The sequence below is a fragment of the Fukomys damarensis genome, unplaced genomic scaffold, assembly GCF_012274545.1.
Source record: "Fukomys damarensis isolate Sample0158 unplaced genomic scaffold, DMR_v1.0_HiC HiC_scaffold_2, whole genome shotgun sequence".
NCBI lineage: Eukaryota > Metazoa > Chordata > Mammalia > Rodentia > Bathyergidae > Fukomys > Fukomys damarensis.
Window position 1 is genome coordinate 44,175,978 of NW_022900914.1, and position 72,089 is coordinate 44,248,066.

At 38.3% G+C, this 72,089-nt stretch overlaps 2 protein-coding genes across 3 annotated transcripts in view; both read right to left on the reverse strand.

Moving 5' to 3' along the window:
- Positions 1–9,426: 9,426 nt before the first annotated feature.
- C1d (C1D nuclear receptor corepressor) lies at positions 9,427–26,978 on the reverse strand. Its single transcript, XM_010609716.3, has 5 exons — positions 26,857–26,978; positions 14,194–14,340; positions 13,276–13,342; positions 12,887–12,942; positions 9,427–10,272 (listed from the first exon to the last, which is right to left on the reverse strand). Exons 2-5 carry the CDS (start codon positions 14,329–14,331, stop codon positions 10,108–10,110), a joined length of 426 nt encoding a protein of 141 aa, XP_010608018.1. The 5' UTR covers positions 14,332–14,340; positions 26,857–26,978; the 3' UTR covers positions 9,427–10,107.
- Positions 26,979–66,817: 39,839 nt separating this feature from the next.
- Wdr92 (WD repeat domain 92) overlaps positions 66,818–72,089 on the reverse strand; it is a 30,411-nt gene continuing 25,139 nt past the window's right edge. Inside the window, exons 7-8 of one of the 2 annotated variants that reach the window (XM_033764431.1) lie at positions 70,580–70,677; positions 66,818–67,993 (exon numbers count right to left, since the gene is read on the reverse strand). In XM_033764431.1, coding sequence (XP_033620322.1) covers positions 67,786–67,993; positions 70,580–70,677 — 306 coding nt within the window. In that variant the 3' untranslated portion in view covers positions 66,818–67,785. The remainder of the gene's footprint in view (positions 67,994–70,579; positions 70,678–72,089) is intronic. The other variant, XM_010609713.3, reaches the window with a different exon arrangement.

Here is a 72,089-nt window from a genome sequence, read left to right on the forward strand (position 1 = left end):
AAGAATGACTTTTGAACAGTACAACCAGGTACATCAACATGCTTCCTGCAGTTTTAAGACAGTCTGAGCTGGGGGCCAAACTGTCAAGCAATAAAAGCGGTTGGTTATCCCGATGATGTTCTCCTTGCTGACATTAGCCATGGAGCACAGTGGAAGAGACGGGATATAGCCCCAAATATCCTTGAAAGTTAGTGTGTACACTGAACACTGACACCACATAAACCCAAAGTGAAACTAGCTAGTGTCGGAAAATCCAGACGAGTTTTCCAGTGAGCTCACAGCACCCGTGACCGACCCAGCTGCCTCCCCTGTGAAGCCTCCTCCTCGGAAGGGCTTCGGTCACACATGGAGCTGAGTGCAAGGACAGCAGGGGCTCAAACACAGTCCCCAGGTGGATTCACGTCACCGGCTTGGAAGAGACTTCTCTGTACCCCTGCAACTTTACCTGTAAACAGAAAATAATAAATTCTCACCAACCTTGATAACCTATACTTTAACTACAGATACCAACGGAAGAAATGGAAACACTGCCTGGGTTCCAGCTGTGAAAAAATAACGATCTAGTAGGAATTTTAAGGTAACACTTTTTTCACCTTATTCACTTTGTCATAATAAAGGACAAACATATTACAAATAATTGATCCAATAACATTAAAAACAAAGCCCCAAAGCCGGGCGTGGTGGCGCATGCCTGTAATCCCAGCACTGGGGAGGCTGAGGAAGGAGGCTCCAAGTGAGTTCGAGGCCAACCTGGGCTACATAGTTCAGGGCCAGCCAGGACTACAAAGCAAGACCCTATCTCAAAAAATAAATAAACAAACAACAAAGCCCCAGCCAGGCATGGCGCACACCTGTAATCCCAGCACCTGCAAGGACAGGAGGATCTTCTCAATTTGAGGGCAGCCTGGGCTACATAGTGAGTCCACAGCCAGCCTGAATTACTACACAGTGAGAACCTGACTCAAAAAAACAAAACCAAAGCCTCAATAAATTCAACTGCTTCCCAACTCACATATTAGTAAGTATTTATCTCTGACAAAAGTATCTACTTATATGCAAGATGACTGTACTGTTTTGCCTTGTAGAAATTTAAATGCATTGAAAATATCTTTCAATGGGTTGGAAAACTTAAGGAATTTTAAAATAGATTTTTTTAAAGATGGGTTTTAAATGAAAGCCCAAGTCTTAATCTAAATGAAATGCTCCAGGGTTCAACATCTCAGAATAGACACTACATCCATTCTAATTTTGGTTTCACTTGATCATTTAAATCTTTTTTTAAAAAACGTCTACAAAAATGTGCAGTAGAAGATACAAATAAAATCTTTAAAAATAAATTACACCACCAACAAATGCTGGCAAGAACGTGGAGTGAATGAAACTCTCATTCACTGATGGTGGGAAGGCAGAATGGTACAGCCACTTTGAAGGCAGCCCAGAAGTTTCTTAGGAAACAAAACATTTATATTATACGATCCACCAGTTATGCTTCCTGGTACTAACCTGAAGGAAGTGGAAACTGATGTCCACACAAAACCCTAAACACATATATTTATAGCAGATTTGTGCACTGTTTCCAAAAGTTGGAGACAACCAAAATAGCCTCCAGAAGGTGAAAAATAAGCTATGATAGATCCAGACCGTGGAATATTATTCAGTGTTAAAAAGAAATGAGGTAGTAAGCCATGAAAAAAAAATGAATGAAATTTAAATGCCTATTACTAAATGAAAGAAGCCAATCTGAAAAGGCTACCTACAGTACAATTCCCACTGCAGAGCTTTCTAGAAAAGGTGAAAAAGCACAGAATCAGCAAAAAGAATAGTGATTGCCAGTGATCAGGAAGGAAAGAGGAGTAAACAGGCCAGGCACAGAGATTTTGAAGGCAGTGAGACTGTTTGGCTTGCTAACTACACTGGTAAATGCATGCCATTATCCATTTGTCCAAACCCCTAGAATGAACACCACCAAGAGTGAACCTTACTACACACTATGGACTCCACAGGCTCATTGGCTGTACTGCATGGACACTATGGGGCAGGACGTCCTCAGCAGGGGATTCTGGGTCTGTGCCGGGGGGAGAGCACACAAGGTCTTTCTGTACTTCCACCTGTGTATCTGAAGTTACTCTAAAAAACTAAAATTTACTAATTAATTCTTATTCCATAAAAGGGAATAGGAAAATACAGGCGACACAATTACAGATTGAAACGATTATTTCAAATGTTACTGTAAATTTCAAAATAGTGCATGAGAATTAAGCTTAGCACTTTAAAGATATGTATGAAGAAGGTATGTATATAGTCCCTCTTGTAAAATGATTAAAGCATAACTAACAGTTTCCAAGTGTCTTTAACATCTTTTTGATGTTAAATTAAATTATTTTAATTTATTTTAAATGCCTACATAAAAGAATGAAATGTAATTACAGGTATTTCCAGTGTTACAAAGTTAGGTAACATAATATAGGTGGGAGACTTCAAATAACTACTTGTAGTAAAGTGAAATCTACTTGTAGTAAAGTGAAGTTTTAGTGGTGTCAATAATTAAGAAAACACTATTAGGTGTTAAGAAAACACTGTTAGCGTTTGCAACAAATTTTAAAAGGTGATAGATAAAAATTCAGCAATTTCAACTCCTTAAATTCTAATTTTAATTCTTAATTGTTGCTAGGACAAATTCTAAACAGATTTTATACAGCATTACACCTCTGATGTACAACTTCGAATTACAAATACTTAACATTTATAAACCAGTTGGGTTGCAGTGATACAACAGATTATAAACACATTTCCTATAAATGAGCCTTCCCTAATGAAAACTGGGAATGAAAAAAATCTTTCTTCCATCAATAAGACATCCAGGCAAAGCTTACATTATCACTTACTATTGTGAACTATAGCCCTATTACCCTATGATAAACCTACTACTGTGGTGTCTAAATTTCCCTCGAATATTTGACAAGTCTCAAAATAACATGGAAGGCAGATCAGTAAGAGATCCACTGTGAGAAAAGAAGTATTTTCTACCTGGAATACAATTTGCCAAAAATTAAAAGTAAATTGGTCCCAAACTTAGGAAAAATATTATATGTCCACAGAATATAGTTCATATATACATACAAACATACCTGTTTGTGCATGCACATGTATGACAAGGAAGTTTTTGCTATCATACTTAAGCATTCTTATTTCCCCATCACTGAAAGTTGTCATAGCCTAAAATCTCAAAAACCAATTTGTAATCACAGGGGTATCTGATGGTCAGACTGCTTCAAAGGATAAATTTTGTAGATACTTCACACATTTTCACAAAACAAAATCCTGCACTCCTAACCTCACCCCTGCTTGTGTGAGGGCTTCCTTCACAAGCACTTCTGTATTTAGTTCTGGTCATCACTTTCCTTACATCTGTGTTGCTGTTCCTGACATCCCATGCGCACACCCTGAAAATTAAACATTTGCCTTATACTGCTCTCCCAAACCTTCCAGGTTTTTTATGGAGTTAAAAATAATAATAAGCACCAGGCATGGTAGTACATTCCCATAATCACAACTACTTTGAGAGGCTGAGACAGAAGGATCACAAGTTCAAGTCTAGCCTGGAACTTAGTAAACCTTGTCCTACAACAAAAATTTAAAAGGGCTGGGGATGTAGCTCAGTGGTACAGTACTTGTTTAACATGCACGAGGCCACGGGTTAAGTCCTTAGCATTACGACAAAAAAACGGGGGAGGAGGATATAGTGTAGCTGTTGCCTTTGCCACCTAACCCCTCCTTCAAGTTTCATCTATACATGTTTCGTACAGCATCATCTCTCTCACATAGAAGGGTGTCTGCTTCTCCCTCTCCACCTCTAGCTCACCAATTCTACATTTACATCTACCTTCTCCAGGTCCATTTCATTTACATTTTCTTTCATGTTTTATCTACCAACTGGCTCTAAAAGCTGAAAAATGATGAGCAGAATTTATAATGCTAACATAAAACTGGACCCAAATTATTAAGAATAAAAACCCACATCTGAACTGATTTCTAATTTTTTAAAAAAGAACTGAATAGAACACTATACAGTTAGTAATTTGGAAGAAAAAAAAAAGCACACATTTTAAAACATCTCCATTCAGATGAATTCCATATGGGATTTTTTTTAAGTGGTATGTGCTCAACCAACAGTACAAATTACGCACAACTTGTAGAAGATGTTTTAAGTATTTATTTTCATTATTTGAACCTCATTGCTGCACTACATTAGGAAAAGACCACAAAGCATATAACAGGCTGGGGGAAATCTCTCCGTGGAAACCTGACAGTTTTCGTTCCTTCAGGGAAATTAGTGTCTTCAAAATCAAGATAACAAAGTTTTAGAGATGGCATACTCAATCATAACTAACAATATCTATTAAAAAGGTCTGAACATTTTGACTTCAGAAAGAATATCACAAGCCCTTGACATTTCAAGGGATAAGCCCTAAATTCAAAAATATTCCAAAATAAGTTTACATAGGTTTCAGGGGTTTTTTCAGAATTACATTTTCACCTGGTCAGTTTCTTCCACATACACATTCCCCTGATCTAATGGTCTCCATTCTTATTTTCTGGGACTGGCGTATGTAAGTACCATACACTGACTGGCTCACACAACAGAATTGTACGGTTTCACAATTCTGGAAACTTTTGAGTCCAAGATCAGCATCAGCAGAGCTGGATCCCTGAGGGCTGTGGAAATCAGTTCCAAGCCTCTTCCCCAGCTTCTAAAGCTTTGCTGGCAACTGTGTGTTCCTTAAAATATCAAAACATCACCCCAAATTCTTGTCTTCACTTTCACGTGCTAGTCTCCACATGTACACACACATCTGTGTGTCTAAACTTCCTCTTTTCAGAAGGACATTCGTCACTGAATTAGGACTCACCTTGATGACTTCATTTCACTAATTGTACCTGCAGTGACTTCATTTCTAAATAAGGTGACATTATGAGATATTGAACCTTAGGAATTTAAATTATGAATCTGGAGGAACACAATTCAGTTCATAGCAGCTATTTTTCACATGCTAAAAGTTTGGAGCAGTATGGTACAACTGTTACCTAGAATGCAGAAAGGGCTTTAGTTCAATACCAAAAAAAACAAGTTTGACATCTCCCAAGTATTTCAGGATAACTGCTAATCTCCTGTGACTAAAACAGAACCTGGTACCCAGAAGCGCAATAAACATTCACTGAATGAACATGTGAATAAGTGAATGAGAGAGAGTGTAAGAGAGGAAAAAGCTTTGGATGCTGAGAAGTTGACAAGGCTAAATCATTAGCTGGGTAATGCCATCCCATAAAATTTTAGCAGGATTTAGACTGTGCCCTAGCAAAACCATAAAATGCTGCATACTCCAAGGACTTCTACAAATCATTCACAGTCAAAATTACAAATGTTAGGAGTCACAATTGTCAAAACCCACTAAAAGCAGTAGGTGCTGGATATACATTTAAATAATCATTTCTTTTTTTAAGAGTAAATAATACAGAATCTGAATTAGGGTAGCAAATGATTTCAGTTTAAGTAAGTCACGGAAAGGGTAGAAAGCAAAGGTCATCAAGTCAAATGACACCCACCAGAAATGGGACAACCCAGCCTGTCGGCAATCCTTTGCTAAAGCATTAAATCAGGGGTGATTCTTTGTTATAATGATTTGTTTTTACTTTAATAACCAAAGCTTTCTGGAGAAGGCCTAAGATGGATTGTATTACATAGAAAATAGTATATAACAAGCTTCTATTCTTTTTGTAATAACAATTTTTCAACATAGCATCTCAATAGATAATATGTACATAACGAACTGAAAGCATTCTTTTCTATTTCTACTAATCATCTCATTCAAATCGTATCACCATGAATTTCCTGGGTACTTGGCTTTAAAATAATGTATGACTATAAACTTTAAATCCAAGCCCTGTATACGTGTACATTCATTTCAGAGGCAGCATCTCGAAATGCTGAATTATCACCTTCAGTTTTCTTCAGTCATTTGTTGTAGCTGCCACACTGAAATGCTGCACCTTAAAGGCAACACTAAACTGAAAAGCAAATAATAAAAAAAGAGTCTCTTAGATGCTTCATTTATAAAAGCTTATTTTTTGCACCATCAAATTTTGTATACTAAAACATATCACTTTGTGAAACTGACATCCTGCACGCAGTTACTGTGCCATGATACATCTGCTAAACTTCAAGCATGAGGAGAAAGAAGGGGACTACAGTCTAGTATTTTCTTTCTGCCTTTCAAGAACCAGAGCTGGTTGGTTTTTAGCTTTGGGAGGAGGAGAATGGAATTTAAAAGTAAGCCTCAATTGCCAATAGCTGTCACAATAGTTGACCCTTTTCTGGATTCCTTTACTAATCTTTACAGCTATCTTAAAAATCATGTCATAAAATAAGCACTTTAAAAAGACACATCAAGTCAGTTGGTGTTCCATGACGAAGTCTCTGACCTTAATAGGACAACAGATCGCAAATAAAAAACACTGAAAGAATATTTTTATAATCCTGCTAACATGCAAAACAAAATCAAATTAATCAAACAGAACAAATTTACAAAATTCTATTATAGTCCTGCACATTTCCCCTAAAGTAACTGCTAGTGACAGCTATAAAAAGCTAATATATAAAATAAACAAACTTTGGTTTATATTTCCCAAACTGAAGAGCTTTAGTCCAGAATAGAAAGTGAAGTTTGTATTAGTAAAGTATATTCTCATCACATTTATACAAATTAGGTTGTTATCAAGACAATTCAGTAAAAGAGCCACTGACCAAGTTCACGCCTATGCTATTAAGAAAATAAAACATCAGTGCTTCTCTTTCTTCCCTTTACACAAGGGTTGACAGAAAAAATACATTTTGTGTTTAAATTTTTTAAAAGTATTACAATAAAATATATGTTGCCATTAATCCCTTTCAAAATACAACACCACCCACACACACACTTTTCTAACACACTTCTATCATTCTTGCCACTTTCTGAAGCAATTCTGGAAGTCCCGTTTCACGTCTTTGTGAGGTGTAATGAAGGTTACAGTGAATGTCACTGAGTGCCATACACCAGAAAGGCAGACTCATGAAAACATTTTGGTGTGTCCTCATCCACCTTATTTACCAAATCTGGCACTGTGCAATTTCTGACTTCTTCAAAGTCAAAATGAGCAAAAAAGGTAAACATTTTTAATTGATTCAGGACATCAATGCAGCCCACAACAACACAGCTAAAGATGAAAGAGGATTTCCAAGGCTGCTTCAGAAAGTGGCAAGAATGGCAGGACAAGCAGGTTGAAAGCAAGGAGAAGGATTTTGAGGCTTAATGGCAATGTGTCTTCACTATAATAAATGGTTGAATATTCACTGTATTCTTCATTCACACCAAGTTTAGCAAACTTAGCTATTATATAAGGCTCAGAATCACTATTCAAATCTTTCTCAGATAATTCACTTTGTAAAGCCAGAATTTTATTTTATTGTAAAAATTATAATTTCACTGTATCATAAACTGAGTAATTCCTAAAGAATCTTTTTCTCCATTGACAGACTTAGGAAAAAAGTATCTACATTCAATACATTGCCCATTTTTGAAGTATTTCCTACACTGCTTCTCAATTTTAAAACCTTTAAAAATCTTATCAGTTTATTTCTGGTAGCTAAGTAGAAAAAATTTTAAGCCATAGGTTACCTTAAAAACTCATCAACCAAGGGCTGGGGATTTAGCTCAATGGTTCTGCCTGCCTTGCAAGTACAAGGACCCAAGCTCAATCCCCAGCACAAAAAAATAAATAAATAAATAAAAACTCATCATCTTGTTATAACCTAATTCCAGGAATGTAAAACATAATTCAAGCTTCAATTTTTCTCTCAACATTTTCTACTTTGCTAAAATGAATTCCCATCCTGCAACTGTGCACAAGAAGAAATTTTTACTTAAAATAATAAGAGACAAGATCATTAGATTAATAATCAATAATTCTGATCTTAAAAATACCTATAGCTGCAACCTCTCCAACTTGTCAATTCCCAAAGAGATGAATAACAGATGTAATTAACACCTAAACTTAGAACGACTGCCATTTGGAACAAACTATGTTAACAATAACTTCACCACAGTCAAATAGATGAACCCATCACTCTTTATGGTTCTGACTAAGGTTAATGAGCACAATTTGTCATAAATTTTCCAGGAACTCTGAAATACTGAATTGAAATGAAAAGCTATTTTTTCCTAACACTTTATAAAAATACGATACAAGCTGGAGTTGTCATCTTTGGAACTTGGCACCTAGCAGAGTATCTGGCAATATAAATGTCATTAAGTATACTTATGGAATGGATAAACAAATAAGTAATACAGTGCATGACCACCACTTAGCTCCCTGTCATGTGCTAAGCAGTAAATATTTTAAATTATATTTAATAAAATGGAATACACTTAAACTATTTTGATTTCTATAAATAAAAATCTTAAGAATCTCCAACTTTGGAGTTGGACTTTCACAAACCAATAAAAGCTTCTTTGCAATAAGCAACACAAAGATAGGCACACTACATTTGATCTTTTTTTTTCCCCCCTTTGGTACCAGGGATCAAACTCAGGCCCTTGCACTTGTAAGGCAGGGCTGGAACCACCGAGCTAAATCCCCAGCCCATGAAATTACTTTTTGAAATAGCTAGAAATGTGAGAGGATGAAGGTAGGAAAAGGAGAGATATAACTATTAAATGTTTACAAATGTTCTTCCACTCCACAATTTGTCTGACATCAGAGCGAGATCAGACTTTCTATATCTATCACTGACTTCCTCTTCATGTACCTAGAAAGAGTTCAACACGCTTTACAAAATCCATTACATTTTAAGATCATTTCCAATATCTGCTATCATAAATCAAGAAATCCATTTGTTCAAGGTTACTTATGGAGAATTAATCACATAGAAAATTTTAACAACTCCTTTTTCAAAAATTAAAGTACTTTACTATACTTGGCATACCTGCTCCTAATGATGTGGCTTCAAAGACTGAAAGCATTAAGAGCATATTATTAAAATTCATAGGCTTAGGCATAAATAGGTTTTACTATGAAGAATTCTCTGTACCAATATTCTAGAAAAAATAAACCAAAACATAAACACAATATAATCTCCTTTGGACCTTTCCTCTACTGAAGTGGCATTACATAACAAAGAGACTTGTTCCAAGAAACTAGTATGTACTTGATGTAACTTCAAGAACAAGTAATTAAAAAAAAAAATCTGAAAAAGTGAGACCAAGAACACTGAAGAACAAAAACATATATTTCTCCATTCAATCTGACTTCTGAAACCTATTTTCCTCATTTTCAGGGAATATTCACTCAGAAAAAATAATTACACAGGTCAGCTACACAACATTTAGAGCCTTTATTAAGAAGGTAACAATCATCGGACCAACAGCCAGCCATCAACATACAACCTTATTTTCCACCTAAAATTAATGACTATACTTTATTGTAAATATGATGGTGAGGCAATATACCAAGAATTAAAGTACAATCTTAAAGTTTTAATTTCACACTTTGAATACCAAAAAAGCAATAATTCCTGCAACAATGAAAACATAATGAATTAACCACACAGAAAAAAGTAGATATTTAAGCCATTTCATTAATACTATATAGTAAAAATACATGTACTTAAAATTCAGTCTATAGCTAGCATACTTCATAAGATTATTTATTTGAAATAGTACAAATGACCACAAATGTTACAAAGAACATTTAACTTAAATTTCATAGTTGCTTATAAAATGGTGCTTGCACGACTGACCTATATAGAGAAGTGAGTACCTTGCCAAAAGAGATGGTAAACTATAAATATAAATCACAATGTTAAAAACCTCACAGTGCTCTATAGGAAAATCAATAAAGACAAGTCAATCTTTCTGGTGGGGAAAATACTTAGCACTCCAAATTTAAAGGGTAAATTTAAATACAAATTCCAAAAAGAGTAACTTTAAACCTCTCCTTGCCACAAAATCATCTATGTTGTGAAAACAATAAAAATGATGCACTTTTTGAGTATGTGTACATCAAAACCAAAAGTTAATTTTTACTTTTTCCTTTATTGGCAACTTTCGCTGCATGTTTAGATTTTGGTTGCCAGAGAGCATTTTTCACAAATCTTGAAGCTGCACCTCTGTCCAGCTTGCCAGCCTTTTTCTTGTCTGTTATTTCCTTGACTCTGTTCATGTATACTCTGATTCTTTCCTTAGAGACAAAAAAAAAGAAAGAAAAGAAAGGCAATGGATTTACTGAGCTGTTCACCACCACTAAGTTTTATACGCTATTATACTACACCTCAGTTAAATTCAACAGATACGTATTTATTGCCTATTAAGTGCATGGAGCTAGTAAAAGCAAGGGAAAAGGATAAACATGCGGCCATGCTTTCCAGGAGTCTGTTCATATTCTAAGACAAACACTGAGAGGTCATTTCACAAGCGTTCTGAGTGTTTCCAAAGAAAGAAGACATTACTACACAGAATGCTGAATTGCTTATACACGGTTTTGCATCTTTTCAATTAGCATTAACTCAAATCCACGTATTAACTGTTTGTATATGAAGACCAAAATCTAAAATCTGAGCTCTCATACATGTACAACATAAGAATTAAATTCTGCTATAATTTTTCTAAACAAAAAAATACATGAGGTAGATTTAGCTATTTATCTTTTTATGTTAGCATCTACTCCTTAAATAGGAAGAATGAAAACAAGATCTTTTATTCCATTTCATAATTCTGATTGATAAGGGCATGAAATTTTCTAATAAAATATATAGTTCTAATCAGACTTTACAAGGTGAGAAACATAATATATTGCTGGACCACTTTGAATCTTGTGAGACATTAATCAGTATAAATGGCTATCCTATACTTCAAATGGAGAAATAAAGTTGATGAGAGCCATAAAATAGCAGAATAAAGATTGATCACTGCTTAAAAGCAAGTTTCATTAAAATAATGAAAACAGTTATATAAACACACAGAAAAATGTAGAAATTTAGAACGTTTTCACTGTAAAAGGTTGGCAACTCTATTCAAAACTCTCTCCTGGCTTCCTCTTTCCCTCAGAGTTCTGTAAAAGCCACAGGCCTTATGACGAAAGGCACCATGGGGAGCACACACCCACGCCAGCCCTGCCGTGGGGCCTTTACCCAGCTTATTCCTCTATCTGGAATGATCCTTCTCAAATACCAACCTCGCTACTCCCTTTTCTCCTGATCTACTCAAAAGTTAACCTGTCAGTGAGACCCAACCTCCCTCCAGCCCTCCTCACTCTGTTCTACATTTTTCCCCATAATATATAACTTTTTAATATACTATATATTCATGTACTTATTGTATATTTTATTATGTTTGTCTCCCTCCATTTCATATAGTATGAGGTTTGCTACATTCTTCAACTTTGCTCACTGAAAAAAACCATCCAGCTTAGAAATAATGCCTGGCTCCCAGTAGGTATACAAATGTTGGATGAATGAATAAAATGACTATTTTCCATGCCTTTCCCCATTTATGATGTAGCTGACAAATAGGTTTCCAATCTCACAATAGCTCTGTGATCAATTAGATATCTATCACAAGGTCAGAAAAGGGGACTAGGCTTTTGTATGCTTTTTATTTGCAACCTTTATCCAGAATATCAATATACTCCTCCACAGAATGGGTTCTGAGGGAAAAAGCAGATGACAAAACTGATTATTCTTAATAAACTTGTGTTAAAAGAAAAAAGAATTTTATAAATGTAAAGTCCATTTTAGAAAGTTGAAAACAGAGAGTAAACCCTGTACTTCTTAAGGTTTAAGCCAGTACCGTTGGTCAAACCAAAATCTGCGTATCATACTGCTTTATGCTTTTGCTTGAAATATTTCTCCCAACTTCTATATTTAAAAATGAATTTATTTTTCCCTCAAAAACTTCAAAAAATAAAATGTGTTAAGGCCACACATTTAAAAAATGAACACAAGAAGTTTTGTTTACTCATTTTTAAATAAATGACCAAGTGCTTTACTAAGTTATAAATAACATATATATCAATTACCGTAAGACGAGAAGAATACAATGTCAAGTGCATTTCACATATATCTATCTACTTTATATTTTATAAACACAAGGAATAAATTTATTAATATTCTTTTTCATAAAGCCAAGTCAAAAAGGTAATCCTAAGTTTGATTTCTAATTTTTCCCTTCAAATTGGATGATTTGATTTAATATTTGAAGTCAGCAAAAACTCCAAGATATCAGACCTTATATACTGTACTTATACATCTAAATGGAATACAAAGACAAACCTACAAGATTTATTACAGGCTGTAAATATGTCACTAATGCAGAATTACTGGACAGTACACATATAGCTGGTGCCAAAAAAGCTTTTAGCTTTGTTGCTGAACTGGATTCTTTACTGCTGAGAAAATGAATTAATGGAGGAATTGAAAAGGTGGGGGAGAAACTTTCCCGTCTTTGCTAGTAAATCAACTAGAATATACTTTTAAGAATTGTGTAAGAGTTAAAAGAAAAAAGCAGCCCCAGAGATGAACAAGATTTTAAGAATTTATAGGAAAAATAATATGGAAGTTATAAATAATTACTAGAATTATAACATTTTCCCATCCAGATTTATATAATATATGGAACACCAATTCTACAATAAAGGTAAGAGAAAGAAAAAACGAAGACATGATAAGATCTGGCTCACTCATAATTTCAACTCTAATTTTATTCTCCATAATTAGTGTGATAAAGATAGTGACTGAAATTTTGGGAATACTGCAACAGACAGACACACAAAACAAATAAATTAACTGAAATCTTACCAATTCCTGCTTTACTGGATGTTCCTTAGGATTGACTCCTTGAGTTGCCAAATAAACTATAAGAGAAAGATTTCATGAAATAAAATGATGTGTATGTTAATAAAAGCATTCTAATAAAGAAACTGGTTACTCACAAAAAGGGCAAGTCCCACTGATGGCTAATTAAATTTTAAGTTACTCAACTTCTACGCATTACTAATACAATACTATGTAATACATGGCTCAAGGGAAGCTAGTATTCTGATTTAAGAAAAATAAATATCTGACTGTTAAAATTGCCATGAAGTATAATGGTATAAAATTTGTAGGCATTTAAAAAACTAAATCACACAATAAATTGATACAATAAATTATTAACTTTGTAATTAACTCCAAAGTAATATACATACCCCAAAACATCGAATTTAATGTGTATGCAGAAACTAAATCCACTTTAGCTTGTTCAAGTGGGTCCAACTAATAAAAAAGAGAAAGAAAAAAGAAATACACAAACTTTGAACACTGTCAGGTAACATTTTAAACTCTTACAAAGCACAACGTATCAAAGAAACTTTTTCACTTCCTATAATCCAATAACTCAATGATCTGGAAATAATTTGCAAAAAGAAGTGTTCTTGACCAGTGAATTTTGCCCACAAATTTTCACTTCAGGGTATCATCTTTAGTTAGACAAGAAATGTATATAATCCAAGAAAAATTCTTCTGAATTATTTTAATTTCAGAAGTTACAATCTGGGCTTTCATGTCAAAAGTAATTTTTCAATATAAACATTGAACATGATGCATTTATGTATAAGAAGCAGGCTAAAATACTTAGGCAATACCATAGACAGGAGAAACATAATGAGATTTGTTTTAGACTGTCAAAGTCAATTTACTGTTTTTGTCCTATAGAGTTTCCAGAAACCCTGATAACATCATTGTAATATTTAAAAGGTCAAAGATAGAATCTGTCAAAAAGAATGCTGTGAGTGCTCCTTGTTTTTCAAAACCAAGACAAAATAAAAATATATTTAAGAAGCAATTTCTCAGACTAAAGTTTTTGTTTTGGGTTTTCTTTTTTTTTTGCTTTTAAATACCCAAATGTTTATAAAATTTAAATAAAGGGATAAAAAGCATAAATCCCTAATTTATTTTTTCCACATGTATCATAAAGCAGCACTCTGTCTTGTGAAATTCATTTTTAGGAATTACATTCTTTTTTTTTTTTCCAGTACAGGGGATCAAACTCAGGACCTCGTATTTGCAAAGCAGGCAGTGGCACTGAGCTAAATCCCCGGCCCTTAGGAATTACATTCTTAAAATACCTTCTGCAACAATTCATTTCTTGAAACAGACATCATGGTCTTCAGCATCTCATCCACAGCACCTATGGAATTCTCAAATGTTGACAAATACTCATGAATTTCTACTGGATAGTCTTCATTAATTTCTTCACCTGCCATTATGACCGACTGGAAAAAATAAATTATTATAATTCATATCAGAGACAGAAGTTGTACCAAAAAAAATCAAAATTTCATTTATTTCACAGCATTAAAAGAGTTAAAACATGAAGATAATTAAACAAATGTTCTTAGAGTACAATTCTAGAGCAACTACCGTCCAACCTCCCATTTTTTTTTTATGTTTGTTTTTGTTCTTTTGTTTTTTTGAGACAGGGTCTCACTATGAAGTTGAGAATGACCTGGAACTCACTATGCAGCCCAGGCTGGTCTGAACTCACAGCGATCCGCCTGCCTCAGCCTCCCAAGTGCTGGGATTACAGGCGTGTGCCACCAAGTTGGGCTAAACCTCCCCTGTTCTTAAATTGCCTGGAGAGGAAACAACCCCCTCAAATATATTAACAATATACCTATCAAACTCTCAATACTTTTATTAAAGTACTAAAAACAGGATTACAAACATGAGCTATCAAAATCCTACATTTGAAAAACTTTTTGTTGAAGTTAAAGACCAAGGAAAGCAATAAAAATTTGATAAATACAACCCTTAATATCTGCTGAAGAAATAAGCAAAGTGCTCTTCGAAAAGCTAACATATTATGGGTCTTTCTAAATTTAGATATTGATCTAGTAGCATGTTATATTAAGCTTAAAAAATAAAAATCTTAGGTCTGAAAAATCTTGATCATTTATCATTAAAATTATTTTTCCAGTCCATGCATATTTATATTTATATTCCTGAAGCTTCTTTAAAATATTAATAAGAAATTCAGACAGTCCATTAATCACAGAAAGTCTACAAGCAGAAAAGAGGAAACTTGGGAAAAATAGCTATCTGGTTTCCATTTAGAGTAGAGCACACCATGACAGCCCTTCTTTTAAAATTCACATTTATATCATAATAATCAATACGTGAGAAACAGCAAAATTCACACAATGCATAAAGTATCTAAGACCAAATTTCAGAAGCAATTCCAAGTCATATGTAATATCTTTAGGTTAAAAAAAAGGCTTTTTAGCAGAAATACCTCCTTTACTACATGGCTAAAAGGAATAGCAATAATGTGTATAGTGGCAAGTGGCATAGCAGAATGGAAGAAAGAGATGGCTTTCCATCTTGCTTGATCACTGACTGTCACCTTAGATAAATCAATGAATCTCTGTGCCTCATATTCCTCATCCATAAAGTAAGGCAGTTGGTCTAAAGATCTATAAAGTGCCTCATAGTTGTAAATGTTATGGTATGTCTTTTAGATTTTCAAAGTACTATCTGAATATTTAGTCACAACGTATCAACATTTCCTCTCAATGAGTGTATTTCCATGAGATATTTGGTTTCATTTAAAAAAAAAATGATGTCCATCTGACTATCACTAGTTGAGCTGTAAAGTTACTATCCAACTACTACTATTCAACCAGCAATTAAACAAAGGCTGTAGTAATTATAAAAAAAAGCACTCAGGGAAGAATTGTGACTCCTATTTCAAAGGTTTAGCTGAAAATATGCATTTGCCCCTCAAAATGATCCAAAATGACAGAAAAGCTAAAACAAATATACAAATAAAATGCTGGAAACCAAAAATGGCATATACACATCAGCTGGCCTCAACAGTAGAAATTTTGTAAACACAGTAAGCAAGATCAAACTGATAGGAGAGTCTAGGAACCTTATAAACAAGAGAACCAGAATCTAATAACCCCAAGATCAAGGGCCTGAAGGGCTAAAAACAGCTAAATCAATCTCCAGATCTGTGAAAGAGTAGATGGCTCCAGCATTCATTGCCCAGATAAAGGTGTAAGGATAGAGATCTACTACACATACAGAGAAAACATATTTCCTCTTTTTATGTTGAATTTGAAACCAATAAATTTGAAAATGTGGATAAGAAAGGTATTCTGGGGGAATATCCAATTAATAAGACTAAAAAGCATTATAAAGACCTTTGGGGGGAAAAAAAAAAGCCAGACCTCCACAAAGGCTCCAGGCCTAGAAGATTTTAATCATTGACTTTTAAACCTTTAAGAAACAGTTCCTAAAGTACTTAACTGTTCATAGTTAAATGGGCTATTGGAAGGTAGTACAAACTGTAGGAGGTCCAGCCTAGTTGGAGGAAGTAGGTCACTGGGGCTGTAGCCTAGAAAGGTGTACCTTGTTAACCCCTTCCCGCTCTCTCCTCCCTCTCTGTTTGGTGGCTGGCACTAGGTGAGCAGCTTTCCACCACCTAACTCTTGCACCATGTTCTGCTTTGCCTCTGGCCCAAAATAATGAAACCAGCCAACTAAACACCAAATCTTCTGAAACTACGAACCAAAATAAATCTTTCCTCCTTATAAGTTGCTTCTGTCGGGTATTTTATCACAGCAACAGAAAGCTGGCTAACACAAGTGCAAATAATTTTTAGGATTAGGAATGTTCAATGTTAGCAAGGGTATAAAATAAAAGTAGAATATAAATTGGTACACATTTTTAATGCATGTATCCTCCGATTCAGGAAATTCTTTTAAAAATCCAGCCTATAGAAATCCATATATATATACAAATATACATATATATACGTATATATGTATATATATATGTATATATATGCATGTAAATTTATTAAAATGGACTTCTCAAACTCTTCTCAGAATTTCTCCTACTGACTTACATCAGTTTTTCTCTTTGCTAGATCATTATCCCTAAGAATAAAACATTTTATTTCTCCATCTAAGACAAGACAGAAAAAAACATCCTGACTTTGTCTCCTCTCTTATAGTTTGGATCATAAATATTCCCTCAAGGCTCATGTACTGAAGGCTTGGTCCCTAGCCACAAGGCTACTGGAAGTGGTGGAACCTGTAAAAGGTGGTGCCTAATGGAAGGAAGCTAGGTCCCTAGGGGAATGCCCTTGATGGGGATGTTAAGCCCCCAGAGTCCTCTCTGAGTCCTCACCACAATGAGATTAAGCACCTTTGGTGCACCTCTACCATACACTCCCCACCATGACATTTCTGCATCATCATAGGCCCCAAAGCAATATAGCCAAGCAACCACGGGCTGAAAATTCTGAAATTGTGAGCCAAAATAAATTTTTCCCTGAGTTGATTATCTTAGGTATTTTGTTAGTGATGGAAAGCTAACACAATCTCCAGCTAAAATCCTATTGCCTCTCTTTTACAATGAACTCCTCAAAAAGGTTGCTTATATTGTCTACAGTTCTTTTATTTTCTCAGAAGCCCTGCAAATAGGCCCCCTACTTTTCACTTAAAATTGCCCATCCAAATCATCACCACTGCCACACCATTAATTCAATGGCTGATTATCATTTCTTGTCGCAACATCATTGACTCGATGTGCCCTTGATTTCCAGGGCATAACATTTTTTTAGTTTTTCTTCTTCCTCACTGGCTGCTCTCTTGGTCTGTTTGATGCATTCTTTTCATGTCCTCAGCCTCAGCCTTAAAAGGCCCAAAGGTTGTCCTTAACTTTCTTTACTTTTCTAATTTACTCTTAGGTGAGCACAGGGCTTTGAATTGCATTAATAAACTAATGACTCCCAGGTTTGTTTCTCTAGCCCTCTCCACTTAACTCTAATACACTTCCAACAGCTTGGTCTGTATCTCTTCCAAGATATCTAATAAATCCTCAAATGTAACCTGCCCAAAACCAAATTCCTAATCTTGTCTACTGCAGTCTTCCTCATCCCATTTCATAGCAACTTTCCAACCTATTATTCTGACTCACTTTCTAATTATTCAGACCCAAAATTTCAGAGAAACCCTTGACTATTTTCTTACTTCATCGTCAAAGCACATCCAGAATCTACTGTCACACTGGCCCAAACCGCCAGCATGTTCTGCTTGGATTGCTGCAATAACCACCTAAATAGTCTCTTTGCTTCCAGCTAGACAGTGTAAGAAAGCAAAAGAGGGAGATCCCAGCCTCCAGAGAAGCTGGCACAGTTCTAATGATAGGAGCAGACATATACCAAGAGGAGATTCCAAACACGCCCATCAGAGGATATGGAGCCACCTGTATATTTTTGCCTGTCGTTTACTTATATTACTTATGATTAGAATATAAATTATTGGCTGAAACTTGCACCTGGTGATATGTACACATTTACATGAGGATATATATTTTTCCCCTGATTACATGGGTAGTTCAGAAAGAATTAATTACATGTAAGCCAGAATAAGAAATTGGAGTTGATATGGGAAGAGATTATAGCTTTTCTCTGTGTAGTATGTCTTGACAGAAAAACTTTTTAAGGGGAAATTATTTTAGGTTTTAATATTCTTGAATATTTTCAGTATGGAATAACAAATTAGGCGCTCTGAGGGGTCCTTTCAATAAAAGACTTGTTTAGCTTTTAAAAAATAAAATAGGGAGACAGATGTTTCTCGAAGGGAAAGCGGACAAGAGGTGGAGGGAGGATGGAAGGAAGGGAAGGGAAAGGGGATTTAAAAAAAAGGATTAAGATGTGTTTCCATGTATCAACTCCACACAAGCAATATAAACATTTATTGCAAACATACACAATAAAAAAGAGGACCAAGAGATGGATGGAGGAGAAAGGAAGGGAGGGAGGGGGGAAAGCAGGGAGAAAAGAGGATTAAAAAAGGAGTAATTTATCTCAAGGAATGTCTCTGCTAAGAAACTGTCAAAGGCTTTCCACCTCACTCAGAGTACAAAATCATCACAGTTGTCTAAAAAAGCCAAACACACTCTTCTGTGACTCCCTGTCGCCTTCTGTGACCTTATCTCTCCATTCTCCCCTTGCTCATTTCAGTCCAACCACAATAGTCTTACTCCTCTTCACCTCGTGACATCGACAGCTGTGCACTCAGGGCCTTTGTATTTCTCTCCTTCCTAGAATACTTTCTTCCTCTCCTCCACCCCAACCAATAGCTTCAAAATTCATTTTACCTTCACCAGATCTGTGCTCAAATGTCACCCAGTGAGCTTTTCCCACCATATCACATCACAAAAAAGTAGGACAAGCATATAATGAACTTGCTGATGGAAGCAAATGTAACACACTCAGCACTGTTGGAAGCACAATCTGAATTTAATTATGCCTTGATAACTAACTTTCATTTTATAAGAAATATTGTGGACAGAGAAACAAGCTAACATCATAAAGCAAAAAGACAAACCTAGAATGAGAATTACTCTATAGGACAATTGACCAGGTCTCCATAACAAGTCAATGGGAAGAAGAAAAAAATAAATAAAGGAAACAGGGAATACAGAGGAGATTAAGGAGATTTAGGGACATAACAACCAAATGAAATGTGTAGAAACTGTGTGGATCTTCCCTCAGATAAATCAAGTGTAAAAAGATATTTTTTGAGAGAAAGAAATCTGAACATGGACCAAGTATTAAATAATACCAAGAAGTTATTGATAATCTTATCATCTATGAAGATGGCATTATACATATATAAGAAAATGTTCCTGTCACTTAAGAATGCATACTCAAGTACACGGGGTAAAATTATATACCACCTTGAATTTACTTTAAAAGTAAAAAAGAGACTTAGGAGATTCAATTTTGAGGGCAAAGAACCTTACATACATTATTTCTATGGTGAAATTAAATATTTAAGTTACAAATTAACTTTTAGAATACAATCAATTCATAAATTAAAGAATATCTAAAGAGAAAGATATAGTGTGAAATATTTAAGCAGATCTATTACAACTCATTAATATTCCAAGCATAACTGGGGTGAAGGAGAGTAAGGTTACTGGGTGCTCACCCCATCTATGAGAGCTGCAAACAAAACATAAAAACAAGACAGAACCTATGACCTCAAATGAAGTCTGTATGACTGACATTTCCAATGAAGGCTCACATTCCAAAGTGTCTACTTCAAGAATATCATAAATTTCCCTTGAAACCATTCTGACTTCCTTCCTTCCTTCTTTCCTTCTTCCTTCTTTCTGGTGCTGGAGACTAAATTCAGGTCCTCATGCATGCTGGGTGCACTCTACCATTGAGCTACAACCTCACACCCAAAAACATCCTAATTTCCTACGTTTTTACACATATATGTATATATCCATGTTTATAGCAGTAAAATGTGCAATACCTAAATTATGGAAGGAGACCTGACATCCATTAATGGATGGATTAGACAGATATTCCACCATGAAGGGTAAATTTGAGTCATTTGTAGGAAAATGATGGATCTTGAGACCATAATGTTAAGTAAAATAAATCAGACACAGAAGATTAAATATCTTATGGCTTCTCTCATATGAAATACCCAAAACATAAACAACTTAAAAAACAAAATAAAAGAGAGATGGTAGGAAACAGGGAGGCAGATTTCTGTAGATGCAGAAAAGAAAGTACAGAAGGGGGAAGAAAAAAGGGGGATTAAGCATGATCAAGGTACAATATATATATGTACCAATCCCCAAAACTAATATAAAGTATGTATCACAAAAATATAACAATAAATAAATAATGTATGCATTTGAAAATAAACACACCACATCTAAAGCCAAAATAAAAACCAAAGAAAGATATTTGGACCACAAAAGCGGATTTTAAAAACAGCCCCTACTAATCAATTTAACAAGAAATACAATCCCTTCAAAACATAACTGTGATAGTCACTTTTCTTTAGTTGCTGAGACAAAATGCCCAACACCCAAAGTTGGAGGGGAAGGGGTTTATTTGGCTTACAGTTTTTAGAGGTTTCAGTCCATAATCCGTGCCAACTCCAAAGCAGAGACAAACAGGCATGGCAGAGCAGAGACAACATGGCAGACACAAGGCAGCAAAGGTAACAAGAGTTTAACAGCATCTTTCTGCCCCTTTTATCTTATCCAGACTGCCAGGATCCGGGTGGTGCCAAACTAATCACATGTACTGGTTTAGTAATCACACACCCTTAACCCCAGCATCATACATTCCAGATTCAGCTACCTCTGAAAATGAAAGTCCCTCCTCATCTGCATGAGGCTTTGGGGAGACATCTAAACACAAACCATAACAATAGGCAAAGAAAATCAGCAACTAGGCTGGGCGTGGTGGTGCACACCTGTAATCCCAGCACTCGGGAGGTTGAGGCAGGAGGATCACTGTGAGTTCAAAACCAGCCTGGGCTACATAGTGAGTTCCAGGTCCGTCTCAACTACATAGTGAGACCCTGTCTCAAAAAGCCAAAAAAAAAAGAACAGCAACTAAAAAATAAAATAACCCAGATGATTAATAAGCATAAAGAAAACTATTCAACTTTATTAATATTTAAGAAAACAAATCACCAAAACAAAATGCCATGTTTCATTTGTCAGGTAAGCAAAATTTTTTTTAAAAAACTGATAGTGTCAGGCGTGGTGACGCACGCCTGTAATCCCAACACTCGGGAGACTGAGGCAGGAGGATCACTGTGAGTTCGAGACCAGCCTGAGCTACACAGTGAGTTCCAGAACAATCTGAACTACATAGTGAGACCCTGTCTCAAAAACAAAGAAAAACCTGATAGTATCTAAAGTGGGCAAAGGTGAATACAGTATACTGTTAGTCTAAGTATAAATTAAGCTCTGCATGAGGCAATCTGACTACACTTTACGTATGTCCGTATTCTTTTAATTATTTTACTTCTCAAAATGTATATTTTCATGCAAGATAATGCTCTTTTAAAACAACTAAAACAGGGACCAATCTGAATGCATACTAATAGGGACTGATTAAATAATTATGATATATCCATCCAATAAAATATTTTGCAGTAGTGTAAAAGGATTGAGAGCTTAAAAAGATTCCTAAAACATATAAAGTGAACAAAAAAGTTGAATAACATATATATTATATCCCATTGGCTTTAAGAAAATAAGATATATAAGTATGGGGTCATGTTATTGCTACGGTTTGAATAAGTGCCCCTCAAAGGCTCGGGTGTAAAGGCTTGGTCCCCAGCCCATGGCACTACATGGAAGTGGTAGAACCTTTAAAAGGGAGAGCCAAGTTGGAAATCTTACAATCAATAGGGAGATGCCCTCCAAGAGGATTGTGAGACTCTGGTTTCTTCCCCTCTCTCTACTATCTGGTCACCATGAGGTGAGCGGTCTCTACCATCATGCACTCTACCATTATGTTCTGCCTTATAACAGGCCCAAAAGCAACAGAGCAAATCAACTATGGACTGAAACTCTGAAACTGGGAGCCGAGACAAGCCTTCCCTCTTCTCAGGTTGAGTTACCTCAGGTTTTTGGTACAGTAACAAAAGGTAACATATGTGTTTATGCATATGGTTTTTCTTAAGGATACAAAAGTTAACTGTAGTTACTTCTGGAAATGTAAATGCAGGAAGATGCAAAAATATTTTGTTACTCTCTGAATTATGATTTTAAATGATTTATGTAATATAACATTTATAAATAAAAATTTCAATTATCTCAAATCTTGAGATTAGTCCTCAACATGCCAGATAATTATTTTTTCTCCCTAAGTAGCAGTTATAATCAAACCTATATTCCTGAGCTCTATTCAAATAACCATATGAATATATTCCCTTCCCTGCATATAAATTTTCTAGCCCACATGAGGTCATTTTCTCCCTACTGTGGTACAAAAGGCTCAACTGGCTTCCCTTCCTACACAGTCATACCTCTCAGTCAGCCTTTGCAAAGTTCTTATCTTTGCAAAGAAACGTTTTTGCAAGTTCTTATCTTTTCTTTGTGCTCACTAGCCAATTCTCAGACCTGCGTAATCATTCCAGTTTCAGGCCTACTGGAAATTCACAAAAGGCACACATTAATGCTACCCAACCTCAGCTGGGGCCTCTCTCTTTTACATGACAATTCCTTTGATGCTCCACTTCGCCTCAGCACAAACTTAACAATGTCATATAAATGAATAACATTTGCTGATCATTTGCCACATGCCAGCCACTAGGGATTCCCTTATTATACATATTTATTTAGCACTGATGACATGTTGCCTTAATATCTGACATATAATGGCGAGTGAAAAGTTACTGCACTGGGGTTAGTTTAGTACAGATGACAGACATTAATCAAATAATTACAGAAATATAAAATTACAATGATATGGAGAAATACTTGATGCCTTGTAAACTAATGAATATCTGAAGGAAAATGGTGCTTTCTTAAAGCAATCTTGATGACAGAGCTAAGTTAATGAGACAAAAGCAGTAGTGGTGACAACTACGAACCCCTTCAGCCTGAAGAAGCTAGTCACTGCCCCTCACCCCCTCACAGCAGTTCAGGACACTTCTTCAGAGGGGGAATATTATAAATAGATGAGATAGGTATAAATATTATAGGCATTCAGATAAGGCTAAGTCCTCAAGAGGGCCAGGACAAAGGTGAAACACACCACAGCTGCACATTGGCTGAAAACCAGGCCTAAAGATGGAGACAAGATGACCCGACCCCAATACTTCTTCAAAGATTGGGCTTAGTGAAGTATAGATAGGCATTGACCATCCTGGGAGTGACCAGAGACCTCTGGAACCACCGCCTCCTAGGAGAAACCTTGTTCTTTCCATCCACGCTTACTATGTGACTTCCTTCCCAATTGAAACACCATTGGCTAAGTGACTATACTTGTAATCTTATTGGATATTCATGGCTGTAGCCCATGTTGTTCCCATGTGGGTTTCACCCTACAAAACTTCTCTGTAAAGTGGGGTCCTTGGGCTACCCACTTGGGATCCTCTCCTGGCCCTCAGGAACACTCCTATCAATAAACATCTTCCTACGTTTAACAAAAAAAGAAAAGGAAAAAAAGCAGTAGTGGCAAGAATCTTTATAACAACTCTGCAAGTGGACACTAACATTAAGTTCATTTTACAGATAATACCACAGAGATTTAGATCACAGAGGTAATAAATAAAAAAGCTGAGTGGTATGGAATCTAGACCAATGAGAAGTATCACTCAGAAAGCCTAGCACTGATGCCTTATACTTTTAAGACAAAATCCTCTTTTACATAGCAAAAAATCCTTCAAAGTCTGGTCCTCTCACCCCTCCAGTCCTAAATCCCAACTTTCCCCTACTCCTCAACACACCTTCAACTTCAGTGCCTGTCATTATTTTGCATGGCTAGAATCCTCACAGTTTCCATAGCAATATCCAGTAGACCTCGGGCTAGAATAATTATCAAACACAGGGAACTGGCCACTCAATACAGAGGACTGGGGACTTGACAAAGCATCTTTTGGACCAAGGAGGTAGCTCAGTGGCACCACACCAGCCTGGCAAGCACAAGGTCCTGAGTTCAATCCCTGGTACCAGAAAAAATAAATAAATAAAACAAAACAGATGACTGGAAGGTATGGCTATGAAAGGAGAAGGGAGGCTCTTTTGTAGATAGTCCTTCCCTCCATCTGTCTCCTCATTCTGAGCGTAGAAAAAGCTATTAAGCGTTTAAAACCCATATCAAATGTCCTGTCCTTGTACTTCCTCAATAAAGATAGTGTCTTTATCCTATTTTTCCTCCCAAGGTTCTCTGAATATAGCTGTAATATACTCAGTCACTGGTGTGTGACTTCTCTAGACTTAGAGTTACATACCTATCAGTAATATTCGTTGTGTATCTAGATAAATCCAAAGGTGTCAGTCCTCATTTTACCTAATCCATCAGCTACACCTGATGAAAGTGAAGGCTATTATTTCACCCTGAATGCTACAACACCAGACAACAAACTGTCCTTGTCCCCCACTGGGTGTTGAGTCTATCCCTTTCGCTGGTTCTTCCTCACCTACCTAATTTGTAGATGCTAATACATCTAAGGAATCGGGCCTTGTGCCATTTCTCTTTCCTGTCAACATTCACTCCTTTAATGACAGGCACTAATCTCATGACTTTAAATATCATCAATTCACTGACAACTCCCAAATGTTTGTTCCTAGCTATGACCATTCTGCTGCACTCCAGGTTCATATACTCAACTGCCGGCTCCACATTTCCATTTGGACAACTAACAGGTATCTCAAACTTAACATGTCATAAATGAACTCCTCATCTTCTCCCATAAACCTGTACCTCCCACAGTTTTCCATGTCTCAGTTAACGGCAATTTCACTCTTCTAGTTAATCAAGCTTAAAGCTTTGAAAATTACCTTACAATCAAACCCACATTCGATCCATAAGCAAACCCTGTTGGCTTTACCTACGAAACACATCCAAAATCGAACTATGCTATTCATCATCGTCACTTCTTTCCTTCGATTAAGATGCTATCGTTTCGTCTGAATTATTACAACACCTCACTAATTAGTCTCCTGGCTTTCAACTACCCCACCTTCCAACAACATATTCTTAACATAGCAGCCAGAGTAATCCTATTAAAACCTAAAACTGATCACATCATTCTTCTGCTCAGAACTTTCCACTGGTTACTCACTAGGCTCTTCAAGGTAATTATCCCACATTAATTATACAGAGTTGCTGTGCACATTAAGTGAATAATACAGGCATATTTTTAGCACAGTGCCTGGCTACCATTTAAAACATTAGCTGGTAATATTAGTCATTATTTTACTAAAGCGAAAATGATTCCAAAACACCCTAATCCATTGTGGGCTATTTAGAGCCACGCTTAACAGGTCAAATGTTCAGAAGCCAGTTAAGCTAATATGTATGAAGAGCCATTTGAAAAGTTAAAAGCAGTTAAGTAAAAAAAATCACCACCTCTAAATTGTGATATATAAAATACAGCTACATCTTTTGACTCTAAGAATTTTATTTTGAAAAACCACTATTCGCACAGTTATTTTATATTCCAACAAAACAATGAATTATATTATTTCCACATACTAAGCTGTTCTCTGAACGAGGTCGCTCGTTATTTTTGAAATAAAAACATATGGCCAAGTTTTGGTCCAGCCTATCACCAGACAGTCCAAATGGGTTAATAAATGAACATTTCATTTGACACATCTTTATCAAGCTAAAATCTAATTGAAATCAACATGAATATATTAAAGCTATTTTCTAACAGAAGTATGAGTCACAATTAACTTTCCTCGGCCATAAATAAAAACTTTCCTCTTGAGATCATCCACTACAGAATTCAACTGAAGGTCAAAATCAACCCACGATTTCAGATGGGCTAATATGGCAGGGACAGATTAGTCCGTAATAACAGGGGTGAATAATAAACGAGAGTAACATTTTACTCCCCTACACCTTCCTCCTTAGCCTTTCTCCCCAAATAGTTTGAAGTTAGCTGAAAGGTGTAACGTCGTGTATTTTTATTTTTTTTGTCTCCCAAGATTTGAGTATATGGAGGATTAACAAACGAAGAAAAACAGGCAGATCGAACCAAGGGAGAAATGACAGGCCAGGGTAAATCAAAGTCAGCAAGCAGCCAGAAGAAAAGAGGAAGTGGGGATCCTGCAATAATATTCCCATCCGTAACACTCAGCTGCCACAGATCTCATTCCCGGAAGACTACGCAGGCCCACCCCATTCCTTTCTGCACAGAGACGAGAGAGTAATCCGAGGACAAAAGAAGTAGGCCTTTGCAGGAGTACAAAACTCCACCAGCTTTGAATACCTCTAAACCTTCGATTCTTGACTCCTGAAGTGGTCGCGTGATGATGACGCCAATGGCGCGCCGGCTCCGGCTGCAGCGCGAGCGTCGCGCTCCGATGACTTCACGCTGGTCGCCAGGCCTTTCAGTTGCTTCGCTCGCAACTCTGAAACGCAGTGTTCTTGAATGCAAGGATGTCGAAAGATTTTTGAGCAGAGGCGCTGGACACCTTTACCTAGTTTTATTCGGCGAATGTCCACCCCGAATACAAGTTGAGCATACTTAACTAGAAAACAGTGTTAATAAAGCTTTGTTCGCGTTTTTGTTTCGGCTGAAGCGCCTTTCAGGGCCCTGATTCTAACATTCTATCTGCCTCAAAATTAGGTTTCTAAAGCAGCTTCCCAAATTGTCCTCGACAAAAGGACGAGTTTTTTTGTTTTTCACCCCATCACTGAGATACTTTTCTAAAATACAGTAACAATTAATGCTGGAAAAACGAAATGTGTAAAATACAAGCTCAGATTTTTAATTACTATTTTTACTACAGGTAAAATTGTACTTCGGTAAACAATCACAAAAAAACCATACTTACTGTTCAAATTGCATTGTTTGATGTTTGTCACTTTTTATCGTTCCATAGTCAATTTAACAGACGTTGTAAACTAATAGTAATTCATATACTGTATTAGATGCCCACAAAAGCTCTTTGAACAATCGCGGTGTATGTCAGCTCAATAAGTTCTTAAAATGATAAATAAGCCTTGTTCCTGATTAGTTATTCAACAGTTGGATTAAAGATGAAGCTTCTTTCAGTGTTTGAAAGGATTGTGCGCATTTTGAAGGTTTTTATTTTCATACTATGGAATAGAAATGAGTTTTGGGTAGCTATGCTGATAGAATAGATCTTAAATCTATTTCGGCAAGTTTAGAATATTTATTCTTGAGTTCTTTCTAGAGTGAAATAATTGATACCACATTTTCAAAATTTATTCATCAGTTGCCACTTCCAACAAATTATCCTTTAGAGTTACCATTAAATGTATACATTAATGAAAGAAATAGTTCCAGATATGCACTATTAGAATCACAATTTCCAAACTAATCTTAATGTCACAAACTAATGTGGTCCCATTGCACATAACTAGTACACAGTTCATATGGCAAGGAACGCAATATGAGTTTAAAAACATAATCTACATCTTCAAGAAAACCAGTTCACTGATCACTAGTATTGCAGCAAATATGAAATTGCTATAAATATCACTATCACCTTGGCACAGGACAAAATGCAGTACTCTCAGCTTCTGAGTTATTCTGGGTTCAAGTTTCCCAGGTCTCAACCTTTTTCATGGTGAAGATTTGCATCCAATTCCCAAAGAGTGATCTACAGATCAATTTCAGTCCATGAATTATTGTTATATCTCCACAGAGATATGAGTGCAGAAATTGAAAATAATCACTTAGGGGCTTTTCTGCTAACCTGGTAGTGAGCTCCAGAGCTAAAAGTGTTCCTGAGAGAAGACCATATAGGGCAGAAATGACCAGCTGCTTCTCTACATTCAGTCAAAGAACTGCCCTCCTTCTGTGTTCAGTGAGTGTGGTGGAAGCTGTCTTTCAAGAATGTGGCTTCAGCTTTCAAGCTGATCCTGAGATGCTAGCACTAATTGTACCCCTGTATGGAATGGTAACAGGCCTGAGGCGTGCAGCTCTGCAGCTGCCATACACCAAACATGTAGCACCATAATTCCATGATTTGTTCAACAAATATTTCCTTACTCCTCGTCATGTGTTGAATTCTATTCTACATGTTATAAATACAGTCGTTTTTTAAAGTCTTCCTTACAGAAATTACATTTGAAATTCTTACTTGAAATCATTTTTTTTCTTTACCCTACTTAGTCTCCCATTCTTTTTTTTTTCCGCTTCTTTTTTTCTCCTTAATATCCTGTCCATTTATACACTTGAACCTTTCTGATAAATGTTCAGCTCCCTAAGGAGCAATGAAGGATGAAAAAAAGCCATCCAAATCGTAGACAGATGAGAAAAACGTGTAGTGATAGCATATCAAAACCACTGTGTCATGCTATATCACAGATCCTGTTACGGTGGTCTCCTGTGTGGCAGGGGAAACTTTCTCAGACTCACAGTGGATTCCTGAAATCATGAATAATACTAACCTCTATACAGAGGGTCCTTAACTTATGATGGGACTACATCCTGATAAAATTTTAAAAAATCAGAAGTTGAATCGTCATTAATCAGAGAACATCTGTATGTGTTGTACTATGCTTTACATTTGTGCCCTTGTCTTCCATCTCTGTGTTTTGTTGTCCTACGTGTTTTACATCAAAAAGTTTAGTGAATGCAGGATTTGAAAACCTTCCTAAAATTAGATGGTCTCAAGATGCAATTGTATAAGGCAATGGTTATTTAAGAAATTGATTTCTGTCATATTTCTTTAAAACTCCCTTTCAAACATTGCCACATACCATCCTTCAAAAAAAAATCAATGTTTATTGGGCTGTGGATTTAGCTCAGTGGTTCTTCCGCCTACCTCTCAAGCACAAGGACCCGAGTTCGAACACCGGTACCAAAAACAAACAAACAAAAAAACAATGTTTATATTCATAATGAAAATGCATTTATTATCCAGAATGAACCCTTCCTATGAATTGCATGTAGCTGTATGCTCTGATTCCAAACCTGCCATTTCCATATCAAGATTAACCTGAGTTTTCTGGACTGATGCTCAAGGGTACAAGAAGGAGGCTCCTGGATCCAGGAATCAGAGGTTATATCTCATCAACAGGGTGAGTAGATTCAATTCATGGGAGTATTCTCACCCTAAATCTGTAAAATCATGACTCCTGACCTACTAATTAGGAGAAAAGGTGAGAGATTTTTCTTTCTCTTTAGGATAATTGTGTTAAAGAAAAACTTAGAAAAACAATGTGGGAGTCTACTGAAAACTGTGAGTACAATAAAAATGTCAAGTGTTTTGACATGTACCACTCACTGATCCTTAGCAAAAAATGTTGGTAAGGAGCATATAGACTATGTCTTTTTTCAAAATGATTCAAGTTGAAAATATACAAGAAGTTCTTAACATGTAAATTTTTCAGTGTTTTGATTATTGCAAATAATCGCAAACTTTCCTCAACTATAGTAATATGTAATATTTCTAAGACATGGACACTAAATTATTTTGCAAAACCACTTAAGTAGTAAATATGCTTATCTGACTGACCAGCATCTGTTCATACCAGGTTTCTGTCCCTTTTTATGCATCTCATATGTAGTGCAACACTAAGGAAACATAAACTTTATGTTTTTTGCATGAACAATGACACCAAAAAGAAATCTACTCACTGATGTTAGTGGTGAAAGTGAAGAGCTCAAATGGAAAATTTAATTAAATGATAAGTCTCAACATGAAAACAGAACTTATTCAAAAGTGTAATTGAAAATCCAATGTTGACTTAGATCTAAGACATAAAAAAATTCACATACAGGAAAAATCTATCTTCCGATATAATTCTAGATAGTACAAAAATTGTTTATCAGATGAATGATAATTTTACACTGAAATGTTTGTACATGTTACTCTTAAACCCTTTCTAAAAAGTTGTTTTCTATGCATATTTTCAAACCACAGGTTAACCTTTCCTACTTCTAGCAGTGAGGCTTTAGTATTGTATATGATTATAAGACAATTAAAAGGCTAGAGTTAGAATGGAAGAATTACATTTCCTAGTAATATTTTTCCTAAATTTTATACCATAAATTAGGTGCTATACCTTGTAAGTTTAAAGATTTGAAAATGATTTCTATATGTATTCCTTATAAGGCCAGGTCTTACTGAATTTTCAACATCATAGGTAAGACAGCCTTCTGTTAGGAGAGGTGAAAATAGTTTAAACAAACGAATAGTTTGCCAATAAGTTTTCAGCCCTTTCAATGACTGTACTTTTTACCGTGTGACTTTCCCATTCCCTCATTAGGATGTAGAGTATATTTTCCCATGCTTTGATTCTGAATTTGGCTATTTCAATCATTTTGACCAGTGAGATAACAATGGATATAATACAAGAGGCTTAAATATCTGGGTCTACTGTGTTGTGCTTCTGTCACCACAGTGAAAAGCTTAAGCCTCATTAGCCCATCATCCCAACCTGAGGGTGAGAGACACAAGAAACCATGCAAAGTTGCCCCAGCTGAGACCAGTCTAGATTCATAGCTGACTCACAACGCATCTGATGGATACATGAGTGGGCCCAGTTTAAAGCAGCTAGTAGGCCAAGTTAACCAAAGCCTTCAGGTTCCTGAAAAGTAAGTGTACAGATGTTCCTTCACTTATGATGGGGATATGTTCCAGTAAAACTATCATAGAGCCAAAAATGTATAGACCAAACCCTTGTACATGGGGGACCCTCTATATACAGTGTTGTTGAATTAGTCAGTTCAGGGTGTTGTAACAGAATTCACAGACTGAGTGGCGTAAACATCAGAGATTGATTTTCTCATATTTCCAAAGATTAGAAGTCCAAAACTTTCTTCTTTTAAAGTTTAGAGGATAATTGTATCCTCTAGTATTATAAATGTAGGACTGTACTGTATCATACCTCTGTGAATGTAAAATATCTTGTACCTGCTTTATGATATGTAGTAGTGACCATGCTTTATCAGAGCTGTTTTTAATGATGTTACTCTAGAATGATTTCTCTCCAGATGATGATTAAGATGCTAATAAAAAAAATGGTGCCAGGTACCACAACAGTAACAGAACTTTGCTGTTTTCTGGGTATTATTCTTTCCTTTTTTTTTCTTTTTGTTTTTTTTAATGGAGTGTGCTGGATGTCTTGTCTAGGTGTTAATGGTACGATTAAATGGGCCTGAATGGGAAAGTTTCTTCTTGTTTCATTTGCAGGCATTTGGTCATTTATTTTCTTTGAGGGTTTTATCTCAGAGCATCTACTCCAAGGCTGAAGGAATTCTGAAACTATTACTAAGCACATTCCATGGTTTCCCTTGCTCACCCTGCCAAACTAAGGAGTAACTGGGAAAATTTTGGCACCATTTGTGGCTTTCATCCCCAGTACCTCGGAGAAAGAAGGGCATTTTTGAGGACCCTATGAGCTGCCCTCTGAAAGCTTTGTAGCCACATCACTGACCATGTCAGGACATATTTTCTTGAAGAAATTCCAGTCTTATTTCCTTACAGAGGATCTCATCTTACTGCTTACGTGAACATTTTCCCACTTGCCTGCCTTCTACAGCAACATTGGCTGAATTTCGTACAATACATGGTAGGTATACGGGGAGCCATCATACATTCTTTTCATTATCATATATTTCCAGATTAAACCTTCCAATATCACTTCCTTTTATGTTAATAGTTAAAAATCAAGTTTTTAGGAGGAAAATCAGAAAGATTGTTGTAAGGCCCTTGTGACCTTAAATAACTATGTTTGCCATTTATTGACTATTTGTATTTAAACATATTTTCTCTTATATTCAATAGCTGTCCTCTCTCAACCCAAGCATCACACTCTCCATGCAGAATTCTTCAGCATTCCTCATGGTGCAGGAAAAGACAATTCTCAGGATAAAAGACTGACTTTGCCCTGCCCTCTGTCTTCCAAGATTGGGTCCATGTTAGAAGCATAAATATTTAAAGCACTACTCTGAGACAAAAAATACAGACAGGTGTTTCCAAAGCATATATGAGAAGCCACCATTCCTCACACTACTTTAAGCTCCCTGTCCTCAAGTGTTCAGTCTACATAAAGAACTACTGGCTAATGCAAGAAACCATAACCTATTGTCTTAGTTACTTTTCTCATTGCTGAGACAAAATACCTGATGCCTGAAGTTAAAAGAGTAAAGGTTTATTTAGCTCACGTTTTTAGGAGTTTCAGTTCATAGTTGACTGATTTCAAGGCAGGTTGGCATGACAGAAGGGCATCGCAGAGGAGAAATAGTTCATGGTGGGCAGAAGGCAACAACGCAGCAAAGTAGGGAGGAATCAAGCAGCAACTGCAACCCTCTTTCTGCCCCTTATATCCAGGCTACACACCATTAGGACAGACAGCACTCAAACTCAGGGTGAGCCTTCCCATTATCCATACCCAGAACTATGCCAAACCAGTGAACTAATTTAGTAATCACACACCCTTTGTCCCAGCATCACACACTCTAGATCCAACCACCTCTGGAAAAAGCCCCCCTTATGATTGCATGAGGCTTTGGATGAATGTCTAGATATAGGCCATAACACTAACACAAAGCATGGGCTCACATCAAACCCCTCTCATAGTTTCAAGGCTTCATTCATGGCATCTCATTTACTGAGCACTCAGTGTATTCAGAGCCCTCTGTTATAAGATTTTTCATGAGACAGAAATGATTTCCAAGTTCCTCTCTTCTCTTCTGAGTTTCCCAAAGCAAGGTGATACATCCACCTTCATAATAATGCTCTTGTATCTTGTCTTCACAGAACTTTCTGCAGTATATCTTGTTTTTCTCAGTGCTTCTGCAGAGTTCCCAGATTTTAGAGTTTCAGTATTCAAAGTTGCTAGAAATTTCTGGAATCTGATCTCAATGGAAAAATCATGCAAGGTGTTGCTTAACCAACATAGGTCACTTACACTAAACTAAAAATAAATTAGCTGATTATAAACCCAAACCTATTGCAATGGTAGCTGGATTAAATAATACTATTAATGGAATATCATGCTACATCTCCATCTTCTAAAAAGTAAAACTGTTCCTCTTTTATTTACATTTGTAAGTCTACCATAAAAATAACCTTGAGGAGAAAATTAGTTAGACAGTTAATGAGAGTATATGTTCTTGCATTTAACTGTCTTCATAAGAAATTCTTCCACTTCTGTTCAAAAACAAGAAAGCAAATTATTTGATGCAGTGCAATTCTGGCACTGTCTGGAATTAGGTCTAGTTTCCCAGACCAAGGACACAGTCCTCTAGCAGGCTTCCCTCCTCTCAGATATCAACCCGGGCTCTGGAGTTCCTGGATCACCACATTTCTCATCAGCTGGCTACAAATTTAGAGATTTCTACTCCTGCCACAGGTTCAATAATTCAAAAGAATGACTCACAGCACTCAGAAAGTGCTATACTTATGATTACAGCTTTATTACAGAGGACACAAATCAGAGTCAGACAAATGAAGAAATCTGAAACCTCCTGTGTCCTTAGGATGCATCACCCACAGAGCACACCGATGTGTATCACCAACCAGAAAGCATACCCAAGCTGCAGGAATGCAGAATTTTTAATGCAGGTCTTATTACATAGACCTTACTGGCTGAACCATTGGCCATATGATAAAACTTAATCACCAGTTCTTCCTCACTCCAGAGATCAGGCTGATAAGGCATGGCTCAAAGCCCCAACTTTCTAATCACATGGTTGATCATTTCAACATGGCTACCCCCTATCCCGAACTGTGCAAAAGCTTACCGTGAGTCACTTAAGTAACAAATTCTTTTATAATCCAAGGGTCCCCTCAAGAATAACAAAAACATTTCTATCAAAATTCCAAGGATTTAAATGTTCCCTCCCAGGCAGAGATAAGGACCACCCAAATTATCTATTATGCATCCCTGATAATGTGTTAGTCAGCTTTCTATTGCTTTGACAACCTGTGATAAATAACTTGTAAGGAAGAAAGGTGTATTTTGTCTCAAAGTTTCAGTTCATGATTGGCTGGCTCTTGTTTTGGGGCAAGTGGCAAGGCAGCACATCATGGCAGGGAGTTCATAGTATAAGCAGCTACTCACATTGTAGCAGCTGGGAAGAAATGATGTCCTAATATCCCCTTCAAGAGCATGCTCCCAATGGCCTTATAGCTTCCACTGGGCTTCACCTCTGAAAGGTTCCACCAACTTCCAGTGGTGCCACAGGCTTGTGACCAAGCCTTTCCCGTATGAGTTTTGGGGGGCATTTAATTTCCAAAGCTTAGCAAATAACAAATAGAAACCAATTCAACAGGAGTGCATGCCTATTATAGCCCCATCTACTTGGGAAGCTAAGGCAGGAAATCCAAGACCAGCTGGGGCAACATATGAAGAGCCCTGCCTCAAAAAGGAGGGGAATAAAAGTCACATTTCATATGGAATCCAAATTTGGAGTCCAGAACTCTGGAGCTGAAGAGAGCTTCAGCTGTCTAAAGCTGTATTGTGGTGCTGGTAGCAAGAAATAAGACAACAGCAAGACCTGATCTAGCTAAGTTAACTCATGATAAGAAAGTACCTTTGCTTCCCCAAGTAATTAGGAATATGAGTATCCTGCTATATGACTGCAGTTCAGTAAATGGGCTGATTTATAAGGGAGGGTTGAGTTACCTGATAGTTTCCATTAAAAGGGTGAGTTCAGAAGAAAGACTCTAGAGAGGCAAAGTTCACAACCATGATAATGTGGACTTTAGGGATGATCAGTGTGGTGCCTGCAAGGCAACACAAGTGTCCCTGATGTAATAGGAACTTGGTGTGCCATTGGAACTCAAGCTACAGTATCCCCTATCAAGCAAATTCATTTATGAGGTCATAAATCACATGAATATTTGAAGAGATACTGGAGTCCTGCTCTTTCCCAAAGAAAGGCTGGAATCATTCAAGCCAAAGAAACTTTGAAGGTGAAAAGAAAATTACCCAGATAAATTTTAAAACCTACTTATGCCAACAAAATGAATAAAATGTGGAAATTGTTAGCCTGATAACAAGGTGGAAATATTTAAGTAGAGACATTTGCAACAATTTGTATTGTGTTGGACTTGATCTATGCTTTAACCTTTGCCAATTGGAAAATAAGTAGGTATTCATGAAGAGAGCCCACTTTTCGGTAGAATTTTTTGTAACATCCCTATATCTAGAGAAAAATATTTGTATCTGGATACAAAAGATAATGGGTTTGAAAATATGAATTGCCAAAATTTGTTTGCCCTAATCAATATAATTAATTCTCCACATTCAGAAACAAAGTATTTAATGAGAAAGAGAGATAAGATATCATGTGGCATTAATTGCTTGTTTTGCTTTGTTTTATGGAGCTGATAGCTGAAATTTCCTATCTGCATTAATAGCCACCACTGATGTGTGTTTCTTGAATCGCAAATGAAGGGAAAACCTCTACAGTATTTTTATGTGTTATGTCATCAGCATATTTTACTCTATAAAATAACAAATGGAATCTCACCATTCAGGGGTTATAGCTCAGGCATAGAGTGCTTGCTTAGCATGCACAAGGTCCTGGGTTTTATTCCCAATATTATACATGCACATGAAAAATGCTATCTCACTACCTTCCTAGTATTCTTTTCACTACATTCCCCAAATACTTATTAGCCCTAGAAGCAAAAATTTTAAAAGAATCAAGTCACATTGAATTTCTCCTGTTGTGGCTGAGAAAAATGATACTCCAAAGGATAGCATGTTGGCATGCTGACTATCTGAACTGAAGGAGATGGGATGGCCTCTGAAACAATGTCTCTCTGACATTTTGCCTCTGTCTCTCATAGTTTTTGCTAGCTTCTTCTTCCTCAACATGGCTGTTCTTCATTGAAACTAAGTATAAAAATAAGATTTCCTTGGATCTTTGTGTCATGATTTCTGAAGACTTTTGTGTCACATAAAACTTAGAAGAAATAAATGCGTTCTGATTTTACTCTTGATAACCTTTTACTCTTGATACTTTTTATTGTAGGAGCACTGGCTATGATGCCTGTAAAGGATGATAAATGTATCACACCTTTCTGCCCCATGGTTCATAATGGATACACACCTGGCCCAGTCCCCAGGTGGACTCTTCTGTTGCTTATTTCTCACTCTCATTTTTGTCAGTATCTTTAGTCATAGCTGCAGTCTCAGAGGAGGGAACATAAAAGTATAATGTGCAGATAGACACAGAGGGAAATTTGATATGAGTTCAGATCTGTTTTGTAGATGAGTCAACTAGATTTAAGGGTTCTTAAGGACAATGACCTCTTTTCTACCTCTCTAATGTCTTTTTCAATGACCGTCACAATCCTATAATTACATCCAGTTGTTGACGAGTTAATCAATTGATTATATCTATCTTTTTAGCTTTCATATAATAAAAACAGCCAGAAGATGTACAAACTGTTTAGAATAAAGAAATCTGGTATTTTCCTCAGCATGAGCAAAAGTGTAATGGAAATGTTATAAAAATAAAAATTTTAGCAGAAAGAAGTACATTATATTATAAAAGAAAAAAATGTTTGTTCAATCAGTATATCTAAATGTGATGTACATACAAAATGTAGTGTATATATATCCACTACACAAGATAATGTGTAATTATCTAATTTAAGATAATTAAATTAATCAATATAAAAGAAAAAAGAAAGCAGATACAGCTTTCTTCATTAAATATATTTGCTCTTTCACTAGAAAATTATAGGATAAAAGTATACTTCATGTAAACATAACTAAACAGAAAAGGCTAGCCTTAAGAAGCTTTCTGCTGTGAAGAGGATCATTATTTTGATTTTTTAAATTTAATGTCACTTTATTTGTGGAGCTGATGACTCTTAGTTTTAGAGGTCTTAGAAATAGATTTTGTAAGGCAACTGTGAGAGCAGCCACAACATAAAGCAACCTTCAAAATAAAGCAACCTTTTTGAATAGGTGGTATTTACTTTAAGCTCTTAATGTAAATCAATGAATGAATGAACAGGAGTATATATGAACATTGAGTATATATATTCATCTTTGTCTAAACATTTGCTTTACATCCTAATCAATTCATTTGTTATGCCTATATTGTGGAACTTGGGCTAGATCAAGAGAGCATAAAAGGCAGGAATGATAGGCAAGGATTCCAAAGACTAGTGACTTAAGGACCAGTGGATCTTGTCAAGATGACCAAATCCCAGATCTCTGTGCTAATTTGTACAAAAATGTTATAGGCTGAATTATGTCCCACTAAAAATGTTGAAGTCCTAACCTACAGTGTCTGTGAGTGTGACCTTTTCTGATAATAAAGTCTTTACAGATTATCAAATTAAGTTGAGGTTTAGGATGGACCCTAGTTCAGTAACCTGGTCATTTTATCAAAAGGAAAAGATGGAGAGGGGGAGATTGGAGCGATGCATCTAAAGTCCAGATACATCGATAATCACCAGCAAACCACCAGGAGCTGGAAGAGAGGCATGCGACAGTCTTCCTCGCTACCCTCAGAAAGAGCCAAGCTTGCTGACCCCTTGATATTCACTTCTCGCCTCCAGAATAAATTAGACTTCTGGTCTCCACACAATAACATTCTGTTGCTTGAACTACCTAGTGCATGGTACTTTGTTATGATGGCCCTAGAGAACCAATACAACCATCATGTTACAGGCCTGGTAGGTGGTCTAAATAGGAAGTTCACACTTAAAACCAGTGTGGCATGCACAGACACGAAATGGATCAAGAACCAAGAATAGATTGTAAGGAGCTATGAAAAAAATACTTTAGGTCATCCAAAAAATTGTAATCAATTATATTGAGGTTAACTTACATAACATACATTTTAACTGTAGTTCGATGAATTTTGGCAAATGTATATACCATTCCACTTAGGCTCTAACTCATCCCCCAGAAAATTCCTTGTCTCCATGGCTTTTAACTCCCACTAAAGAAGATGCTGTTTGTGTGAAACCCAGAGCACCGGAATAAGTGATAGCTTCTACCCCTGGGTGGACCAACCTGAGCACTCTAAAGTTAAAAGTATCCTCTCAGAGCAAATGACCCTGTCGTGTGTCATCTATCTTAGGTACCTGACTTTCTGTTTCCCCATGAACCCTGAACCAGAAGTGCTCTTCATCAGAATTTATGGGGTCAGAATTTCAACAAGTTTGGGAGTAAAACCAACCAATTACTGCAGGCGTCTGCATAGGACAAGAAGGGAGATCACGAGAACACTAAGAGCCGTGCCTAGTGCATAGGTGCTCAGCAAATGTGAGTCTCTCTCTCTTTGGGGTTTCTACCAATACTTGTAGAAAGAAGGCAATAGGTTCATTATAACAGACAACCTCAATCATCTTTTCTTAGAATCTGTATTTATTTTTGTGAGCCACTTTAAGTGGCTCGCAAAAAATAAAATTAAAAACAAGCTTCTCATGAAAGGATTTCGTAAGAACACAGCATCTGAAATTGTTCAGAGGCACTGGTTTACTTTTTATGTTCATGGACTGGTTTTCTTCCTACAGTGTGAATGGAAGACCTGAGCCAAAGAAACAACTTCAAGCACAGAAGCTCTGGAAGCACTGAGACGGCCCAGATTCTGTCCACAGGGTCTGCCTCAGAGAGACGTACAAAAGACACTGTCCCTGTTTGTTTAAGTGAACAAAAATTGAGGCAATTAGGTGGAAAGTTTTTAGGACATTATTATTGTGAAAAAATTTTAAACATACCCAAAAGCAAAGAATACATTGGAAGGGTCGCTTTCAAATAGCTTATATTATAGCTGCACATGGTGGCCCATGCCTGTAATCCCAGCCCTTGGGAGGGCAGGCGGAGTACCGTGAGTTTGAAGCCAGCCTGGTCTACATTGTGAGTTCAAGACCAGCCTGAACTTCGTAGAGAAACCCTGTCTCAAAAAAACCAAAAACAAATAGCTGATGTTACATTGCAGTTCAGGGAGTAAAGTGATCAAAGGAAAATATTTGAATGACTAAGTTTATGCCTTCAGTGATAACAACTTATTGAAGCAAGTCTGTGATTCTCTTTAAACTGTTGTATGATACTTTCTTATCAGCAGTGTTCACAGTGAGATGCAATAAGAAATATACTGTGCTCTATGGTTTATGTATGAGCGAAACCAGTTTCATAAAAGAATCCTTAAGATGTGCAATGAACTTTTATTTACTCACTGCCTCCTTCACCTATTTTGTATAAGAGTGTATGAAATAGGTGGTGTAATATCTGACAGAAATATAGAAAAAGGAAAAAACACATTTATCTCAAATTTTTCATTCCTTCTTTCTGAAGAACTAACTGAAATTCTCCAGGAACACAGTGTATTTTCTGCCATAAAACAAACAGTAGCCCACAAACCTAATAATCACAGTTTGTAACAAAGGAACTTTAAAGCACTTTACCACCATTTTGTGGATAGGAAAATGAGAGGACGCGTAACTTCGATTCTATAACCCTTCCTTTGTCAAAATGAGTAATCCCTAAGCAGCTTCAGGGAGTCTATGCCAGGGCAGGAACCTTTCCACTCAGTGGTCTACACTGCCTTCTCAGGGTGGATTTGGATTTTCGTGCTGCAAGGTAATTGTAGCCTTGCTCAGAAAGTTCTTAATCCTAGACAGTTAAATGTTTCCTTTGCTTAAGCAGTGGGCAGACTTGCACAAACTTGCACTTTAATATAACAAAAGAAGAAGAAAAAAGGAAAAAATGGGTATGTATAGCTTTGGTGATTTAAATTAAATTACTCTTCATCTACCACTTAGTTCCTTTTTCTTTTCTTTCTTTTTTTTTTTTTCAAGGAACAAACACAAAATAGCTCTTCAAAATCTCAATGACTCAGTGGTTTGGAAGAAGCTCAAGTTATATGTCACTTTGTTTTTAATGGGGGGGTGGGAAGGCGGTGGGCGCTATATTCAAACCCTATAATTCAACCCAACTTGTCGGTCCCCTTTGATTAAAGCATTTTTTAAAATGCAGATAGGAAGCTGAGATTTGCATTGAGATAAAGATGGTCAGCATAGATCAAAAGAAATTGCACATATGTCAGTTAGATTAGTGACAGGATGTGGGAAGTGGTGTGTCCCCTATCCAGTTACTTTATGCACAAGTCCATTTGCTGAATACAGGTACTCCACAGACAGAAACCATGGAAATTAATGGAAGCAATCTATAATGGTTAGAATGTTTATTCTGATATGGATCCAAGACCACATTTCTCCTAATTAGTAGTATCACTGTAATTTTTTATAACTATCCATCTTGCTTTACCCTGGACAGTAAATTATCTTTGATACTTTCATCTGGCTTTTCTGAGAGGGTCAGCATTACACTGTATTACACTCTATGCCCCACATACATAAACATAACGATTATGTATAGACAGACCATTTCCCCAAGCCTATTAGAAAGAAAACTATTTAAAATCCTTCCCCTCAAAAGAATTCATCTAAGGTATTATGGGGGACAAAATAAGTAAGTAATGTAAAATAATGTCAATAGTAATGGTGTCTAGAGAAGAATGCTAAATTGGTTTTGGGATCATTTGAAATTCAGGTGACGAGGGACTGAGAAGGAGCAAATAGTTTGCTTGATAGTAAAATGTAAGAGTCATACAATGATTATTTTTCTGGAAGGGTAAGTTGTAGCAGAATATTGTTGCAAAGGACCAGAGTCAGTGCTGGATGTTAAGGATAGATTCAAACACAACACATGCCTGTAATCCCAGCTACTCAGGAGGCTCAGGCATAAGGATTATAAATTCAAGAATAATGTGGTATCCTGGGTAACATAGTGAGACCCCATCACAAAAGTTATGAAGATGATCTTAGATAATGAGGACTCAGCTATAAATCATAACAATTGAAAAACTCATATTACGGAACTTTTTTACAGCTCACCATTGGGGTTGTTTCCTTAATGTTGTCACTAAAGCCTAAAATTCTAGAGCAGCAGCTCTTCATTTATCTTGACTAGGCTTGACTAGCCCCAACTTAGTCATAATCAACCCAAATTACATTTTAGCTAAAATATTTCTGTACCCTTGATTGTCCAGTGGGCCAGAACTTGAATGTGATGCATGAGACACTTGCCTCGGGCACAGAACTCAAGGGTGGTTCCCAAAACATGAGTAATTAAGCTGAATAACATTTCAAATTTTCTTACTCTAATTCTATTTCTGTTGAAAGCTATGATGATTGAAATTTTTTATACACTGTTCTCCATGGAGTCTTTGCATTCACTTTTAGTATGATTTATCTTGATTACTGAAGCACTGGGCACTCTTAAATTTTGCATCTGGGGCAAGTGCTTCACTCACCTCACGCACTCCTGGGCCTAATAAATCCATTCTGACATTTATATAACTTCAGATTCTGAAATTTCCTTCTCTCATCCAATCTAAGGCTTCTCGGTTTTGGCACTTTTGACATTGGACAGGGGCTGTCCTGTGCACTGTTGGGCACTTAGCAACCTTGCTGGCCTCTACCCACCTTGTCAGGAGCTTCTAGATACCCCACACTTCCTATAATTAATTAGTGGCGACTGAAGGTGTCTCCAGATACTGCGGGACCATCCCAGGTTGAGAGCCACTGACCTATCCAACATCCCTTATGCTGAAAACCACCCGTTTCTTCCTCGTGTGTCCTCAAAAGAAATAGAAAGCAGCTTTTCAACATCTTCAAACTAACAGCTCCATGAGATTCTTTGATTTGTAGAGCGTATGTTTACTTTTATAATCTAATTAGAGTGACGATAATCATGTTAGTGTGTCTAGACTTACTAAGGTCAAACCGCTGGACTTTGTAAGGTTTATTCCTGCCTAATATCTGACATCTCAGTAGACTGCTTGGCCATCTGAAGCAGTAGCTTTGCCCACAATTTGGAGACGCCTTGTAATTGTAGCTTCCTTCTCAAACTGTAAACTCAGCTCCCTCATTGCATTAGGCCACAGGGATTAGTCCCCTAACTACATTTTAGTCTCTTCAAAGTGAATTTCATCTTGAAATTTATCAATAACCTTTACGTAAGCTATCGTATTTTCTTCTGTCTCAGAACTCTAATGAATTCTAATATAACTCTAAAGAGTTATATTAATTCAGCAATTCAACTTCCTGTATGATTTGAGTTTTTTAGAATCCTACAATTTGCAGAAGCCATTTAGCCTATATTTAGTATTTTTCTTATTATTTAGTATTTTCTTCTTATTTTATTATGAAAATTTTAAAGCTCAGAAGTAGATTTGGAAATCAAATTACACCAGGTGAAAGTCCATTCCTAGACACAATTTTTGCAATAATACATAGAAGAGTCCCACACTCACTACCTGTCTTCTGAGTCATAAAGCAGCTAGTGAATGAGCTAAAACCTGTCCTCGGTGACATACAGTCTGCCATCTTCCCCCTTTGGCTCTGTTGTCCAGTAATAAGTTCTGGGTAATTAATGTGTTTTGTCCTTGTGGTAGAAAGCAGGTAAGTGGGAATCATCTTGTATTGAAGACAATGAGCATGGGTGTTAAAGTAGTCCAGGTTGTTAATGGCAAACAAAAACTGTGGTTTGAGGAGAGCAGAGCATCTGTTGCTACATTGTTGCACAGCTCAAGGAGTTTCTGACATGATTATAGCCAGGCTTAGAAAAGGAGTCCAGGCAAAGAAAGCCAAGCAAAGGAGGACCACAACCAGAACGCACCACCTACCAGTGGCGAGGAGACCACCACCACTGTGCCTCCCTGAGCCACAGGAGCACAGCTTGTCTGGCAGTCACAGACACAGGACTTCGGTGCTTCTCCTACTACCACCTCAGCGCCTCTGAATCCACTGCTGTGTCTGCTTCTTTCTGTCAGTCCCCAGCTCAAAGCCACTAGCAGGTGCATCCGTTTCATCAAGCCTGGATCACATGCCTTCATCCCAGCTGGTAGTGAACCTATGGCACCCAGCCATAGCCAGATGTTTGTTATCTTTGAAAGCTCCAAAAGGTTTGCTATCACTGATCTAGACTTTCAGCTTCTAAAGGGAAAATTGGGCAGCTTAAAAAATAGCTCCCACTAGGTTTGATAAAGGATGTGATGGTAATTAATAATAGCAGATGAAGCCTTGGGCTCTGGAGTCAGAATATCTGAATTTGAGACCAAGCTGTATTACTAATTTTGTGACCTTGGGCAAACCACTTAAAATCTTAATCGTTTTCGCCAGACTTAGCTCAGTGATGCCTCCACCTGACTCACAAGCACAAGGCCGGAGTTCGATCCCCAGTACCAAAAGTCTTACTAATTTTCTCACTTCTAAAATATGAATGATATCAATACTTGCCTTAGAGACCCTTGTGAGGATCAAATAAAAATGTTCATGAAAAATTGCCTAGCACAGTATATGGCATCTAGTAAATATTTCCATATGTTTGTGAGTGTTTTTAAATGAGCATATGTTCATACCAGTATTCAACACTGATCACAAAAATGGGTCTTCTCAACTCCTGTTGTTCTCCTCCCCCTTTATAAACACTTCCCAAATACTAAGAGAGCACTTGCAGATCTCCAACTTTTCAAATAGTTCAATACAAGCCTAAGCAACTCAATTTAACATTGGTCTCCTCCTTTAACTTATGTATGATCTAGCAGAGAGAGCCACAGTGAACAATTAAATAACTCTGCATATGCTATAGTATCATAAAAATGGAAGTTAACAGAAGCTAAGCTTAATTTTGTCTGGAGAGCTAGAAAATAACAGAAAGAACTTGACAGAGAACAGGAAGAATGGATAATAATTTCCAGATAGCAGAGAGAGAAAAATACTTCTACCCAGCAAGGAGAACACCTGCCCTCAGCACAATGGCACGAATGTAGGCTCTCTATAGAAGGGAATGAAAAGACAAGAGCATGGGAGTAATGGGGTAGTGGGCAACGATGAACTGGGAAAGACATGTGGGAGCAAGGTTGCCAAAACCCTTCAGGGTCATACCAGAACGGTAGACTTTTTACCTGTTAATACTCACGCCAGGACAATTGCTAGGAACCAGCCAGGCATAGTATCACATAACTATAATCCCGGCACTCCAGGAGCTTGAGAGAGGAAGACTGCAAATCCTAGCCCAGCATGGGCAATTTAGTGAATTAGCAAGACCCTGTTTCAAAATGCAAAATAGAAAAGATCTGAGGATATAGCTCAGTATTAAGGCCCATGGTTCAACCTCCAAGAGAAAAAAAAAGTTTTTTTTAATTTGCTAGGAAGAGACCTAAGACCCTAGCAATGTGTTACATCATTGACATGGTCATTATCTTAAGTCACTGTTACAGGTTAAACTTTTAATTCATTGTTCAGAAGTTCAGTCCCAGGTTGGTCTTAACAAAACAGTGGAAAAAGCAAAGCAGGCCCTAGTTCTTCCTTATGTCAAGTCTCCCTTTGCTCCTTAGCTGACTCTGTTACCACCTGAAAGGCTCTGGCTGACACTGACCAGTGCAAAGTTGCCACAGGCTATGGGTCTGAGTTTGTGCACTCAGCTCCAAACCCAGCCATTTTTCTTCCTCCTCCAACACATCAGAGCACCCAATTTCTGTTTAATGGACCAGCCTAAGAATGAGCTCAGTAGATACCAATCTCCACTTTAGATCAGGCCAGGGGCCTTCCTCTGTAACAAACTCTGAAATAGTCACAGTGGAATCCCAGGAAGAGCAGAACGACTTTCTGACCTCACTTTCTGTTACTTCTGAGACTCACATCTTTTCCAACCTTTCTATTTCCCCCTTCTCACTGCTGCCATTGTTAGAACACAGTTGCTAAAATGGACCACTTCCAGAGACCAAAAAATTAAAATGCATAAAAACAGGATGGCTCCAAAAAGATTGAAGTTAGCACTGTAGAAATCAGTATGGAGATTCCTCAAAAATCTAAAACTAGAAATTCCATCTGGCCAGCTATTCCTATCTAGGTATCTTCCCCAATGAGTTAGACATCATCTTACAGTGATACATACATACTCATTTTTATAGTAATACAATTCCTGGTAGCTAGATCTTGGAAGTGATCTATATGTCCATCAACAGATAAATGGATAAAGAAAATGTGATATTTATACACAGTGGAGTACTACTCTGCCATAAGGAAAGATGGATGTAGCTTAAGTTTTAAGTGAAAGAAAATAGACACACATGCTTCAAACCATATATTAGGGAAAGAAAGGAAGAAAAAAAATCATGGCAAAGCCTATGAAAAGAGAAGATAAAGCAATACACTTTCAAAACTTAATCTCCCGAGATGGTGTCTCTAAAGCCATACTTCCCACACCTCTGAGCAGGACCCTTCAAAATGCCATGTCAAATCACGTTATGACCTTGTTTCTTATCTGTTTGTGACAGTTGTCAAGGGCCAATAATTTACCCCTATGTGGCAGCAAAGTTTACATTGGAGATTTGTTCACTCAATTAAGCTCCCTCATGGCTTTTTACGGCACACTGGTGAAGGAGATTTGTTCTCCCTTTCAAAACTAAATCATTCAACTTGCCAGGAACACAGTTTAGAAGCAAACTGAAATCACTCACTTGGTAAGATAATCAAAGAACAATGACTTCATATGAGACAGCTTGCTTCTGTTGCGTAGAAAACAGCCAGGTAAAGACCTCTGCAGTGTTTTCCAGTTAAAACTAACATAGTAGTGACCGTGCTTTTTCAGAGCTATATTTAATGATATTACTCTAGAATGTTCTCTTTCCAGATAATGATTAAGATGCTAATAAAAAAATGGTGCCAGGTACCACAACAGCAACAGAATTTTGCTGTTTTCTGAGTATTATTCTTTTCTTTGTTTTTTTTTAATGGAATGTGCTGAATGTCTATAATTTTGTTCAGATGACTACAGAACCTGGAAAAGCTGTTGCTGCTATCGATGCATAACATACTGCTATTATTAGTCTTTTCATATAAATATAAATATATATATACATATATATATAAATTGAATTTTGGGAAACTTTAATGGTGCTGTCAACTTTGGAAAAAGTTATCCCAATTTACTGTGTTGAGTTGGCATTGTACAGAAATGGACAGCCATATTGGTCTAGAAATGTTAATTTTTTAATTTTTTTTCCATTTGTACAGGAGTAATGCACTGTACTAAATATGTAAGGTCATATCTACATGGGTTTGATTACAGAAACTAATAAAGTATTCTCTAAATAATGAAAAAAAAGAATAAGATAAGACTACAAGAGCAAGAAGCAATTTAAATATGTTCAGGGACCATTTTCATCTCCAGAATTAAGGATTATTTTAATCTTACATCATTGCCTTTTCTCTTTTACTTTCCTTTTTAGTTTTATTTTAGGATTCCCTATTTTAAATGTTCATACAGAGTTTTCTTTAACTGAAATACCGAATAGTTTCTCTGGTGTGAAAAACTATAATAGTACACAGGATCCTAATGAGATAATTAATAATGTGAAATAGGAAGTAAAGGGCTAAAGGTGTAGGGAAAGTGGGAAGGGTGGGGAAAGGTAATAAGGGAGAGAAAAAAATATGAGAAATGAAAAAATGGAAATAAAGTGTTTGTAAATGGGGAGGGGAGGAGGGGGTGAAGGGAGGGCAGGGACAAGGGGATAAAATGAGAATCAAGACCTATTATGTAAAGGTACAGGATCCCAATAATGAATATAACTGTATTGTATACCTAGATTGTACCAATAAACTCAATAAAAAGAAATAAAAGCTAACAGATAAAGCCCCATCCAAAAAGATTTTCTATATCTTCTCTCCAGGAATTTCCCAGGCTCCCATATCCTGTCACCAGAGAAGACCTAGTGTTCTAGGTATGGCCTGGATGTTGGGGTGATGGAGAAGCGAACTATGGAAAGCATGACAGCCGTGAGAGAGGATATTTCTAGCACAGGCAGGGTGGGGCGCAGCTCACTCTGTCTCCTGAACCTGTCTGGTGGTACAGCGTACACAGGAAGAGGCAGAAGTGCCGAGCTGGAAAAGCACTCCTAGGACCTGGCATCACAAAGCAGTGCCAGGCAGCTGGTGTCAGTGAGCAAAAGGGGTCAGATGGGCAGCTAAAAGCGATGGATCCGAGAGAAGGAAAACCACCTCATCTACTGTGTTATTTGTTTTTGTTCTTATTTTTTTAAGATGGCTTTCTGTCTTTTTTAAAATTAAAATAACATTCAGAAACAAAAACAAAATTAGTTATTCGTGACAAAATGATACGTTTTCTTTTAGGAATGCAATATGTTGTTCTCTTTTTCCTTTGTCAAGCTATAGTTTCTGCTTCCATTTGGGGTTTTAACCCAACCATTTTTTCTCCTTCACATACCTTTCCTCTCCCGTAATACCTATGTGTGGGTACTCACACACACACACACACACATGAAGTCACAGCTTGGTCATCTATAAATATATGACATGTGTAATGTAAAACTGATTAAATATTCCAGAGTTCTTCATCCTTCCTTGTGAAGTTTTAATATGTGAAATTGCCTTGTTTTTTTTCTTCTGTCTTATGTATTTTCATATAAATCTTTCTACTAAATGTCCAAACTCAGTGAAATGAACCATCAGATTAATTTCAAAATCTGTCTGTACTAGTGAATTCCAAAGTTGTCCTAATGTTTTTTCAAATGCGTGACCTTCATTTTAATGACTTAAAGTATTTCTCTTTGGAAATTTGTTTGGGGATTTTTTTTTTCCTCACTGCTATCTGTCTGCAAGCCAAGACTATAAATAGAGATGATATACTTTGGGAAGGGACAATAGATTCAAAATTAATCTCTACCAAAGTTAATTCTGGTATACATTAAGCCAAATGTGTTTTTCAGCATCACTAATCAAGTGCAACCACTATAAATCAAACATGAACTTAGGTTTCATCACTGATAGCTTCGGTTCTATGATACTCCAGCATAAATGAAGCAAATTTGTTCATTTGTTTAAGGTAGAGATGTGGGGCTAGACATCTCAAAACTTTGGGTAGTAGTACAGAATTAAGTGGGGTTCTTTTCTGTATCATTGAGAAAGGTAATAATCAGAAAAAAATTTCCTCTGCATTCCTCTGCCTGCTTATGCAAAACATCATGGCCCTCATCTTCTCAACACCAGCAGACCAGCAGCAGGTGACCAATGAAGGTCTGCAAATGGAGCAGGAGAGGAACCAGGAACCCTGGGGTCAGGGATGCCGTGTGGCATGGAGGCCGTGGCAGGCTGTTGGCACCGAGTCATTCTACGGCTAAAATTAGTTCATAGGGTGTCTGTGGGGTTAGAAGATGTCAGGAAGGCCCTTAAGAACTAACCTGTGGTGGGCTACGTGGTGAATCTACCCATGCCCCAGCTGAAAATCATGTGTCACCCCACTCTCAGGGACCGGAGCAGCCCACCACTGGGAAGAACACTGGAGTCCAGCCCCTTGCCTCAGTTCTGTCTTGAGACTTATACGTCAGAATTACACTGACCAATATGGTAATCATAAGCCACAAGTAACTACTTAAGTTTAAATTTAGTACCTTAGTTCTGTGAAATGACATGAGGCTGTGGTCCCAGCTACTCAGGCTTCTGAGGCAAGGGGTTCACTTGAGTCCAGGAGTTCGAGACCAGTCTGGGTAACACACCAAAACTCTAAAACAAAAATTTAGTCCCTTAGTTGTGCTATCATATTTCAAGGGTTTGATAAGTTCTCTTTCTGATTTTGGTCATTTTTGATAGTTTTTTTTTCTCTGAACACTTTAAAGTCTGTATTTTTATCTTTAAAATGTTCAGCATCTGATGATTATAACATCTAAAGTCTTTGAGAGAGAATCTGGTTGGTCTGAAGTTCTGCTAATTCTCAGCATGCCTTAGTTTCCTATGATTGCTATAACAAATTACCACAAAAATTGGTGACTTTAGCCAACATGAACTTATTCTTACACAATTCTGGAAGCTGGAAGAGCAAAAGCCCTAAGCTTCTCAGGATATGAGGAGGGGCAGCCTCTCCAGAGGCTGCAGGGATGATCTATTACCTTGCACTTTTTAGCTTCTAGAGGCTGCTCTTAGTCCTTCGCTCACAGCCCCCTTGTTTCCGTCACTCGACACTACAACTTCTTGCTTCCATTATCTTCTTCCAACTTCTACAGTCCCATCTCCTGCCCCTCCCTTTTTAAGGATGCATGTGATTACCTTCAGGGCCCATTAGGCCAACCTAGGATCATCTCCTTCCTTCAAGAACCTAATTCTGACATACCTGCAAGTGCTTTCACCTGATAAAGTGACATTCTAAGCATCTAGGGATTAGGACCTGGACATTTGGGGGAAGGCATCTAGACCACTGTGCACGCAGAGCAGCTGATTGCCAACGATTGTCCACTGCCTTTCCTAGGACGAAACATGCTAATTTTAAATCAGGCTTATCGCTGGCCAGTTAAAACTCCCTAGGTTTAGCTAGGAAAATAGCACAAGCCTGAATTCCCAGCACTCGGGAGGCTGAGGCAGGAGAATTTCTGTGATTTCAGGAGCAGCCTCAGCTATATGGTGAGTTCAAGACCAGCCTGGACTACATAGCAAGACTCTGTCAATAAAAATAAAAATAGACAAACAAAAGCAAAAAAACTCCCTGTTTGTTTTACATCCAGATGTAGTGATTGGGATTTACATGGACTTAATGCTATTGTGACACAGTATTACTTCAAAGTAACTTCACCATTTGGCCAGAAAGGGAATCCATGCCCTTCCTACTCTAGGTTTTCCATTAGATGTGCTATGGAGCTTTACATCTGACCGGTCCATCCAACACTGTGATGCAGACTTGCAATCAGCAGATCTTTCTGAAAACCAGAAAGGTGCCACTCTCTCTGACCCTAGACTCCATGCATTTGTGTGTACCAGAGGTTTGGCTCGCAGTCACTGACTACGACTTCCTCTTTCAGAGTTTCTGGGAGCTTTTTGAAATTACACAAGCTCATTCATTCCTCTACCTGCAAGGATTCTGATATCTCTCCAGGAACATGTATCATAAAATTCTATTAACACGATTATATTATACTTGCTATGCTATGGCTTTCTTATTTAATATTATGCCATACTGCATCTTTGTGTTTAATATCACTTCATTCTTCTGTAGCTGAATAGTATTCTGGGGTGTGTATCACAGTTTATTGAACAGTTTCATTACTGATAGATATGCTCTCTGCTTTTATATCATAAACAATGTTGTGATGTAATGAACATAAATATGTATAAATGTATGAATAAATCTATAGGAAGAATCTCAAAACCTCAATTCATTGGTTCAAATGGTATGAATATTTAAATTTTAATGGAAGTTTCTTATTCATATCTTCCCAAAGTTGTGCTAATATAATGTTTATGATAGAGGCAACTAATGCCAAGTCAATATCCATTTTCCCAAGTTGCTTAGTAGAAGAATCCCTGTTTTCTTTCAAAGTGGTGGTATGCTAGTCAAAGGCAATGCTTTCGAGCTCACTCTGAGCTCATGCAAATGCAGAGAACTACCTTCCAGCTGCTGAAGCAAAAATGGGAGTGTTGCACGAGACATCCTGGAGTACTGCTGACTGGAACACATGCAGCTTTCTACCTTTCTTCCTTCCTCAAACCTGCATAGTGGTTTGAAAGTTAATGTTCCCGCAGCTGTCTTGGATCGTGACAGGATCTCGAGGATGGAAATAGCAAAATCATGCTCTAGGACTGAAGAGGAAATAACGAAGAAGACTGGTGATGGAGAACTATTACATAACACTAGACTATCTGCATCTTGATTCCATTATATGAGAAAATAACCTTATTGTTTTCAGGACCTTCGATGCAAACAGCTGAACGCAGTTCCCAAACAATACAGTGTTCCTCTCAACCATCTTCCCAGTAAGCCAATCTTGCTGAGTGCTTGCTATGAGCCCAGTCGTGTATTGTGGACTCTTGCCCTTTTCCAAATCAGGCTGCCCTTCTTGGGTAGGTCTGTATAACCAGTTATTTGACCTTGTACATTGAATCTGCACCCTTCCTTTCCCAAATGGTGACCTCAGTTCACAGGAATAATAAAGCAAACTTTAAATTTCTCTCTCTCTCTCTCTCTCTCTCTCTCTCTCTCTCTCTCTCTCTCTCACACACACACACACACACACACACACACACACACATGTACAAAGCCAAATAGTTTCTCACACCACCCACAAACTTTCCTGTACTTGAAAAAGTGTCAGGAATTTTCCAGAAAATCCTTTCAGTCCTCTTTTGGAAAAGTCCTATCTAGGGCCGGGGATTTAGCTCAGTGCTTCTGCCGCCCACCTCACAAGCTCAATGTCCCAAGTTCGATCCCTGACACCAAAAAAAAAAAAAAAAAGAAAAAAGAAAGAAAGTCCCCATCTAATGAAAAATGGAACATTTCTATAGAATAAAAAATTGCCAACTTAACATCTTGAAGGCACTATTAAATCAATGTACTTCCTGTTGGTTTGTCAATATAAACTTTTTCAATCAGACAGTTTTATTACAGTGATGAAAACCAACAGCACAACTGAGAGATTACTCTTCTAAATTATGATCTGTTTAGTCTCCAATCCATATTTGCTATTGAATAAATGTGGCGACTGTAGCCTTCCAAAGATGAATGAGCCCCTGTTGGCAGTGAGCCTGCTGACTCTGATTAGTGACTCTCTTCCCACCCCTCCAGCTGGCCTTTGGAATAACTGCCCCTATTCCACACTGGGGACACCCATCCCGCCAGTGACCGCTATTGCAGGTGGTGCCTAGAAAGTAACTTCTGAGTCCCTAACCAAGTTTCACTTTTGCTGATAAATATAGAAAAAAAAAAAAAAAAAAAAAAAAAAAAAAAAAAAAAGCTCTTTTTGATCTGCATGAGGTCCTGTAAGACTTGTCAAAGGAGAACCAAGTATGTCACAAGTTCTGGGTCAAGTCAGTCAAAATTAGGGGATCTCTTATGAGGACTGCAGACTTGACCTGAGTTATTGATCCTGCTGCACAAGAAGGAACACTGGATATGGAATCAGAGAAGTAGAAAAATCTTCAATCTGCTGTATTCTAGCAGCACTTCACTCTACTGCCTGGGACCTCCATTTTCTCCTCAGTAAAATAGGATTGCTGATCTCTATTTCCTACAGTTGCAATAATTACATAAGAAAAATAAATGGTAATTCCTCTAGCACATAGCAGAAACTCAGAAGGGTTGGCTGCCTCTGAATCTATTCAGCATATTAACTTGAGAAGCCCTATGCATCCAGGAAGGGGCACGACTCCCCACTTCTCCCTCTGTGGCAAGACATTATTAGTGCTGCCTTTCCCATCCTTAGTGGTAGCGCTTGCTTTTTTAGCCCACAAATGATCAGTGGACAGCAGTTTTGCTTTCTCTCTGAATCCAGTGTAGGACACCTCTCTTAGCTTGCAAGTCTTCTCAATCTGATGCCAAGATAGTGTCACCTGCATTGAAACACAGGACAAGCCAGTAAAGGGTAGACAGCCTGGTTCTCTCCTTGTTTTAAGGGAAAGTCAAAGCCCAAATTGGCCCCCTTTGTCCTCCTTTCTTGGCCCTGCTCCCTCCCTGAGTCACAACGTGTGCACCTCACCTGGTAGGCTCCACAGAGGTCAAAGCATAACCAAGAGGTTGCATGGATCTTTCAAAATTAAGACTTTTTTTTTTTTTTAAATAAGCAGTGTTTCCAGCTTCCTCATCTTGAGACTGGAATCACCAGTCCCTTCTCTTCTCAGCTCAAACGAATGGACCTTACAGAGAAGTAACTTATCTGAAAAAGAAACCCTACAAATGCTGGCCCGGGAGCCTGAGATCCAGTGTCATTTGGAGAGGGAGGAGGGGAGCGGAGAATGGCCAGGAGACGCAACATTGAGGGAGATTCCTTGTCCTCTGCATCACTGTATTCCTCCCTCACTCTTCCTCGGAATAAAAACCCTCAGACACTTGAATGCACAGAGACAGAGATTTAAGGCAATGAAGCTCCTTCAGAGATAGCCTTGAATAAACCTCTTTCTTTCCATCAAATATTCTGTCTCCTTCCGAAAGCCCCACCTCTGATCATGCGAGGCCTTTGAAGGGGAGGGGACAGTCTAGATCTAAACTGTCATAACCAGCATGTGGGTCCCAGTGGCCCTTGGAAGGCTTTGCCTATCATGTGCTGAGCAGGCCTCAAGGCTGCCCATGGGGGCCTGACTCAATTAGTCTCTCCTGCCTTCCATATTGACCTGAGAGTTCTCCCCTCCCTGTGGACCAGCACCAGGCTTACCTGACTTTAGCCTCACCAGGCCTTGTACATAACAGCCAGCCCAAGGGACCCACCCTTCATAAGGGACCCTTTCCCCAAGCAGACATGGGCTGCACTAATTAACACAGCCCATTTTTTTCCTGGCTTTCCCAGGTTGATCTGAACCCCAAGGAGAGGAGAACCACAGGGCTCCTGTCTGCCCTGCTGGTTTCTAATGAGAGTCTCTGTAGGCCGAGGCTTGCAGTTGTTGCTGTGTTGACTCCTTTGCAAGTCAGGTATCCTTTGGTAATAAATCCCTTAGTCTCCAACGTGGGTAAGTACTCAGCACCCACCTGCGGTGGCATCATTGGGCATATCTGCCTTCCCTTCAGGAGTCTGCTGCCTGTATCTACATCCTCTTCACAATTCCGCACACCCCCATTCTGATGGCTTCTTTCCCGTACACTTGCTCTAAATGTCATTCTCTTGTCTTGACTGGGCTTATCTCCCCTTCACCATGGCCCTGTGGATTTGTGGGAGACTTTGTCTCCGGGCAGCTTATGCTTACCTAATCATATGTGATCAACAGACTTTCTACTGCCCGCCTGACAGCTTGCAGGTATGGGCCTGCAAAGGATGAACAGCTTGTCAAAGAACCTAAAGCTCGTGAAGAGCAGGCCAGAAATTGAGCTGAGCACAGGTACTGTGTGCCAAGGACAGACACTATCACTGCCTCATTAAATGCTCACTGCAAACCTCCAAGGTAACATATTTGTAGCCCTATTTTATGGATGAAGAACGTAAGGGGCCCGGGGATTTAGCTGAGCAGTTCGGTGGCCTGCCTTGCAAGAGCAAGGACCCGAGTTCGATCCCTGGTACAAAACAAACAAACAAAAAGAACGTAAGGCCCAAAAGGTTAAGGGGATTGTTCAAGGTCATCTCACTAGGACAGTGTGGAATCAGGATTTTCAACTCAGGCAGTCTGAACCCTTTGTCAGTACCAGTTGATTAAGCACACAGAGTTGGAGTGGCACAGCAAATCTAAAGTAGTCGTCACTGACTTCTGGGGAGCAGTGGACTCTGCCAGCTTTTGTTACCCTCCCAGAGACAATGCACACAAGGTGGAGGCATAGGCGGTGTGTCTGAGCTGTTTGCTAGGATGAGGTGTTGGGAAGAGACAGATGTCACAGGGCATAAGAAGGACGACTCCCCTCTCCCAAAGCGTGACCCAAGCACGGCTGTTGGCTCCTGAGAGACTGGTTTCCGGTGCCATCGCCTCCTCCCTCAGTTGCACTCATAACTCGGGGCTATTGCTGTTCTGCCTGCCGCTCCTCCCTGCCCACCCCCACCCCCACTCTCATAGCAGCATCCTGATGTCCCTTCAGGGGACAGGCACTGCCCCACTGCATGCAGTGTTAGTTGATAGTCAACCGAGGCACCCTCCTTTCCTGACAAGGGGTAAAGCATCTGACCCACACTAGCCAACCAGACCCAGGAGACCCGACCTGTGCAAGGAGGGGAGCCAGGCAGACACAAGTGATGCAGTGACTTAAGAGGCGCATGAGTGCCTATCTGTGACTCAGATCCCCGGAGGGGCCTTCCTTCTTTCTAGTCGAAGACCTGATTCTTGAGCTTTACCTCAATTACACAAGCTACCTGAGTTGGCTGGGTTTGCTGTTTCTGTTGTTATTGTTTTGTTTTATTTTTCTGTTGCTGGGGATCAAATCTAGGCCATCACACACACTACCACTGAGCTGCGTCTCCATCCCCTGAGGTGGCTTTTTAATAAGCCAAACTGAACTGCCTGTCCCAGGAGTCCCTTCCCTGTATGCAACCAACTGGTATGAAAGATTCTAGGAGATGTAGAGGGTGGATGTGAAGTCACAGCCTTTTTGGAGCTCACACAAGTCATTTATCTACTGCCTCATGTCAACAGAGACCATGGCCAGGCTTGCATTGGTTCTAACCTTTCCCAGCATCCTTTGTTAGCCTCTCTTGACTTCTGAGCCCAGTGTGTGTGTTTAGCGCTGTGATGAAGGAACCCAATGAAGGATACCACACCACCAAAGCCATACAACTGTTTCAGTCCATCCTCCTGGTCTCCAGCTGGTGGATCCCCACTTGTTCTTGCTCAGCTCCACTTTACATCTGACTCCCCTTCCTGTCTGCCCTGTGGACAGCAAGCTGTAATATCAGCCTGATGAAGAGAGCCTTGCAGAGACTGCTTCTCCCCCTCCCACAAAAGACCACATCCTGTAATAAACTCCTAGTGCTTTGCTTCCTTAGTGGATCTGTGTCTCTGGTTGAACTTTGATCGACACATTAGCACCCATCCTCCAAAGAGATTTGTCTTCACCATAAGTTATCTGGAGTCCATTGCTGTTCTTTGCAGGCCCACAAAAATCCCAAACCATACACACTGCATAAGGTAAGCGAAAGTATTTCCAAATCATAAAGCACTAATTACGTGCATGTTCCTGTTACTTTTGCTAGCATAGATTGTACAGCTGCAAAGATAAAGAAGTCTGAGATCAAACAGAGAGATTCAAATATGAATTCTGCCAGGTAGTGCAGTCAGACATCCATATCCATGGATTTCGCATCTGCAGATTCAACCAACTGCAAATAGTAAACATTCAGAGGGGAAGGAAGAGTACTGAACATGTACAGGCTTTTTGCTTGTCTTTATTCCCTAAATAATACAGTACAACTATTTATATAGTGTGTATATTTTGTTGGGTGTTACTAGTAATCTAAAGATGCTTTAAAGAATTTTGGAGCGTTTTATAGGTTATGTGCAAATACAACACCATTTTATATAAGGAACTCAAGCATCTATAGATTGTGACTGGGGTCTTGAACCAATGCCCAGTGGATACCAGTATGTCTTTGGATAAAGTTGCTCGCTCTTTCTGAGCAAATTTCCCCCCCCCATAAAAAGAAAAAAACAAAATAATCGAGGATCAGGAACCCATACACACAAGAAAAGCTCTCAGCTATTGGTAGCTTAGACATGAACCAAGTTTGTGTGCATCTCAAGGGGAAGCAGTACACAGTCTGGGGGGCCAGGGTCCCCAGATCATCAACACCACGCTTTGCCGGCTCTCAGTCCTCCACTCACCGGAAGCCCATCCTCACAGGCCATGTTAGTCACACCCAGATAAAAGGGGCGATGGCAAATGTAGTCCTAATTATGTGCTCCTGTTACTGAGGAAGGAAGGTTTCATGGGCACAGGAGACAACCTGCTGCGGAGACAGCACAAGGGCTGTTGGGAGGGGCGTGCTGGGCACTCTGTCCTTCCTCCCCTTTCACTGCTCCTGTGCTGTCTCCCTGCTCTCACCAGAATCCTCCCAGCAGCAACATTAACAGTAATAACATTTGTAATAGGATTTACATCCCTTAAGCCAAGGCAGTGAAACTGATGGGGGCGGGTGCACCTACCACTCCCCACCTGCACATAACGATCACCACGGGGTTTAGGGTTTGGGTTCCAGGGTGCCCGAGGATGATGGAAGATAGGTGGGCAGAGAGGGGAAGGGAAAGTGAGAACTGATTAAAACTCGATATGTATATGTACCATTTCCTCAGGATGGATGTAATTATCAGTATTGTAAACATACACTAATAAAAAAAGGGTTTGGATTCTAGAGTTGGACAAATCATAATTCTACTCCTAGAGCTCCTATTTACCAGTTATGGGACCTTGGGGAAATTTCTTAACCTCTTGAAATCTATTTCCTTGATGGAAGTGTCAACAATATTATTTACCTCAAAATTGTATAATGAGAATTCAAAAGTAAATGCAAGAAACACTTAGTAACTAATGCCTGACACATAATATGTGCTCAACAAATATTAGCAGCTTTTAGTACCATGGCTGTCAATTATCAGTATTGGTCAGCTTTCCATCATTATAATGAAATATTCAACACAAGCCACTTATGAAACAAAATAAAGTATAATTTGCCTCAAGTTCTGGAGAGCTGAGAGTCCACAATTGGGTAGCTCTGTTGGCTTGGGACTTTAGTGATGGCACAAGATGGCGGGAGCACTTGACAGAGCAAATGGCTCATATTTTAAGCTAGGAAGCAAAGAGGAGAAGAGACTGGGCTACTGCAGTCCCTCCTGAGGCCACAGCCCCAGTGACCAAAGGGCCTAGCATGAGGCCCTGCCTCTTAAACATCCACAGCACGTCCCAGTCTTGCTACCCTGGGAACCAAGCCTTTAACCCATGAGCCTTTGGGAGCTCCATCCAAACTACAGCACTCTCACTATGAATGTGAGCTCAACCAAGTCTCTCTAGAGACACACCACTGGCCTTTCTTCTATGTTTATCTTTGATGGTACTTTGAACTTCAACCTTAATAGTAGGAAAGAGAATGAGGCTCCTGTCATTTTTCTTATCTAAAGAAATTTTACTGAGCAGATTTGGAAAGTCCAGAGCAAGTCCTGATGTTATTTACTGGATTAGGGGTAACTGTGTCTACCATGGCTCCCCTGCTCACTTCTGTGTCTGTCTTTTAGGGCTTTTTAGCCTGTGATCTCTGAAAGGACTAGGCCTCCCCTGGCTGAGTAATCACAGGGTTTCCTTCTGCTCCATTGTTACTGAGCCCTGGTTCAAACTGCATGGGAGCCAGGCCAGTACTCAGTAGGGTTTCAAATGAGCAGACTGCAAGCACAGACTCCCTCTGAGTGCACCTGTTGTCTTTCACCAGATAAGGGGTGTGTGCAGCCTAGATCAAGTGTGTCTTCATCTACAGGGTGCTGAGAGCCAGAAGTCTGCTCCCATTCCGCCTTGGTGTTATTTGCTCGCCCTTATTAGCTCTGAAGTGTGTGTAGTTTGTGCACCTGTTCTCAGTTTCTGGCTGGTTAAATTGAGAGGTGCCCTGTCTTCCACAGGGAGGTGCAGGGGGAAAGCCGTGGACTCAGGGGTCAGAAAACTTAAGGCTGGATCTGTCTTAATGAAGCTCAGTCCAATTGGCTATGAAAGGCTGGGGTGTGATAAAGAACAAAGACTGAAGCTGAGGACCAGAAAGGGTGTCCTCAGCCTCCCATGTGAGGGAGCACCGCGAATCTCCTTCCAGCACGTTTTCTATTCTGAGTTGCATCCATGTGGGACAGGCAGAGGGCTCCTACTTACTAGCTTGGTGGTACAGAATTGGATTTTGAAAACGGGATCCCTAGTAAATCGGGATCAAGGTGAGGAGAAATGCTAGGGTACTTGCAGGAAGGTAAGTGATGGAATTAAGAAATCTCTGCTCTGAGAATATTTCATTAAAATCCGAATTTACAGAATAAATTGGTGGTGGAAGATGAAGACATGTACTATTTACTTTATTTTATTAAATTATTTTATTCCTCACTTTATAAAAATCCAAATATTTCTCTAGGAAGGAGACTCTCATGGTACTAAAAATAACAATGAATCGACACTAAAGCAATGAAACAACTTTTGGCAAATCTTTCCACCCACTGTGTAAAAGCAAGCATAGCCATACTATGCAGTGTTATCCAAAATGTTTTTCAATACACACATTTTGGGAATAATTTTCTATAATTTCTATAAGATAATATATCTCTCAGCGTCCAATTTGACTTGTGGGCCTCCTGGGAATTAAATATTGCAGCTTTTCCCAGTTGGTTTTGAAAGCCATAAATCCATCCCCTCCACCCCTGTGAAAGACTCGCAATACCCGCATATCCCACAAGGCGGCAGAGCACCCCCGGGTCTACGATTACAGCAAAGGCTTGGGATTCTGAGCTTGGCGCTGGGGCAGAGCCTGGCCCTCCCATGAGAGAAAAAGGCAGCGGAGGTCTCCAGAGGCAGATCTGAGAGGGCTTCTGCGTAATTGAGTCTCAAGTCTCCTGAACCCTCAGTATTTGCCAGGTGTTTTCTGGTTGTTCCCAGTAGAAAAAAGATTAAATTATTTTCTGTGTTGGACAGTCCTGAGACATTCACAGAAAATAATTCTTTTTCCTGCTTCAATACAAAATCATCAACAGAAGAGATTCTAGGAAGGTCAGAAGTGTACTGTTCACGTTTCCAGTTCCTTTCATGAGTTTAGGAAATACCTGAGGACAGGTGGTCCTTTCCTGTTTGCCATGCATCTTTGGCCTATCTCAAAATTGAAAAAAAAACTTAGGATGGGCAAAAACTTAGAAGTAAAAATAAATTTCCAAAAAAAGAAATTCAGAACAGAAGATCAAGTTTTTAGGGGGCATTTTCCTTTCCTATTTTCTTCCACTCCGCGTACATAACTGGTATTGAAAGTGATTCCCACGTGTCTGGTCTACACCAGCTGGTGGAGAGGCTCTGCGGGGAGTGTTGCTGCCACTTCTAGAGTCCAGCCTGAGACCCATGAATTGACCACACTCTAATATTTAGCCAGGAAGACTTTATGTGCCACTGCCTGGCCCACTGTGGCAGAGTCCATTTATGGTTCTAATATCCACTTCCCCATCTCCTCAGTACCAAAACCACTGGATGTTTGCTGACTGTATCACTACATGAATAGTCTGCTGTTCTTAGTCTAGTTATAAATATAAGACCATGTGATCAAATGATTTACCAGTAAGAAAAGAGAAGCAGCGTTCTTTACAGCAGCCAGGTGTCCTTTTTCTTACTTTCCTTACTTTCTTGATGGCTGAAATATAGGTGTGGTGACTGGTGCTGGAGCCACCACATCGAGAATGAACTGAAATAGACACGGTGAAATCATGCATCCTGGCTCCTTCTGGAACTAAGCCCCTGGCCATTGTAGAGCCACTACAGCAGCCTGAACCACTGCACAGAAATTCTAGGTTTTGACAAGACAAATATGTCTAGTTTTGGTGGTTTTCAATTGCAGCTGAAATTAATCCTAATCAAGAGATAACTTCAGAGAACAGGCCAGAGATAAGACACACTTTAGTGTTTTCTAATCATTCGTTTTGTCATTATTTCCTCTTTTGATCACTCACCAGCATTTACAGAATGTTGTCTGAAGGCACAGCTGAGTGGTCTGGTTTTAAGCTGTCTTAAGACTGGAGTTGCTCAGGATGCCACGCGCCAAGTTCAGTTGTTAAAGAATCTTTCATGGAAATTTCTCCAGCTCTACTGCCCGTGTAAAGACAGCTGTATTTGGCCACAGCCATAGCTGTAGCTAGTTCTAGGTTTCCCCTTAGAGCAAAAATTGTGTTTATTCTAAATCTCTCTTTATAATTTAAGGAAACAAAGTCAAAATCCTGTGGCTTCATTCATGCTTGATGTTTGATGCAAAATACACAAAAGCTGTAGACGCTGCTGCACTTGTGGCCCTGGCAGACGAGGACAGGCTGCCTCTGCTCCCTCTGGGTTTCCCTAGCTCATGTCGCTTCTCTCGTTCTGGGGTGGAACAGAGCAGTTTCTGTTCCCCTAGAACCCTACCCAGGGGCACAGATTCACAGAGCCCAGATCAAAGTTTTCAGGTTGCCACCTGTTCACCCTAGACCTGCATGGAAGATGGAGCAGGCAATGTGCAATGGTCGAATAATTTCTTGTCACTTCTCACAGCATTCGGGGGCACTGGGTGCTGGGGTGGGGGTACAGTATTGGAGACTGAACCCAGAGCTTTCACAGGGAGATACATCCCCAACCCTTTATTTACTCATCTATTTATAATCTTGAGACAGGGTCTCAATAAATTGCTAAACTGCCCGCTTTGGTGTTGAATTTGCAATATCCTTGCCTCAGCCTCCCAGATTGCTGGGATTACAAGCATGCACCACCACGCCCGGTATACCCCCCATCTTACTGGGACTGCTGGGTATGGAGTACTTGAGGAGAGAGTTCTGAGCAGTTGGACCCCATCAAGAATAATGGGGCAGGGTTGTACCACACAATAAGGGTAGCTAGATAACCAGGTTTGGGCCTTCGTGGGTGAAAATAACCAAGCAGTCTCTTTAAAACATAGCTAAGAACACCCATTCATGATAAAAACTCTGCAAAAAATTGGAATAGATGGTCTATATCTCAACAAAAGCTATCTATGAAAAACCAACAGCCAACATCATATTAAATGGCCAAAAACTGAAAACCTTTACATTAAAATCAGGAACAAGGATGCCCACTATCACCACTCTTCTTTGATATAGTTCTGAAATCATTAGCCATAGCAATTAAACAAGAGAAAGAAATTAAAGCAATAAAGATAGAAGTTAAACTGTCATCATTTGCTGACGATATGATACTCTACATTGAAGACCCAAAAACCTCCACCAAAAGACTCCTAGACTTAATCGACACTTTTAGCAGAGTAGCTGGATATAAGGTCAACACCCAAAAATCAATAGCCTTCTTGTACACAAATAACAGACTCACTGAGAGAGAAATTAGGGAAACAATTCCTTTCACAATAGCACCCAAAAAAATGAAGCATCTAGGAATTGATCTAACAAAAGAAGCAAAAGACCTCTACACTGAAAACTACAGCACTATGAAAAAAGACCGAAGAGGATATAAGAAATTGGAAAGATATCCACTGCTCCTGGGTAGGAAGAATTAACATAGTGAAAATGGCCACACTACCAAAACTGCTATACAGATTCAATGCAATCCCAATTGAAATTCCAACAGTATATTTCACAGAGCTAGAAAAATGAATCCAAAAATTCATTTGGAACCATAAGAGACCTAGAATAGCAAAAGCCATCCTAGGCAACAGAGACATGGCAATGGGTATAACAATTCCCAATTTGCAACTATACTACAAAGACACTGTGATAAAAACATAATGGTACTGGCAAAGAGACCTAAGGATCAGTGGAACAGATTGGAAGACACAAAAACAACTCCAAATATACTCAGCTACCTCATTTTGACAAAGGAGCTGACTGTCCCCACTGAAGGAAAGTTAGCCTCTTTAATAAATGGTGTCAGAAAAACTGGATCTCAACCTGCCAGAGATTAAAACTAGACCCTTATCTTTCACCATGCACTAAATTAAATCCAAGTGGATTAAAGATCTAAATATTAAAACAGAAACCCTAAACTTGCTGAAAGATAAGTTAGGCAGAACTCTTGAAGACACTGGCACAGGAAAAGACTTTATGAACAAATCCTCAGTAGCACGGGAACTAGCAGAAAGAATCAACAACTGGGATCTCATCTTATTAAAAAGCTTCTGCACTGCAAAAGAAACCATCACTAAGAGACAACCTACAATGTGGGAAAAAATTTTTACAAGCTGCTCCTCAAAGGACTACTATCTAGAATATATAAAGAACTCAAAACAATCATCCCCTCCCCAAATATAAAGACCCGATTCAAAAACTGGCCTCTGAAATGAACAGACATTTATCAGACAAAGAAATAAAAGCAGCAAGTAAATATATGAAAAAATGTTCCACATCACTGGTCATTTGAGAGATGCAGATGAAAACAACACTGAGATTCCACCTCACCCCACAAAGAATGGCTGCTATCAAGAAATCAACCAATAACAAATGTTGGTGGGGTTGTGGGGAGAAAGGAACCCTTCTCCATTGTTGGTGGGAGTGCGGACTGGTGCAACCACTATGGAAATCAATATGGAGATACCTCAAAGAGCTGGGACTAGAGGTTACTTTTGACCCAGCCATCTCTCTGCTGGGTATCTTTCCAAAAGAATTAAAAGAATCATACCACAGTGATATATGTACACCTATGTTTATAGTGGCACAGTTTGTAATAGCTAAAACATGGAAACAGCCCATTTGCCCACCAGTTGGAAACTGGATAAAGAAGATGTGGTTTTTCTATAAAATGGAATATTACCCAGCCATAAAGAACGAGAAAATAGATTCATTCACAGGAAAATGGATACATATTGATGATATACTCCTAAGTGAAATAAGTAAGTCACACATGTGTAAATACCGAATAATTTCTCTGGTGTGAAAAGCTGTAATAGTGCATAAGATCCTAATGAGATAATTGACCATGTGAAATAGGAAGAAAACTGGGCTAAAGGTGTAGGGAAAAAGGGAAGGGTAGAGGAAAGGTAATAAGGGAAAAGAAAAAAATATGAGACAATGAAAATATGGAAATAAAGTGTTTGTAGATGAGGAGGGGAGGAGGGGGTGAAGGGAGGACAGTGACAAGGGAGAAAAAATGAGAACCAAGACCTGTCATGTAAAGGTACAAGATCCCAATAATGAATGTAACTGTACTGCATGCCTAAAATGTACCAATAATCTCAATTAAAAAAAAAAACATAGCTAAAAGCCAACTTCCCACTTGTATTTAAACTGCCCATTCCTCCTGACTGCAGATTGTAATAAAGTTGCACAAGGTAGTTTTATATCCAAAGCTTACATACTTTACTTGGGGGATGCTTAGTGAACAAAGGGGTAAAAAAATTGTTTACAAAGCAGCAATTGTCCAGAAGGTCCAAGAACCCACAATATTTTACAGCTACAGATAGCAAAGGCTATAAATTAGTGCTACAGGCAAATGGAAACAAACTTGCACTAAAAATCTACACAATACCCTAGGAGCCTCTCTATTGGCAGCCTGAGTGTCTAATTCCACTCACAGGAAGCCTTCAGAAACACTATACAGCGCTTCAGACAAGTTGACACGAACGCAAGTGTGCACCTAACAAACCTAAGCAGTTTGGTATCTAGCGAGCCCATCACTCATGACATACACATTTTGGTTCCTGTGGCACTTTGCTTTATCCAGTCTAATGCGGAAGAACCTCATCGTTTGTTGGGATAATGAAAACACAAAGCCAAGGATAGGAGTGAAGGGGCTGTCTATTGACTTCTAGTCTGAGAAGTTGGCTGACCTCCAACCTGAAGCGTTCTCTAGACTTGGCGTAAGGCCTACCTCACCTGCCTGTAGTTGGTAGTGGCTCCTACTAGAGTGTGATAGCTTGCAAGCCTCAGGAAAAGTGAGTGTTGTGATTGATTAGTCATATATGCCACAGATTAGGGGCAGGGAAGGATGGGGAGCGGAGCCAGACGGTGAGAAGCATTCCAAGTAATGTACTTTATCAGTTCTAACAAGCACGAATTGGGAGGCATCACATCATCACTATTCTAGACTGTATTTGCAAAAGATAGTCAGAGCACTTTAAGGTTCAAATGCTGTCCTGAATTGAAGCAAGACTTCAAGTACAATTTATGCACTATGTTACGGTTTATATCTAGATGTCCCCCTAAAGCCTGTTGCAGGCAACCACAGGAAGGACCTCTGGAAGGTGACTGTATTATAGAGAAGATATAGCTGGTTTGATGCTAGGAGGTGGAGTCTGGTCAGAAGAGATGGGTCACTGGGGGTGTGGCCTGGGTTTCTGTCCTCCCAGGCTCCTCCCTTGATGTTCTCTCCTTCCAGTAAGGCCATGAGCCGATCTCCTCCTCAATGCCCCTCTGCTGTGCTGTCCTGCCTTGGAGCCAATCCACTGTGGACTGAATCCTCTACACTGTGGGCTAAAATAAACCTTTCCTCCTTTAAAATGTGGGTGTCAGGTATTAACTCTCAGTGGCAAAAAAGTGACTAGGGCATCTTCTCTCCTTGAACTTTAGAAATGGAGAGGGTTTCAATTGCTTCAAATAATATTTAGCGAAATGGTGCAAAGTGCATTATAAAGCCGAGACATGGAAAATGACACATGGTAGCTTCTGCCCAGCCTTTTCCCAAGGTGCTCACCCTTGGAATCCAGTCACTATGCTTGAGGAAGTGAGGCACCTGGAGCTGACCAAGGTACTGCTGCCAGCCAGCCCCACCCTGTAAGACCCGTGAAGAGCCATCTTGGAAGCCGAACCAATGGCTCTGCCTGCCTAACGCTGCCTGGAGCATAAATGAGCCTCCCCGGAGATCCCTGTCCTCTCCCCGGAGAGCTCCCTAAGCAGCATAAATGAGTGTTGTTATAAGACAGAAGTTCTGCAGTGGTTCGTCACACAGTAAGAAACAACCAAAATAATCAAGGTCAGCCAAGCAGTGGCCATGACAATTGTCACAGCCTGTCTGTGCACCAAAACTTGCAGAATACACATTAATTCACTGAAAGAAACCCCCATAGTGAAGTAATAGAAATGCCTCATCACCAATACTTTTTACATATAGAGGATAACAGTGTAAGAAAAAATGAACCAAGGTGATTTAGAAGAAAAAAACGAAAAGATAAAATTTTAAATGTGATTTAGGATCAGACTCCAAATATAAAGATATATGAGGTATACCATATAAAATTAATTTTGTATCTATTTTCTTTTTGAAGAGCATACAACAGCCAGGTAGGGTGGCACACACCTGCAATCCCAGCACTCTGGGAGGCTGAACCAGGAAGACTGCAAGTTTGACCCCAGACTGGGCAAATCTAGACTTAGCAAGACTCTGTCTCAACATAAAAAAATAAAAGGCTGGGGATATAGCTTAGTGTGAAGGCCCGGGGTTTGATTCCCAGTACAGCAGAAAGAAAAAAGAAAAAAAAAAAAAAAAAAAAAAAAAAGAGAATAAAACAATGAAATGATGATGAAAAAATCATGATAAAAAAGTTACATCTAAACATATTTCGCCGGGGATTTAGCTCATTGGTTCAGTGGCCTGCCTTGCAAGCACAAGGACCCGAGTTCAATCCCCAGTAACAAAAAAACAACAAAAAAAACCCATATAAACATATTTCTAAAAACATCCAGGGGCTGGAGGTGTAGCTCAGAGGTTATGTGCTTAGCATACATGAGGTCTAGAGTTCCATCCTAAGTACATACACACACAAAAATTGAGATAAACATTAAGTGATAAAGGTTCCACTGGGAACTAAAAATTAATTTTCTGCACTTAACAGTTCAAACAAATGGACTCTCCATTAACTCCTGAAATCACACAAGTTTTATATACTACAGATGTTTTAGGTGGCTCAGTCGTCTTCAGTGGAGGTGAGGGACAGTAAACTTAATGAAAGCCTAAGAGTAGAGATCTCCAAAGCACAGCTAAAGGCATCGGCCAAGGCTTAGGCCATAATAAAGAAACAAGGGAAACTAAGAGGTTCTTCAGCACCTATAAAGCAAAAAGGAAATGATGGTGTTCACTTTATTACAACTGTTAATTAACAAAATCAAAGTTTCCATACTTAAAAATAAGTTTATTTATAAAATATATTTTAAGGTTAGACAAAAAAAAATAAGGCTACAAAATCCCACAATCTTCTACATCTCATCATCATTTACTACAGTCAACAACCGTTTCACCAATTCAACTCCTGTATTTTAGTTGGGTTTTTTTTTGCGGGGGGGACCAGGGATCGAACTCAGGACCTTGTGCTAGTGATGCAGGTGGCAGAACCACTGGGCTAAATCCCCAGCCCAACTCCTGTATTTTAAGTACAAAAGATTTCTTTCTAAATCATGGTATTTCTTTTTGAGTTATACCGCTTAAAAATTACATAAATCCAGTCTGACAGTGCCATTTTTGTACTTTATAAAATAATTATCTGAACAGAAACTTACACTGAAATCTCTCAAAATGTTTTAATGAAGGTTGACAGTTTTTCTAAGGCAAACTAAATAAAAAGAAGTGATTTCAACCACAACATTACAAACACTAAAATGCAACATTAGTGTAAAGATAAAATTTGGAACTCTGGGGATAGAGAACAAATTTAAAATGTTTAAATATCAAGAACTATGTACTTTGGCTTATTTTATTGTATGTATATATGTATGTATGTATGTATGTATATATGTATGTATGCATGCGTTTTGATACAGGGTCTCACTGAGTTGTCCAGCCTGTTTTCAAACTTGTGGGATCCTCCATCCTGTCTCCTGAAGAGCTGGAACTACAGGTCTACACCACTACATCTGGCTCCTGACTTTGTATTTAAAATGGAGGGTAGAGGAAAACAGCTGGTCCTAGAGACATGGTCTCATCATACACAGCAGCAGGCTATGTCCAGTCAGGTCACCAAACATAACCTGGAGAAAGACTGGCCTCGAGGTTTATGTCTGGGGCCTTTGTTCATCAAAATCTAACTTCGTTCAATGAAGGTCACAGGACCCCAAAATATATCCTAAATTCTGTAAGTGTCCCTCTGGAAATTTTCAAGTCCAAAGTCTTCAGGTCAAATTGTCTGGAGTTTGGTAACAATCAGCACTCTCACCATCTGGTCAAATGAAGTACAGACGCAAAGCCCCCTTTTGTCCGGACTCCAGTCCAAGCTTGAAATGGGCTGGGTAGACAGAGTAACATTCTGCAGAAGACTGACAGAACCTGCAACTCCCATCTCCACTCCCTCGGGATCTTTCTTTGACCTCTGAATAGGGTACTCACTGAAAACAAGAACAAAGTGGTAAGAGGAGAAAGATCAGCACTCACCATTTTATTTTTATACATAAACTTCAATGACTTTTTCTCAGTTGACTATTTGCACTAATATATAAAGAATCTTTTCCATATGGAGTTGTATGCAAATAAACAGATGGCATTTCAAACTCAGCCCTATTCCCAAAACATTTCATAAGAAAGGTTACCTCTACTGAAAACTTCTAATCTCTGATCAGCATTTGCCTGTATTTCTCTTTTAATATCAAAGTCCTAGGTTGACGCAGCATTCTTTAACAACAAAGTGACTTGGGACTTTCAGTAATCTTTGATTGTAATTCTCTAGGTTTGGACTGCCGGACACAAAATGCAAACAGCATGTGCAAAGGCAAAGGTAACATTCACAGAAGCCAATCTCAGTACACTGAGGATGAGAGCAGACCCCACTCTGTCGGGACACTGTGCTCCATCACACAGATGCAGGCTTAGGACACTGCCTGTGTCATTTCCCTAGGAAGGCCTGCTAGGCAGGGATTTCTGACCCTAAACATCACTGCTGCAATGAAGGTAAAAGCAATTCCAAGAATATTTGATTTTTTTTAGGATGAAAAAGATAAAGTAAGAAAAGCTAATGTTTACTTAATAACTAAGTATTATTTGGTCTAGTTGTGGGGGCTGCCTTATGGAAATGTGTTCCAATAAAATGGAATACTCATCCACAAAAGGCTTTTCAGAGCCTTTTTGGTATCATATAGCATTACCTTTAGTGCATAAACACTTTTTTTAAAAAAGGCCAAGCTTTAAAAAGCATGAAGCTGATCAGACACAGAGCAGAAATGAAGAAGCTATAACTAGAAAACCCATTCTCTCCGCCTCTCAGATCTTACAAATTATTTTAATTAAAAGAAATAAAACACGCCAATTTGAATAAATGGTTTAAACAGATTTTTTTTCACCTCTTGGCAAACAATGCAGTTTTTTAGTATTTGTTTTTTCTCATTGAGTTTATTGGTACATTTTAGGTATACAGTACAGTTACATTCATTATTGGGATCCTGTACCTTTACATGACAGGTCTTGGTTCTTATTTTTCCCCTTACCCCTGCTCTACCTTTACCCCCTCCTCTCCCCATTTACAAACACTTTATTTCCATTTTTCATTTTCTCATATTTTTCTTTTCCCTTATTAGCTTTCCCCTACCCTTCCCACTATTTCACATTTTCTTCCTATTTCACATTGTCAATTATCTCATTAGGATCTTATGTGCTATTATTGTTTTTCACACCAGAGAAATTATTCAGTTTTTTCTTGTGTGACGTATTTATTTCACTTAGGAGTATATCCTCAATATGTATCCATTTTCCTATGAATGAATCTAATTTCTCATTCTTTATGGCTGAGTAGTATTCCATTTTAAGTATTTTAGTACTTAAAAGATAGCATTTGTTTGAAACTTTCCATGTTATCTCTTAAAATTTTAAAAGTTCGTGTTTCAAATACTCCAAAAAAAGAAGAAAAAATCAACAACATGACAGTGGCCATTCAGTCAAAAAGTAAATTCTGAATAAATAGATGAATTCCTCTAGGAATTCTTTTTTTTTTTTTTTTTTTTTCCCCAGTACTGGGGATCAAATGAACTCAGGACCTTGTGAGGCAGGAGTGGTGCCACTGAGCTAAATCCCCAGCCCCTAGGAATTCTTAAGTGCTCAGTAAACATTTACAACTTAATTGCCCTTCTATCAAGCAAGACTGGCAAGTGAGAATCAAGCTAAATAGCATTTTACTTAAAGCAATTCTCTTTTGCTAATAGAAAACTTGACAGCAAAGCTTCAAACCAACTTAAAGATTAGACTAGTCATCTGTCATAGTAAGGATTAAAGTTCAAATTGAAATAAACTTTCAACTTCTAATGATATACAGACCCAGCTTCACTGATATAACTACATTCGTTATGGTACAAAATTCTCCCTGCAAATGTGTCCATGTGTGGATTATAAATAAAACTGGTTCTCTGAGGGCCCCTGGGATTCACAGAGTACAGCTCATGGTTACACATAAGCAGAAAGCAAACTCAGTAGTGTTTGTTCTTCTTGGAAACCAATCAGAAGACTGGGGCTCTGATTTTTGATTCAGTCATAATAATACAATCTCAATTTAGGCCAGTGAATTATCAGGATCTAAAACTAAGAAATCCAATCTTTTCCTTACATTCTAGAGGCAGTGTTCTAATGGAGTGTAAAACAGTATGTAACAAAAGTCTTAGGTCAAATTTTACATACTTAAAACCTAGCAAAATCTATGATTTCAAATCTATGGGAAAAACTCACTGTGTGCTCTCCTGACAAACAGAAGACACAACTATAACGAAAAACTATATTTAATATGTCAAAAGAAGGCCAATATTTATTAAGTATAAAGTAACTATATTTTAAAAACATGCTTAGAAAACAACAGTTACGTAACACCATGACAGTTAAAAATCATATCAAAATGAACTAAGTCAAAGGAGGAGAAAGACAAAAAAGTTCAATGTAATTCTACTTTACTCCCACAAGTAACTAAAAAGGAGCAGTGTGCACTGGGAAAGACTTACTACTTCCAGAGATGAAGGCTGCCAGCACCTCCAGCTGTCAGAAAGAGTTCTCTGTTCTGTGGCAAGTGTCGGACTTGCCACACAGTGGATTTATGAGCCTAAACAGGAGGAAAGGCACACAACTGGTTTATACGCTGTGTGGTACCCTGGAAGAGAAGCTTACACAGAATTCTCAATGCCATAACTTTAGCTGTCAGAAAAGGAACTGAGGGTGTTTCTAGCATATCCCTTTATAATGGTTACAAAGACTTATAGAAGAGCATCAGAAATTAGAAAAAGCATCACTTTTCTCTACTGCTTTAGAGGATAAAGTTCTTCTGGATTAAAACAAACAAGAAAGACATTAGATCAAAAAGTCCATTTAAGTTTATGGAACCACAGAAATTATTAAAATAGATTGTATAGATTTAAATCTCTCTAGTACATTCTGAGAGGGGGAAACTCTCAAAATACAAAAATATATACATCTTTCTAAGGAAAAAAAAAGTACAGACTGATTTTTTAAACAGGTTTTAGTTTTTAGAACTGGTTTAGATCCCCAGTAAAAATGATGGAAAGTACAGAGTTATAGTTTATAGAATACATTTTAACTTAATAGCTCTGAGAGCCTTAACTTCAACTTATTGCCTCCTGACTTGTCCAGTCTTCAAAATGCCAATCATAAGGATTTATAGATCGTGTTTATGGTCTTAACAAGATAAGGCTCTTCCCAGTCATATTAAACACAAAGATTTTTAAATGGCAACTGGAAGAAGGTTAACAGTTTGTTAGCACCTCAGCAACAGCCAGTAAATCATCCTGGCCTGCCTTTTTGGCCGTGTGGGACCTGTGGAGTAAGATGGGGTGAGGGGGAGAGCAGAGGGGAACACAATTCCCTCTGCTTTGGAGAAGCAGTGAAGCTGGTTGACTCCATCTAGGCCCTGCTTTTACACCTTACAGTTGAGTGAGTAATTAGTCTTGACTTCAGCTTTTAATGGTCTTTTGAGAGCACCAATTACGAGATAAATGCACACATCTCAAAATACACATTTTACATTTGCTGAGTCCCCAAGAGATTAAGTTCAAGCTACCAAGACGTTTTCATTTGTTTTGTAGCTTAAACTTTTTTTTTTTGTAGGAGTTGAGAAAAACATAAAAAGTAAGGCGATAAGGGAGAACATAGCCTCTTAAAATATACCAGAGACATTTATTTGGCAGACTCAGCAATTACTGACTTAACTAAGTAGTAGGAAACAAATTTTGAAGAGGACACTATTGTTTGCACATAAAGAATGTTTTATGAATTGTATACAAAACAATTTAGTGAACTGTATACAAAACAAGTGTTGTTTGTTGTGCATAGGTACTTAATATATTCTGAAATGACAAAGGCAAAACAAATTATAATTTGTAGCTACTTTGTTAAGAAGTGAGATCATCCAGCAGAAGTAATAAGGTATAGACGATAATAATTACTGTAACCATAGGAGGAGACAAATAGAGAGGTTTGAGAAATCCTACAGAATTGACA

Coding starts and splice junctions, on each gene's coding strand:
- C1d (XM_010609716.3), bottom strand. CDS start 14,331: ATGGCAGGTGAAGAAATTAATGAAGACTATCCAGTAGAAATTCATGAG. Junction 13,343..14,193: donor GAAATGAATTGTTGCAGAAG/GTATTTTAAGAA, acceptor CTTTTTTATTAG/TTGGACCCACTTGAACAAGC. Junction 12,943..13,275: donor ATTAAATTCGATGTTTTGGG/GTATGTATATTA, acceptor TTTCTCTTATAG/TTTATTTGGCAACTCAAGGA.